The sequence below is a fragment of the Chrysochloris asiatica genome, unplaced genomic scaffold (assembly GCF_000296735.1).
Source record: "Chrysochloris asiatica unplaced genomic scaffold, ChrAsi1.0 scaffold00077, whole genome shotgun sequence".
NCBI lineage: Eukaryota > Metazoa > Chordata > Mammalia > Afrosoricida > Chrysochloridae > Chrysochloris > Chrysochloris asiatica.
Genome location: NW_006408595.1, coordinates 14,355,431 through 14,427,009, shown reverse-complemented (window position 1 = coordinate 14,427,009; position 71,579 = coordinate 14,355,431). Strand labels below are relative to the sequence as shown.

The following is a 71,579-nucleotide window of genomic DNA, read 5'->3' as shown; positions in this document are numbered from 1 at the left end:
GAAGGAAACAGTCAAAGAGAGAATTTCTAGGGGATTAAAAAGAAAGTGGGAGGTTTTGGAGTGGGTGTGGTAGGCAGGGAATGATGCTTTTCATGCGCGCTATGAAGCCTACTCTGCATTGGGTTCTGCAAGGGTGTGAGGCCCTGAAGATGACAATGCTTTTGACTGTTTTTCCCAGTCTTATACCTAGATGTATTCCTCCTCTTACTACCTGGCAGAGAAATAGTCAAATAATAATGAACATTCCTATATTGTTGGTATGTTAGTTTCCTTTGACTCCCCTTGTGGTGACATTATGGACAACAGCGTGGTTGTATATTATGTACAACTGGTCCTGCACTGTCTCCACAATGGTTGGGCTACTTGCGTCCATTGTTTTGGCCAGTGTGTCTTCTGAGTGCCTTCCCACCATAGGGGGCTCACCTTCCAGCAATGTATCAGACAATATTCCATGGTGATCCATAGGGTTTCATTAGCTAATTTTTAGAAGTAAATTGACAGACCTGGCACTGTGGGTTAATGCACTGGATTTCAAGGTCATTTGAACCGCAAGATCAGTGGTTCAAGCTCACCAGTCGCTCCTTGGAAACCCTATACAGGGTCGTTATGAGTCAGAATGACTCAATGGCACTTAACAACAAACAACTAGAAGTTCCACTGAAACCTGTCCAGCACAGATGACCCGGCTGCTATTTGAAATAATAGTGGCATATCTTTCAGTATCATAGCAACACACAAGCCACCAAAGTGCAAAAAGCTGCCAGACAGGTGGTAAAACATTTCTATGGCATGTTCCAATTTGTAGAACACACTTTAATCCATGAAGAATTTAGGTTTAGTGTGCAGGGACTAGTCCTGCTCCATATACCCTCTCTAAACTGCCGCCTTCGCTCCCTACCTTGAGTTCACAGGGAATAGGAGAAGCGGCAGACCTAATAAGGCTCTGATTGTGGTCCCCATCTCTCTGAAAATCCTGGCTGGGAGAGAGGCATCCACAGCTAGCATGGGAAAGGCCCCAAACTGATGGGGACATGGGCCATTCTCCTTCCCTGTGCCCACCCCACTGCCTGCCACCTTGAGTTATTGTTCTGGAACTTGGGCAGAAAATAGCTCATTGGAGTGGTTTACTTTTGTCTCTGTTCAACTTCAGTCCAGGGCTACTGAATCAGAGCCAGGTTGCAGAGTTATTCTTCAAGTGGGAGAGGTGTTCTGGGAAAAGCCAGGGGTGGGGAGAAACGGGAAAGTGGCAGCTGGAGTTTTCCCCATCGTTGATGGGCCCCATGTGTTCTTGGACAGCTGTTCTTTAGGGACCCTAGTCCTTTAACTCTGAATCAGGTGGCCTTTGTGGCAGCCACTAGCTCCTTCCCTAGAAAGCTGCCAGGCCAGTTGACATAGCAGAGCCCAGCTTAGCCACAGTTCTCCAGGAATGTCTGGTCTGCTGGAAAGAGTGTTGAGTGAAGGCAGTGCGAAGTCTTACTTGGTGTGGAAACCTAGGTAGGTAGCAGGTCTCTAGGCATTTGGGGGGCCACCAAGAAGGAAAAGGGGTTGTTCTTCTAGAGCCCTGGCTTAGCCTTTCCTCTGCCCCAGGGCAGCATTGCTGGCTGGTCTGTGGATGAAATCTGTTCCATTTTTGCCCCTGGGTACCAAAGAAAAACAAGGAAGAGGCAAATGGCCAAACAGGAGGGGCTGGATTATAATTTTGAGGGGGTTTTAGGGCAAAAGCAGCTACCACTCTGTGGCCCTGGGGAAGGAAGAGTCCTTCTTACAGATTAGTGTGTTTGGACCTGACATTTTAAAATAAGAGTTAGTTTCAATTGTAGCTCTGAGGGTTCTGCTAGCCTTGTGCATCTGGACAGCTGGACTCAGGGTATGGGTTGGCATGTGCCTACAAGTGTGTGGGACTTTCCACACATGTCCATGGTGCAAGTTGTTTGTGAGTGAGCTGCCCTGTATTTGAGCCTCGTGTGATTCCTGGCAACAAAAAAGTGACTTGTTGGCCAGTAAAGAAAATCAGGCAATGTAGACAGGTGTAGGTGGATTTAGGGATCAGTAGGCTGTCTGGTAACCCAGTTCTGTCTGTGCCCAGCAACCATATCTGGCCACTCAGGACAGGTTGATTGATTAAAAGAGAATTGGAAGGGTCATTTGTAGCAGCAGCATTGTTCATCAACTTCCATCTGCCCTTGTTTTCTCTTTTGGTTTTGTCTCACAGAACACTGTATTAGTTCCAATTCAGCTCCACTAAATTTCCAGAACTCTCTCCTTCACTTCTCTTTTCCAGATTAATTATTGATGGCCCTTTGTTCAGGTAAAGGGTTCCTCCCAAAGGGGTGGACTAGCTCTGGGTGTATACTACCAATAGGGGCATCAACTGGCCACAGAAGGGACCCGCTGCTTTCCTGAACTCTGGGACCCTTGTCCAAGAACCTGTGATATAAAGGCCCCATTTTTTTAATGCTCTGAGAACACTCAATGAATGAGAATCTGAGATATGAATATCTTCCACTTCAAAATATTATCATTCTATTTAATGGTTGGTATTTTAAGAGCTGACGGCCATCACTGTGTGAGGCCAAGAAGAAATGCTGCAGCCTCCTTGGCCCTCCAAGGGGGTCCTCACAGAGAAATTTACTCCGAAGGATGTCTGGAACCCTGGCCAAAGAGAAGCTCGGGGATAGCTCTGTAGAAGGAAAAGGTTCTAATTAGAAACTGAGGAGCCTCCCCACTCGGTCTGCCCCCTTGCTAATGTTCACAAGATGGAGAGGATGTCAGCCCTGTCCGTCTCAGACGGCCCCGGGAGCCTTTATTGATTCTGACACAGGCTTCAGAGTCTATCCTTAAACTCCCAAGAGCTGGGGGCAACCTGGAGTCAGACCCACTGAGCAAAGCCCTGTTGCTGCGGCTGCTGCAGCCCACACTACCACCTCCTGGCTCTCCCCTTGGCACCTACCTCAGTCCTTCCCAGCCTACCTGTGGTGGTGAGTGGGAGAGGGGTGTGGAGCTGCTGCTGCCCTGATTAACAACAGGTAGAGGCAGCAGCGCACGGCTGCCAAGCTTCCGAGCCTGTCAAGGTGAGAACAGACTCAGGATCTGGAACAAGCACTGGCTGGTGGGGGAGGCCCGGGATGGAAGGCAGGAAATGGCACTGGATGAGAGAGGAAAGGGAGGTGTGATGCGGGGAAGGGGTTGGCAGTCAGTGGCAATTTAGGAGCCATGGACTTTATCTTCTTGCGGATAAAAGTCCAGATTTGGAACTCATCTTCTCTGCGTGTTGGAGGAGGAACTGTAGTTAGTTGCTGTCGAGTTGCCTCTGACTCATAGCAACCTTACGTGTAACAGAATGTAGCCTTTTCCGGTCCTATGCCACCTTTATGATAGTTGGTATGTTTGAGTGCTTGGTTTCAGCCTTTGTGTCAAGCCATCCCAACAAGGACCTCTCTCAACGTCGCCAACCCTCTTCTTTACCAATTTTGATGACTTTTTCTAGTGACTAATCTTTCCTGATAAGATGTCCAAAGTGGAAAGTCTCCCATCCTCACTTCTAAGGTGCATTCTGATTGTTTTTCTTCTAAAACTGATGTGTGTGTACTTCTGGAAGTCCACAGTAAATTCAATATTCTTCGATGGTGGTTAGAATTATACAGTTCTCCCCACACTGAGATGTCTGGAAGCCAGACAGTGGGGTGGTCAGTTTTTTCCCAGCTCAGCTGAAATGTGGCTTTCTGGTCACAGATTGAGGTGCAGTGTTTAAGACCAAGGGCTGACTTGCTGTCCTGCTCTGGAACCTGCAGCTTTTCTCCTTGCTTCAAGGCCCTGGTTCTCCAGTGGTTGCCTTAGCAGTAGCAACAGCTCAAATAATGACCACTAAAAGGAGCTCTGGTAGAGTAGTGGTTACGAATCGGGCTGTGAACCGCAAGGTCAGCAGTTTGAAACTACCAGCGGTTCCGTGGGAGAAAGATGAGGCGTTCTGCTTCCGTAAAGATTTACAGCCTCGGAAACCCTGTGCAGGGTCGCTATGAGTCGGAACCGACTCCACGGCACTTAACAACAACAACAACTTAATAGAACACGTCAGCGTGTCAGGCGCTGTGCTGAGTACCACAGATATCAACTCATTGGATCCTCACAACAGCTCTATGACTCAGGTACTATCGTATTCCTGTTTGTAGGTGAAGAAACAGGAATGGGGTTTGGGGAAAACTGGACTATGGTCAGGTGCCCAATGTGGTTGTGGAAACAAGCAAGGAATTTGGTGCTAAGGATCCTGAATATCTTGGGGTTGGCAGGACCTAGTGTTCAAGTACTGGTTTTTCACACTCCAAAAGGAGTCAGACTGATTTGAGATCATGTTGACCCCAAAAGGCAGGTAAGAAAAATAATGCTGGCCAGGTGCGTGGCAAGGGAGGCAGGGGTGGGGAGGTTGGATGAGCATCTGCCAGAGCAAGATTAGATTTAGGTTTATGTGGACTCAAGCCAAGAGCTCCAGCGTTAAGAAAGAGAACTCATCTTGATAAAGGAATACACTGCTATTGCTAGTTGCCATTGAGTTGGATTATGTGCAACACAATGAACTGTTCCCTGGCCCTTCACCATCTTCATGATTATTTCCATGTTTGACTCTTCTGTTGGGGTTATTGTATAGTGCCTTGTGATCTAGGAGGTTCATCTTTTAGCACTACATCAAGTGATATTCTGTTGTGAGCCATAGGATTTTTCATTGGCTAAGTTTTTGAAGTGGAGTTCTGGTGTGGCACTGTAGGATAAGTTCTGGATTGCTAACTGCAAAGTTGACAGTTCAAACCCACCAGCTGCTCCTTGGAAACCCTATACAGGGTCGCTGTGAGTTGGAACCAACTCCACAGCACTTAACAACCACAATTTTTGAAAGGGGGTCTTCTTCCTAGTTTGTCTTAGTCTGGAAGCGCCACCGAAACCTGCCAATCATGGATATGTAAAATGCCAGTGGCATAGTGTCCAGCATTATGGCACCGGGCGAACCATCACAGGAGGACAAATAAAGACACCATGTGGTGGAGAGGCACACACAGAAAGACTGAAATCTGGGCTTGGGAGTCAACTGGGAGAAGGAAGCAACTCTCTCATTATTCGGAAGCCACTTGATCATTTTTAGAAGATCAGGAAAAGACCCATTTAGCCCTCAACTGCACCAGCAATAGCAGTGACTTGGGTAGCCTTCCTAGCCTACTTGTATTCTTGGTCCTCACCCTTTGCGGTTGTCCCACTTTCTACTTCTTGATCTCTAAGTCACTGGACTTGTCTCATCAATTTCTGCCTGTGGCAGATATCCCTAGGAAGTAACCCTATCCTAGTATCCCAGAAAAACCCACCCAGAGTGGGGAGAGAAGAGGCGTATTCCACTTTTCTCTTATGTTCCCTGTCTTGGGTCCTTGTCCATTTCTTCGAGCCATGGAGACTGGAACTGGTTAGGCAGGTATGAGTAACTGACCCTCAGCCATTGTTTTGCTTCCCTGCATGGAGTCAGAATGGGTGGTCCTTCTGCAGTCTGCATCAGGGCCTCTTAGTAGGCTTCTCTACAATGCTGCCCTTCCAAGGACTGAAGCAGACTCCTCCTTCAACAGCCACATCTCCCCTACATCACACTCTCCCTCTGGAAGTTGAGCAGGCTGATCCATTTTCTTGGGTTAAACTTGGTCCTGTTGAAGATGGGGATGCCCAATCCATCATTGCGTGACCCTAGACAAGTCTTTTGATGGGCTCTATTTCTTTAGCTGTTAAAACAGAGATATTAGACTCCTGCTTATAATGAGTCAGGTCTGTCCTTATGTTTCATCGGCCTCTGCTGCTGCTCACACTTTCTGGCAGTGACGTGGGCATAGCCTGCCTATTACCGCGAGAGTGATAATCAGCCCAGAAATCTTGTTGACAATGCTGAGGGCAGTTTCCACTGAAACAAAACAAAACACTAGCTTGCCGGAATAATTGTTACAAATAAGCAGTAGACTATATCTAAGTAAGCCGTGTATTTCCCCACCTGGTGGGCTCCAGCCCTGGCTTCTGCTCAGCTCCAAGGACAGTCAGCTGAGAAAGAGTCATTATGGGTGGGAGTTCATGACCTGGCTTGTATAGAGTGACCCATTAACCTCAGGTTTGGATGGGTTGATAGTCCGTGAGTCTATCAGGTTCTCAAAGGTGATAACTAAGAACCGTCTTTAGGAGTAATCAACTTCCTACAACTGGATCATCAACCACTTAATTTGCTATCATCCAGTCAGTTCTTAAATATGTTCCTAGTGCAGCAGTCCTGGGGACCAGCCTTTCCTGGGAACAACCAAGCCCAGGCAAAGAGGACATGCAAGCCCTGGTGGGGAATCTGAGGGGCACGATCAATGACCTATGTTTTCTGTGGGTCCTTTCCATGGGCTGGAAACTGTTCTTACCAGATGAAGGACACAGAGACAGACTCTGCACTGACAACAGCCTTACGTACCAACCTCGTAGGAGTCGTGATCAGATCTGGTAAACTCGTGAGGTCTAAGTTGAAATTAAATGCAGCCCAGGCTTGCTCCCTTTGCCTCTCCTTTGCAATTTCATTTACATCTTAGGCATCATAGACTTGTATATTTTATATGACAATTTGCTAAGAGATGAAAGTAAGACGTCTTGAGTAATGGGCTCCCTTTTTCTAACTCACACAATGGTACCAACGTGGTGGCCCTGCCAACCCCTCCTTCCAGAGACCCTGTCCAAGTGACCTTGTATGACTGCAAAAAGCTGGTTGACGACAAGTGGTTGAAAGCTATAAAGAGTTTATTTCATCTATGCATAGCGAAGAACTTTTTAAGCAAAAGAGTGCATTGCCTTGCGAAATAGTTCTCCATCAGTAAAAATAATCAAACAGGTGAGAAAATGATGTAGACTATTACAGAAGGGATTTAAGATGATTGAACTACTTGGTGTTAAGTTTCCTTTCCCTCCTAAGGTTTTCTGAGATGACTTGTATCTGCTGGATTTTACTTTGGATATTGCAGTCTGGAGAAAATAATCTCCACCTAGTCTCACCTAGTTTTTTTTTTTAATATATGTGCCTGGAGGAACTGAGGAGACTATAGGGGCAAGACATTTTCCACTCATCTTCCACTTTCTCCTTAGCTCTCTTGGTACGTAAGATTAAGATTGTTCTGGAAAAAGGATGTGTTTGGAGGATGGTGGAGAAGAAAGAAAGGGTATCATCTTAGCTGGTCATGATATTGTCCAGGCCTAAGTTATCCTAAAATGAAGAGATGACAAATGAAAAGTTAGGAAGGTCCAGCTCTCTGTGGACAGAGTTGAAAGAAGGATAAAATGAAAAACAGCAAGAAAAGGGTGTGTACGCAGAAGCACATGTGCGCCTGTGGCTGGCATACACACAAAGTGTGGTTGACTCTGTGTGTGCCAAGTTTAAGGAAAATTTTTGTCTCCTTTGCTAGGAAATCATTTAGCTTTCCATTTCTTTCTAGAAGGAGTAGGAGCTTTAAAGCCAGTATCAACAATTCGAAAGCCTAGTTTTGACAACTCTACCAGTCTGGCTGAAGGAAGACATCTTTCCTGGGCTAATATTCTCTGTTGTTGTTGTTGTTAAGTGCCATCAAGTTGGTTCCCACCCTTAGTGACTCTGTATAGGGTTTCCAAGGAGCAGCTGGTGAGCTTGAACTCCCATGACCTGTGGTTCAAACCGACTTTGAAGTCCAGCATATTAGCCCCCAGTAGGGTCTGATAGGGGCCACATCATTAGTGTCCTTCTGAGGGATGCTGACATGTGTGTCTGGTTACTGAGGGAATCGATCAGAGGAAAGCTTGATGAGTGAATCACATTTCCAGAATAATCTTAAGGCCTCAGGAATATTGCAACAGGAATTCTGGTCTTGGAGTTGTACACTTTCAGAACTGGAATCACCTTAGAGGTCCCTTCATCCTCCACAGACTCACAGCTTTATCACCCTTAAGACCCTGAGGAGGGTCCAGTAAGTGTGATGGTGTTCAACTGAGCCAAGGGGAGTTGTCCTTTAAGGCCTCCACCCAAGACACTCTGCAGCCGTCGCCGCCACCACCACCACCACCACCAGTCTGTCCCAGGCAAACGTCTCTTCCGGGGGCCATCCATTTAGCAGTGGCTGCTGGAAGAAAGATAACCTGTTGTGTGAACTGCCAAGTAAACGTAGGAGAGACAGTGGGGCTTGTGGCTTTGATGACTGAAAGCAATGACATTATCTCCTCATTTCTTGTTAAGTCAAGGTCAGGACTGGGGTCAGGGTCAGACAGAGCTTTTGATGTGGAATTCAGAGTCTAAAGGGATGGAGGCCAGGGGCTTTCTGCAGAATTGAGCTCCTCCCCTGTTTCTCCTCCACTCAGTGTTAGGGGATAGGGTAAGAGGGGGATGTTCTGGGGACAGCCCCAAGAAAAGCAGTGGGATGTTCTATATACTCAGAACATGAATTGCAGGGGATGGGGTTTTGTATGACGTAGTACAGTGGGAGGTGGAGGGTGGGAAGGGAATGAAGCTGTTTTTTCCACCTACCCTCTTTTCTTCATTTTGGCCTGTCTTTGTCCCAATTTCCATGCAGAACGTGCACTTGGACCTGTAGGCTCCATCTACGGTAACCACCAGCCCCATTCAGTAGTGAACAGATGAGAGACCCATCTATTGAATGGGGCTTTCCTGGATGAGAGGGCCGGGATAGCAGAAAAGGCAGCCTGGCTAAGGCTTGCCCTCCCCTAACTTGGGACCTGTGGAAGGTCCCATGATTCGTGGAAATGAAGAATGCCTAGGGCTTTCAGGTGCCATTGAGTAATTCTGACTCATACCAACCCTATATGACGGAGTGGAATTGCCCCATAGGTTTTCCTAAATTGTAACTTTTATGGGGAATCCATAAGGATAAGCACTAGACTACTAACTACTGAGCCAGCAGATCAAACCCACCAGCTGCTCCTCAGAAACCCTATACAGAATCGCTATGAGTAGGGAACAACTTGACAGCACTTAACAACAACGACAATGCATTTATGGGAGCAGATTACTAGGTGTTTTGTCCCATGGAGCAATTGGTGGGTTTGAATTGTTGACCTTTCAGTTAGCCAAGCGCTGACCAAGCGCTTAACCATTGTTGCACTGAGGTTCCTTCTGCCTAAGGTTTTGGGTTGAGGAAACGATTGATTGATTTCCTTAGGAAAGGCAGCAGAATGGAGACTCAGAGCTGAAGTATTCCCAGCTCCAAAGGAACTTAACTACTCTGTGCATCATTTTCCCTATCCCTGAAATAGGTCCAGTAACAACGTAGTGGTTATGAATCGGGCTGTGAACTGAAAGGTCAGTAGTTCGAAACTACCAGCTGTTCCACGGGAGAAAGATGAGGGTTTCTGCTCCTGTAAAGATTTACAGCCTTGGAAAGCCTGTACAGGGTCGCTATGAGTCAGAACTGACTCTACGGCACATAACAACAACTGTACTCACAAGTTGTTGTGAGGATTAAATGAATGAGAACTTGGAACAGAGCCCGTTGTCTCCTCTGATGATTATCATTGGAAATGGGAGGGGGACTGGAGGCCAAGCAAGCACCTGGGAACTGCAATCCACCAGTCTTTGTGGTGCTCCTGGCACTACCTCTTGCCTAGCATAGGACTCTGGGCCAGTCACTCAGATTGTTCTGGACTTTGTGTTGTCATCTGTAAAATGAGACTACTCCCCACCATAAAGCTCTTCTGAGTATTGAATGAAATTATGTGCATAGAGTTTAGCAGACTTGACAAATAGTAGATCTTTTTTTTAAGTTCAGGATGGTTGTCTACCCAGGCCTCACCTCTGACCTCTGAGAGTCTTAGGGGTTAAGGACAGGAAAGTATGACCCTTTTTGGACCCACTTTACCTTCACCTTGGTCTCCCTGAGGACCAGGCAGGTAGCTAGGGAACCAATAAGATCCAAGTGGTCATCCAGGGGGCTTGGGCAGTGCAAGCAGAGAGGGCAAAGAGGAGGCCTGGCTTTAGGGTAAGTGGTAACACATTTGTCCCCAGCAGGTACACCTCCTCCAGGGGTCCTTGAGCATGACCCAGCTTAGCTCCGGCTATCTGGGCTCTGCATTCACTAGTATTATATATGAGTATCTATGAGGGGCCTCTTTGGGGGTCAGCTGTACTAATTGTTATTGCTGTTAAGTGCCATCAAGTCTGTTCCAACTCATAGTGACCCTGTTAGGGTTTCCAAGGAGTGACTGGTGGATTTGAACCACCAACCTTGAGGTCCAGTGCATTACCCTTCAGTGTCACACCAGGACTCTAGCTGTACCAGAGGGGGTAGCAAATGGGCCCTGAGAACTATTGCTTCTAGTCAGGACCTGCCCCATCTGGAGTTTGTCTTAAAGGCCTTTGCCAGGGTTCAGGGTCAGGTATCTGCATGTCTGTGTATCTCCTTAGTCATCTCGCGTTATTGGTGTCAGTGACGGGAGAAAGTGTGTGTGTGTCTGTGGGTGGACGCGCAGGACTGGGTGTGGGTACAAGAGGGGAGGGTGAAATTCTGCCAGCCTTACCTTGGTGACCCCTTGTGCTACTAAGATCCAGAGGTCAGGCACCAGAGTCAGCCTTCGCTGAGGCCGGGGGTGTTGAGCATGTCTGGGGAAGAGCTAAAAGTGGCAGAAAACATCCTGTTTGAAAGCATGAGTTGCTGTATTTAACCCCTGCAGCACCTGCCCCGCCTACATCCCATTTCCCAAGACAATAATCCCAGACACTTGTTGAAGCCACCCCAAGATCCTGGGCTCTGGGCTGCGATCTGTCCGAGTGCCAGACACTCTCCTGCCTCAGAGGAGAGCACAGTCTCCTTCTACCCTCAGCACCCTGCCAAGCTCTGCTTCTCTTTGTGCCCCTAAATGGGGGATGGGACAATGGGGGCCATCAGGTCTTCCTCTGTTTGCTCATGTTCTTTTCGCTGCTCCCACACCCCGCTCCCATTTTGTCTTTCTGCTGCTGCCTCCACAGAGGACTTGTTCCTGGTGGCTAGGGTTCTTCCCCCTCATCCCTGTTGGAGGTGGCATGGCAGTCCTGCCCCCAACAAATCATTCCTGTTGAGTTTTTGTTCCCTGGTCTGAGGTCCTCAATCCCTGCAAAGAGCCCTATAGGACTAGCTATGAGGCCAGGGCTTTACTTTAAGTAACACGTTTCCTTTCTTCATTTCAGAATCATTTTGGTTGAAGCATCTGTGGGAGTTCACAGAAGAGCCCTCTGGGCTTGACGTCCCTGCCCAGTACTCCCTCAGGTAGGGGTTTCCTCGTCTGCCTTAATTCTGTGTGTCCAGGGAAGAAAGCAGTGCGCTGGGGAGCTTTGCTAATGTTGGTCCTGGGTCAGCAGAATCAGCAGCAACATGCAACTGCAACCTGGAGCCACTCTGAGACGGGTGGGAGTGCAGAGAGGACATCTGAGAAGGGCTTGTTGCCTTATAGGTCAGGACCCCAGGGGGCCATCCAACACGTATTTCCTAGGAGGAGGGTGGTGGTACCCCTTCATTATGACTTTCTTCTCCTACCTCCCTACTCTGGTCCCCAACCCTAGCGCCTTTGTTGTTGCTGTTGTTACTTTTCATCAAGTCAGTTCCGACCCATAGCAACAACCCTGTCTAGGGTTTCCGAGGAGCAGCTGGTGAGCTTGAACTGCCAACTTTGCAGTTCAAATGGCTGTGCAGTCTGGCGCATTAGCCCACAGCGCCACACCAGGACTCCTTAGCTCCTCGGTAGCATCTGGTAACTCAAAGCAAGGCTGAGTCTTCTTGCAGCTCCTGGAAATGATCCTGTTCATTCCTGTTCATTGTGGGCCACTGGCTGAAGGACCAGACTTCTCATCCATCAAAGCCCAGTCCCTGGCCCCCGAAGCACCCTTCTACCCCAACCCTCTTCTGCTCCCATGCCTTACGCCACATCCTAACACAGGGCAGCAAGGCTGGGCAATTGTGCTCTGCCAATTTTCTTGCATCATAACTGCTCCAGTCGAGGCTGGGAAATGTAGAAAACTTGTTGAACTGATTTGTCCTATTTTCTTCCCCACCCGCATTTTATTTCTCTTTTTTCTACCAAATTCACTGGATGTTTGGGGCTCAGATGACCCAGATTGTGTAACGCCATTATGATTGCTGGGAAGCATAATCTTAGCCAGCCAAGGGTTAAACCACAAGCATCCTAGCCATTTCTCCTATGAGTCCATGATTGTGTTGGGCCTCTGGGATCCTGCCCACATCTTGAATGGGTGCTCCAATGTTCTAGAAGCCCAGCGTCTGAGATCAGCTGTGAGGGCAATGCAGACAGACCTACAGGCACTTTTTTCTTTATAAGTATTTTTAAATGATTATATGTTCCATACATACTGAAGGCATATAAAGCATAACATGACATTTTAGTAATAATAATACCTTCCATAGACCTACCACTCAAAGACATAAAATATTGCCATTAACATAATGCCTCTGCATGCTCCTCCCTAATTTCAAAGGTTGAGTTCATCATTCCTTTGTTCTTAATGAGAAGCCTTCAAAAACTGTCAGGAAAAATGGAATGAAAAGAACACAGAATTTTTCCACATGCTTTTTGAAGCGCTCTGGTATTTTAAGGGTCTCCCTTTCCATATATGTATTGTTGTTGTTAAGTGCTGTAGAGCCGGTTCTGACTCATAGCAACCCACTATAGGGTTTCCAAGGCTATAAATCTTTGCAGGAGCAGAAAGCCTCATCTTTCTCCTTTAGAGGGGCTGGTACTCCTCTCTCTTTTTAAGCACTGGACCTCAATGTTGGTTTGAACCGCAATGTCCGTGGTTCAAATTCACCAGCCACTCCTTGGAAATGCTATACAGGGTCACTGAGTCAGAACCGACTTGACAGCACTTAACAACAAACAACAACAACCCCTTTGGGGAAGACCCCTGAGTGGTGAATTATACGTTGGGCCGCTTGCTGCAAGGTCAGCATTTCCAGTCTACCAGGCTCTCAGCAGGAGAAAGCTGAGGCTTTCAGCCCCTCTAAAGATTCATGGTGATTGTTGTAAAGTACTGTCTAGTCAGTTAGGACTCATAGCAACTCTGTATAGGGTTTCTGAGGAGCACCTGGTGAATCTGAACTGCTGCCTTTGCAGTTCAAACCGACATTGCAGTCCAGTGCTTTTCCTACAGTGCCCCATGTAAAGATTTACAACCTCGGAAACCGTATACAGGGTCACTGTGAGTCGGAATCGACTCCATAGCACACACTCTGACCTGACCTGACGCCTTTGGGAGACTGGCAATGTCTTCCTCTTACTTATTTGTCGTTTCCTTCTGTTGCATGAAGCTCTTTGTGAAATTAAACAAGAAAAAAGATTTCATTTTGTGAGTTGTATACTATCCCTTGTCATTGCTAGGGATTCTTTCAAATTTGGACATCTCTGACCTCATTTGTAAAGGGAGTTCATTGGACTGCAGTGTTGGCTTGAACCACAAGGTTAACAGTTCAAGCTCACCAGTCACTTCTCAGAAACCTTATACAAGGTTGGAACTGACTCGATGGCACTTAACAACCATAACATGGTTTAATAGGGAGTGCAGTAGTTCTATAGGATAAGCATTGGACTTCAAACCACAAACTCAGCGGTTCAAGCCCACTAGCCACTCCATGGAAGAAAGACGAGACTTTCTGCTTCTGCAAAGATTTTCAGCCTTGATAACCTTGTACAAGGTTGATATGAGTCAGAACTGACTCTGTGATACTTAACTACAGCAACAATGTGAATTGATATGAAGATGAGATGACACCTTGGCTTTAGAGTTCATGGGCCTAGTCATAGAAGAACAACTCAGAGCCTCTAAAAACCCCAGAATCTATATCTCTCACCTAGGAGTGGGAGGGAAGGGGACCCAGGGAGAGTGATGAGGGTGCTTGTCCCCTCTTTCCTAGCTTTCTCCTTTATTCTTCTTTTGGCATGAAGGACCCTCTTCCTCTGGGGTCACTTAAATTTTGTGAAGACTTAGGTAAAAATGGGAGGCAGCAGGGTCTAAAGCTGTGTTCATGAGGCCCGAGATGCCCTAGATGCAGCTCTGAGCAGTCAGGATTACAGGCAGCAGGTGAAGCCAAGGGCCCAGTTTTCCTAATGGAGATGCGGGAGAGACAAGCCAGGAACTTCCTGGGAAGGTCTTCCAGAGTTGTGACATTTTGTTCTGTCTTTCCACCCCCACCCTTCCCCACTTCTTCCTAAAATATGAAATCAATATCTAGATGATAATGCCTATTTATAAACACTAGCCAGACTTCTGGAAGCAACATTAGTTAATGGCATATGATGTATATTACTCAGAGAGACTTTTAAAAGAATTTGTTAAATGCATATTGCAAAAAAAAAAAAAAGAGAGAGAGAGAAAGATTTTCATTACCTTGGTCCCAGGACACCAGGAACATAGGAGCAGTCTTGAGCTGTGTGGCTGGGAGGAGCCAAGGCTGTACCACAAGGGGCTCTGGCATGGTCATGTAAGCCCTCTGCTTGCCTCTCCCTCAGGAAAAGAGGAATCCCTGCAGATGAGGTGCTGAGGTGGCTGGAGGGCTCATTTTTTTGTCTAAGGTGGGATGTTGGACAAGACAGAGAGCTCTGACCTTGTTACTGAGTTATAGCAGGTGCCCGTATTATAGAGATAGATGTTTATTCATACTGTCCTCGCTCATACCCTATGAGATAAAGTGCCGTCCTTCAGACGAGGGCCATTCATGCACATGGTTGGCCTGACAAGGAAGTGGCAGAGCCAGCATTCCAACACAGGCAGTTGGATTCCAGAACCATGCACTGAGCTGCTTCAGCCACAGGGAGGATGCCAGCTGACTCACTGCAGTCTTGAGTAGGGAGCTCTGCTTGTACTCCTGGGTGTCAGGGTGTCAGAAAGTGCCATGAGATAAGCAGGACCAGGGAAAGCCATGCAGGAGAGGCCTCCAAAGACCTCGTTCTTGGGTGCGGGTCCTGGGAGCTACCCAGCTCAGTAAACTCCCTGACAGATGATGCGGAGGGGACTGGGGTTGGCTGCAAAGGATGCCAGTAGGCCGCAGCCCTGAATCTGGCTCTGATGTTCTTGCAGGGATGGAGGCCATGGCAGCCAGCACTTCCTTGCCTGACCCTGGTGACTTTGACCAGAATGTGCCCCGGATCTGTGGGGTGTGTGGAGACCGAGCCACAGGGTTTCACTTCAATGCCATGACCTGTGAAGGCTGCAAAGGTTTCTTCAGGTGAGTCCTCCTCCCAGACTGCCAGAGGGCAAGCAGAAGGAGAGGAAGCAAGAGGCTCCCCTGAAGAACTCTGCATTGTTCCTTCCCCTTCCATGCAGCATGCTGGCTCTCCCAGCCACTGGGAGCAATGGCTCCGCTGTGTCTCTGACCTTCTCAAGGATTGCTGCCCTGTGGTATCTATGTTGTTCCATTACCCCTTGACCCACCACTCCTGCACTAACCTTTGTGTCTGTCCTTCTGGAACAAACATCCCACCTGTTGATGATCACAGCTCCCTAACCAAGAGATAGATAATTTGGGCTCTAAGCTGGCCCTTCCATCCATTTGGAAAGGTTCCTGGGAATAATGTACCCTTTCTTGAGCGCATCTCTTCACCCATGGCTCACTGGTCCCCAACTCTGAAAGTCAACCTCATAGTATTACAGGTCAGGGATGTAGCAGCAGTCTCTTCGCTTCTCCTGTGAGCCCAGGGTTATAAATGCAAATGTTGTTGTTGTTGTTAGGTGCTATCGAGTCGGTACTGACTCATAGCAACCTTATGCACAACAGAATGAAACACTGGCTGGTCCTGGGCCTACCTCACATTTGTTGCCACGTTTGAGCCCATTGATGCTGCCACTTTGCCAATCCATCTCGTTGGGGGTCTTCCTCTTTCTCTGATTCTCCACTTTACCAAACATGATATCCTTCTCCAGCGATCGATCCCTCCTGACAATATGTCCAAGTATGAGAGATGAAGTTTGAACATCCTGGCCTCCAAGGAGCACTCTGGCTGCACTTCTTCCAACACAGATCTGTTGCTTCTTTTGGCAGTCCATGGCACTTTCAGTATTCTCCTCCAACACCATAACTCAAAGGCATCAATACTTCTATGGTCTTCCCTATTCATTGTCCAGTTTTTGCACACATATGACTATCAACACTCATGGAAGCAGCAGTCAAGAAAGCAAATGACATAATGCATTAGGCAAATCTGCTGCACAAGACCTTTTTAAAGTGTTGAAGAGCAAAGATGTCAGCTTGAGGACTAAGGTGTGCCTGACCCAAGCCATGTTATTTTAAATAACCTCATATGCATGTGAAGGCTGGACAAGTGCAAATAGAGTGGTAAAAATATTGGGAAGGGCAGAAATATGTTCCCATCCAGAGCCAGGGAAAGAGGATAAGAAAGTGATGGATTACAGGATGGGGTTAGGAACCCATTCAGAAAGAGAGAGAAAGATTGACCCCTGGAAGATGGCAGCCAAAAAAGTGTTTATTCTATAAGTTGATTATATAAAAAGAATATAATAGTCTTTGTGTCGAAACAACTTAATAGTCTAGATTGGAGATGGGTAGAGTTAAGGACAGAGTTCTAGCCATCAAGAGAGAAAGACTGAATCCAGTTCAGAATGAGGACCCTGAGGCCTGCCCTGTTCCTCCCTGAACTGAAGAGTTTGCCTGACTTTGAGAACAGAGTGACTCAGATTCCTTGAGCAATACTCTCCTCCAGCTTGGATACTCCTGGGTTTCCCATAAAGGCAGGCTCCTGACTCCCTTGCCCTCTGCCCCAGGAACCAGCAGGTCCCAAGTTTCATTGACTTGAGTAATGGCTGGGCAGCGGGGTTTCTGTGGGTGCTAATTACCTGTTTGGCCTGGCACAGGTGGCCTGCTTGGCTTCCCAGAAGGTTGCTCCCCAGCTCGGGGAACCAGCCTAGCAGCATCGCTGGCACTTGGTCCTGCTTCTGTGTCTGCATGTTCTTTGGCCTGCAGCTAATGCTTCCTAAAGAGTGGGCCCTCTGGAGCTTGGACCATGTGTCCTAGATGTCACTTGGTCCCTTTCCTGCCAGGTCTTGGTGAGAGAGAGCTGCCTTCTGAATGAGTATGAGAATGGAGTAAGAGTCTGGTGCATACCTCAGGGCTTGCTTCCTTTGATAAAACTACTCAAGGATGGGCTGTAGTATGGTGAGCCAGCGATGCACAGTACATCCTTGCTCAATGTCCTTAACATCTCCATGTTTCAGTTTCTTCATCTAAACACGTGAGTATGTAAAGAGCTGACTCTTCTACTATGTAGGGTTCATCTGAGGATTAAGCTTACCTCAGAAAAACAGCTTTGAAAAGCATAATGTACAATATACATGTATTGTTTTTGAGCCTCATGGCCCAGTAGTAATGCCCTTAGTGGAACTCTACTCTCTGGAATAAATAAGTAAAACTCTCTTTATCCATCCTTACAGCTTTTTTTCTCCACTCATTCACTTGCCAGATTTTAGTGAGCATCTGTGATACAGCATTGTGCTAGCAGTTGGCAGTATCTCACCAATCTGCAACCAGTATTAAGCCCCCAAAAGCTTTCAGGCTTGTTTGGTTAATTATGGACCCTTGTCACTTAGTTCCTCTGTCTTCCCAGGTCCCCATTCTTTGGGGCTCAGCTCTGGGAAATGGGAATGACACTTAGTTGGCTGCTTGTTGGATTGTGTGTGACATATTGGAGGTCGGTTCCTCACTAGAGTAGCTCCAACTCCTTTGTTCTTAAGATTGCTCCTCAGACACACCACTAACCACTTAATCCTTGGGACAGGACCATATCTGGCATCTGAGTAGAGAAAGGACAAGTTCCTTCATGCCTATGGCCCAGTGTGGGAGATGACTGAATGGACATAGTGACATACTTGCACATACATGTTACCACAGGCCAGCATGGTAACGTACCACAGTGTGTGGCTATGTTACCTGTGGGCACACTGTGCTACCAAAGCCCACCTGAAAACCTTAGCCTCTTTCTTTAGGACCCGTTAGAGATTGTTGTTGGCTGATGACCACAATCACTATCTGCCAGACCTATTATTATAGGCCAAAAGTTACTTTTATTGCATTTCCCTGCCCTCAGTCTGCCTTCTGTCTTTATTGTCCCTGTCTTAATGGCTGAACCAGTCTGCATGTTCCTAAGAGTCAACATCTCTGTTGCTGTTTGGCTTGTTTGATAAATTAATGAATAAGTGAATAAAATTTCTCCTTCCTTCTTTATTTTTCCCTCTCCCTCTTCTGCTCCTCCTTCATGCCATCATCATTCAACTTGGTATCTTTCCATTTCAGTCTAGCTCTAACTGCTGTTTGTTATCCCACTGTTGTGTATTTCTGTTTGCTTGTGAAATTCCCAGGAATTAAGGGGCTACATCTTGGCTGGATATCTTCTCTGTATCAGACACAACAGCCTTGGGAACACAAAGATGAATGTAGCCATGTCCTTGCTCTCAAGGAACTCATTCAACCCTTTCATGGGAGTTCTCAAGGAAAGAACATTACTTTGGGGTTGGGTCACTGACTGTTTGCCATGATTCGGGGACCCATAATCCTGTTGATCATTTAATACTTGGTTTGGGTTATAAAATAATCAAATTGCCCTACTATCAGACCTAGTTGTGGTCATTCCAGCAAGTCCAAGTCTCATAATCACACCAAAGGGTGATTATGAAAGTTTGAAAGTTAGACAGTGACTACAGGTCTGTTGATCTATGGTCAGGGATTAGAAACCACTGCTGGCCAGTACCCTTGTATAAGCTGTTTCATGTTGTTTCTGCTTCTGCTCTTCTGGGACACATAGACATCCTCAGAGGAGGATGATATTGCCAGTGAGAATAAAAAATGAGTCTTGCAAGCTTTTAGATGAATAGACATCACTTGGTCCTCTGTTTAGAGCCCTTGTGTGGTATAAGTGGTTAATGTGCTTGACTACTAACCAAGAAGTTGGAGGTTTGAGTCCTCCCAGAGAAAGAAAGACCTGATAATCTACTTCATACACTCAGCTATGGAAAACCCTGGGTTAGCCCAGTTCTCCTCTGGCACACATGAGGTTGCCATGAGTTGAATTGACTCAATGGAAAATTATTTGGACAGTTGAACTATATGTTAACAATCAGCCTAAGTAAGGGCTATTGTTGTTGCTGTTAAATGCTGTTGAGTTGGTTTCGACTCATAGCGACCCCGTATAGGGATTCTGAGGAGCAGCTGGTGAGCTTGAATCATCAACCTTGTGGTTCAAACCGACCTTGCAGTCCAGGGCATTATCCTGCACTGCCACACAAGGGCTCCCTAGTAAGGGCTGTTGTTGTTGTTGTAGAGTGTCATGGAGTCGATTTGACTGATAGCAACCCTGTATAGGGTTTCCGAGGAGCGGCTGGTGAGTTTGAACCGCCAACCTTGTTGTTCATACCGACTTTGCAGCACCACGTTGTTGCTGTTGTTAAGTGCCGTCAAGTCAGTTCTGACCCATAGTGACCCTGTATAGGGTTTCCAAGGAGCGACCGGTGAGCTTGAACCACCGAGCTTGCAGTTCAAACAACTTTGCAGTCTGGCACATTAATTAACCCACAGTGCCACATCAGTCCCATAGAGGATGGGAAATATGTAGTCCTGGTATGGCGCTGTGGGTTAATGCACTGGACTACAAAGTCGTTTTGAACGGCAAGGTTGGTAGTTCAAGCTTACTAGCTGCTCCTCAAAAAACCTATACAGGGTCGCTTTGAGTTAGATCAACTCCATGGCACTTAACGGCAACATCAATACAAAGTATTTGATTATATATTTCATGATCTTTAGATATGAGTTAATCCATGATCAAGGGTGGCTTTGTCCAGGATCTGATATAAAGAGAAAGTGTAAAGAAGGTGAAGCAGACTCCTTTGATGAAGAGAATGAAGGTTGACATTGAAGTTTCAGAGCTGGTCCTGAAAGGCAAGGTTGAAAAATGAACTATCATTTGTCTTTCCTTCCTATCTTCTTCCTCCCTTGAATGTTTTGTTACTATGATCTTCTTAAAGACACTGTGAAACTGTATACTGGAGGCTGCAAGCTAACAAAGATGATGTGAAGGAATGTCTTTGTGTTTGCCAGCTCAGGGTTCTCAGGGACTGAGTTAATTACAGGTCTTGTGGAGTGCAGGGGACAAAAGGCAGGCGGGTGAGGATCCAGGAACATGAGGAATGTGCTGGCTTTCAGGAAATTCACCCAACTGATATTTGTAGCTCTTCCAAGAGCCTTGACGTGAAGGGAAACAGAGAAATGGGGCAGATGTCCAGCTACTGAAAACTCAAAGTGCTTAAAGACAGTAAAGTAAATAAACAGGGTGGGAGGAGTGGCCACATAGGGCCTTCTGTGGGCACAAGTAAATGAGTCACCAAAAAGTTGGTATTGCTGGCGAGAACCTTGGCCATGTCAGCTTGGCAGCTGCTCAAGGATATAAATGTAAGATCACCTACAAAGATCATCGTATCTACAATCATATATGATGAGATTATCTATGGGTGGGCCAAGAGTCATGCTCAGAAGCTGGTGTAAAAGAGGCCAGAGTATTAGCATTTAGTGGAAGGAAGACGGCTGGAGTTGTCAAGAAAGACAGTTGGAAGGAGAAGACAACCTTCCATGTCTTTTGGGGCAGTGTTTTATTCCTTAGTTGCTCTGCACACAGATCAAGGTTCATTTGCATGAATTCACTTTCAACAATTCTTGGGATCCTCTCTGTGCTTAGAAGCTTAGGGCCAGTGGAGAGGAAGACCAGCTATTACCCCCACACTTCCAAAACATCCATCTCAGGTGCTTCCTAATATCCCAATGACTTCTTGGTCCTAGAAGAGTCCTTCAAACAGTCTCTGGTTCCTGCTCCTAGATTTTCCAGGGCACATTTTTTTTTTTTTTTTGGTAATTACTGCTCTAGTTTGGGTTGAGATATGGTAAATTGGTGATGAGGGCGATAGCATTTAAGAACACAACAGGTTTCAGAATCAAACAGACTTTGTTTCTAATCCCAGCTTTCACACTTGCTAGCTGTATGACCTTAGGCAAGTTATTTAGATTCCCTGAGCCTTTTTTAAAAATGTGTGTAATACCTACTCTGAAGAGTTGACAAGAGCATTGGAGACTGAAGTCTTGATTTAGTAGGTTCTCAATAAGTGATAGCTACTATCATTTTCCTTTTCTGAGGCTACATCATCTTTACCTCTCCTTCTCTAACATGAACTTGAAATGTGTGTTACTGTAATGGGTCAACAGGTGTCTAAAAGGAGGTCCTTGAATAGGAAGAGCTAAATACCAGGTGTGAAAAGGGAAGGGCTGGACCAAGAAGATCTCAGAGACCTTTATGTCATTAGAGGCTCAGTAGGAACTGACTGGTGCTGATGAAGGGACTGGACAATGGTCTCTGGACCTAGCTCAAGGGTCTTGACATCAGGAGCAACACCATATAAAGCAGCTATCATTTTTGAGCCTTTACTGCCTGCAGAGTCCTACACTAGGCACTCAGAAATGGGTGTAAGACATGGTACATATTCTCAGGGTCTCATGTTCTCGTTGGGACTGTTAAATAGTGCCATCTTCAGTCACCTTTACCACTTCCTTGCCATGTCTCTCCTCGACAGGTTCTTCCCCCACCCTGTCCTTATTCAGTGCTTACTTAGTGCCAGGCCCTGTTTCCTTTGTTTAATCCTTATAATAACTTCTTCTGAAGAGTTGTTTCCATTTACACGTGTGGAAACAGAGGCATGGGGGAGGTTTCGTAACTTCAGTAACTAAGGTTGTGCATTAGGCTCCAATTCAAACAGATCTATCTAGCCAAAACCCACATTTCATTTCATTTAAAAAATTTTAAATAGTTATAATGAGTAATAATGCCCGTTTATGGTTGAGGAAAAATTCAAATCACTTGAGAGAGTACATAAAAGGAAGCCTTTTCCTCATTACATCTCTTAGCTTCCTACTTCCTCCCCAGAAGCTGACAATACTGTTACCAGTTCCTTGTGTTTGCTTCCAGGCTCTTTATAGAAAAGTACATGTGTGTGTAAGTGTGTGTGTGTGTGTGTGTGTGTGTGTGTGCACCTGCTATTCTACATCTTGCTATTATCTACTAAAGAACATTCTTTCAAGCTAGTTTCCATTTCAGCATTTTTCTACTTTTCCTAATAACTTCATGTATGTATGTACTATGACATAGGACTTCCGGTGTGGTGCTGGTGTAGGATAGCACTGGACTGAGAACCACAGTTCAAACCCACCAGCTGCTCCTCAGAAACCCTATACAGGGTCACTGTGAGTTGGAACCAACTCGACAGCATTTAACAACAACAACAAACAACTATGACATAAGGAGGAGCCCTGGTGTGGTGCCTGTAGGATAAGCACTCGACTGTAAGGTTGGTTTGAGCCACAAAGTTGGTAGTTCAAACTCACCAGCTGCTCCTTGGAAACCCTTAAATGTTCACTATGAGTCGGAACCGACTCAATGGTACTTAACAACAACAACAAATGACATAATGACGGATCATAATGATGATGGTCCCTCTATGGATGGGTACTGCATCTCCAAACGGTGCTGCAGTAATTACTCATGTCCATGTGTCACTTACCCATATCTTGTTCTACGCACAGAATAAATTCCTGGAAGTGAATTTAGTATGTGAAAGGGTCTGTGTGTTTAATATGTTGCTGTTTTTACCAGCTGCCTTTAAGCGGGCTCCGACCCACACTGACTCCGGATCAGCACCATCTTCCTGATTGTTGGATATTTGAGTCCATCATTGCGTTACACTAGACTTCGTGTAGGGGGCTGTATAAGAGCACCATATCGAACACTATTCTATAATATGTTGATTAAAAACCAGTTGCCATCAAATTGATTCTAACTAATGGAGACTCCGTGTGTGTCAGAGTAGAAACTGTATTTTTGGTTTTCAAAGGCGGACTTTTTGGAAGTAGCTTGCCAGGCTAGTCTTCTTAGGTTTTATTTGAGCCTCCAACCTTTCTGTCAGCAGCCAACTGCATTAACCTCTAGCCTACCCTAGGGACTTCTAATACGATAGTATAAATCACCAAATTGCACTGAAAAAATAAGGGGAGAGGGCTGGAGGGACTGTGCTCTTTACCAGTTAACCTACCTTTGAACCTATTGATGCATCTATACGCAAATCTGCTATTTAAGTCCATCTATCAGACAAAAGCTGGAGTCCTAATGTGGCGCTGTGGATTAATGTGCTGGACTGTAAAATTGGCTTGAACCACAGGTTGGTGGTTCAAGCTCACCAGCTGCTCCTCAGAAACTATACAGGGTGGCTATAGGTGGGAACCAACTCAGAGGCACTTAACAACAACAATCATATGAACTAGCTTTTTCCTTTCAGCAGCTACATCAAGCTTCTGCATCTATATAGCAGGCATTGTGATCTTTGTGACATTCAGCACTGCTGTGGAGACAAAGCCCAGAGAGGGTGCTTGGCCTGCTGACTTGGGTTAGTTATACAAGACCTGTTTCTCCTGGCAGGGAGCAAGAAGGGCCAACTCTCCCAGGCCTCAGGCTCTGCCTAAGGCATTTGACTGTTTTTTTTGTTGTTGTTGTTTTTTGAGTTTATGCTTCTTGCCTCTTTTATGCTTTGATGAATTGGTCTCTGGCAAGAGAATGGGTCAATGTCCTCTCTCACCCCTGGCTTTCTAGAAACTGCATCTATATTTAGCCTGGTTGCACCACCCCTGCCCCCCTTCCTGAGCTGGGGTATAATTTTCAACCATCCAGAGGATTACAGGGTCTAGGCTAAGGAAAAGCAGCTGAGGCATTGGGCTCCCATGGAAACCCAAGGCTTCTGTTTCTCAAAACCGAACCAGCTCACAGGCAGTTAGTGCTGGGAGGATGGCAGGGGAGAGTGTGGAGCTTTGGGACAAAGCACAGAGCCAAGGCTGGGCAGTTTGGCTGCCCTGACTCCTTGTGGGCAGAGACTAAATGGCAGCCACCTGTATGGCAGTGCTCTTGGAGGACAGACAAACTGTGAAGAACAGGGCCTCAGAGTTGACAGATCTATGACCCAGACAACAACCATGTTGGGCTAGGCACACCTGAAAAGCCAGCTCAGGAAATGGGTTCCAGGAAGACCTGGGTCTAGCTGTTGGGACTAGTGAGAAAGCTTTCCACCACCTGAACCCTGATCCCACAGCCTAGATTTCTTCGGGATGATTAACCTCCATCTTCCCTGCTGCAGTGCCAGCCCCTTGCCTCTTAATCTGTATTCAGAGGAACCAGGGAAGAATTGGCTGCCATATTTCTTTTATAATAATAATTTTTTAAAGCTCTGTAAGTTTATAACGAGTCTAGTAGAGTCCTGGTGTCGTGCTGTAGGATAATCACTTGACTCAAGGCCGGGTTGAACCACAAGGTTGGAGGTTCAAACTTATGAGCCGCTCCTAGGAAACCCTATACAGGGTGGCTATGGGTTGGAACCTACTTGATGACACTTAACAACAACAACAACAACAATGGCACAGTGGTTAAGCACTTGACTGCTATTGGAAAGGTTGATGGTTTAAACCCACTAGCCTCTTCCTGGGAGGAAGATATGTCAGTCTGCTTCTGTAAAGTTTGCAGCCTTGGCAACCCTGTGGGGCAGTTCTACTCTGTCTTAGGGGTCACTATGAGTTGGGATTGACTAGGCCAGAGAGTTTGGTTTTTGGTAAAAGTTTACAGGTTGCTGTTTGCATTGTTCAAATAATGTAGAGACGCTATGCAAGGTGGGTGTTCCCCAAGGCATCAAGAGCCCGAGCTGGGTTCTATCCCCAGATCTGCCCCTTCCTTTGGTAAGAACTTGCTCAAGGTCCCAACCACTCCTATGAGAGGATGTGCCTGGCTCACAGAAAGGGCTGAGAACTTTAAAATCTTTCTGTCTTCTTCCCCTTCTCTTCTCCTCCTTCTTCCCCTGCTTCTTTCTTTCTCTCTGCTTCCTTCGTTTTCTTCTCTCCTCTCGTCAGTTCTGCTGGACTTCCTGCAGGGCATTCTATTACTGTGTAAAGCTGAAAGCAAAGGGTACCCTTTTAGTTTGTTGATTCATTCCAGTATTTTCTTTTAACCCAGCACTGCCTTTTTCATTTTATAGTTTTTTTCCTATTATTATAAAAATATGGATAACACGACACTTGCCAATTCAACATTTTTCATATATTCCATTCAGTGAGATCACATTGTTCAACCATTATCAATATCTGTAGTCAAATTTTCCATCCCTGTTAAAACAAAACAAAACAAAAAAACAATTCAGTGCTTGCTAAGCAATAAATCTCCCCACTCTCCTTCCCTTGGTAACCACTATTAGACTAGCTCTAAATATTTTCCTATTCTAGGTACCTCACATTTATGAAATCATACCATCTTTGTCCTTTTGTGGTTGACTTATTTTACTCAGCATATTTATTTTCAAGGTTCATCAGTGTTGTAGCATTGTGACTTCATTTCCCTATGCAGAGTAATATTCCATTGTTTGTATATACAATATTTTGTATATCCATTAAACTGTTGAACTCCTATAAGGACCTATAAGGATCAGTACTGGACTGTGAACCACAAGGTCAGCAGTTCAAACCCACCAGCTGTTACTCAGAAACCCTTTGCCGGGCTGTTGAGTCAGAACCGACTTGACAGCCCTTAACAACAACATTCTTCTGTTGATGGTTATTTGGGCTGTTTTCAACTTTTGTCTGTCTTCTTTTTCATTCCTATTCTGAAGTCTCATTGGATTCTATCCCTGTTGCCAGGCAAAGTTGGGCTGAGTGGCTATCCACAACTCTCCTGTATGTGAGAAAGAGAAAAGAAAGATGGCGAGACCCTCAAATCTCTTTCCTAGCTAGCAACCTTGCCATTGGGAGAGCTGTCCGAAGGAGGGCAGGGAGCCTATGGAGTCTCAGCTCCCAGCACAGGGTTGGTGAGAGGCTTTGGCTAACATCTCTAGAGGTGCCATCTGGGCTCTGCTAGGTGTCCATGGCCCTGAGGTTTAACAGGAAGTGCTCTGAGCCAGACAAGACCGGGGGTGGGAAGACAGAGCAGCCCCTCAGCCCCTGGGCAAAATGCCCGATTGCTTTAAACACACAAAAAAAACCAAAAACGGAAATGAGAGTTGAGTTTGCTCTGAATTAGAAACTTCCAGTAGGTTTAAAGATGTTCTGCGGCCCAAGCATTTGTGGTAACAGGTGAAGCCTCAGGAACCACAAAGTGGAAAAGAGGGTTTAGGAAGCCAACTTCATGTCCTGGAATATAAAGATATGCCCTGTGGTTATGATAATATCTAATTTCTGGGTAGCCCTTACAGCTTCCAGGGTACTTCCATATTCTTCTGCCCTACAAAGTTGCCACAGGGGTATACAGGCTCAAGAGAGAAGAGCTTCTTGTTTCCATAAAGGTGGTCAATACCCTCTCTCATGGGGTAGTCACTGCAGAGGCAGGACTGGGCCTTAGGCAGGCTAGACATGGGGCTGAACTGCCTGTAATAACCCGGCACTACTCCATTTTACCTTAAAACCCTTAGTAATGAAGGTCATGGCAGAAGGACCTTGGCCTTTTGAGAGGACAAGGTCCAAAACAAACAGCAGCTACTTCCTGGACCCCTGGGTCATCCTTCCCCTTGAACTGTGTCCCAGTACCCAGTACTACCTGCCTGAGGCCACTGGCCTGTAGGCTCCCCTTCTTGTAGCACCATGCGTTTCTGAGGATGAAGTCAGAGTATGGTCAATCCAGGAAGTTCGAAAATGACCCTCAGAACTCTGGATATGGGAGCTTTAGTTTCTCAACCTCAATAGTTGTGTCTGTAAAACAAAGAGGCTATGTTAATAGTCTCTTGGGTCCCCTGTGACTGACGCAAGAGTGGTTCTCTGCTCTCTTCTCTCCTCTTCCCTGGACCCAGGTGGTCTGGTCCCCATCTGTCCTTATCTTGGCACAAATATGTAAACTGATGAATGTATCTGCCCTAAACTCCACTTGTGTTCTAGTGACTGTGAGCAGTGAGTCACTTTTTACCAAGAACCATGACTAGTGTCTGACATCTGGAAATGATGTCACTAGCTCATCCTGGGAGGAGGGCCTTTGCTTCTAAAGCTTGGGCAGCTCCACACTCAGCAGTTCTTCAAAGAAGCTGTTGGTCGTCTTCTGAAGCCGACTCCTGTCACCTGCCCTAGTGCATGAAGGAGGCCCTGGGTTAACACACCATCCTGCTATCTGACAGGTTGGCAATTTGAGTCCACCCAGAAATTCCTCAGAAGAAAGGCCTGGGGATCTACTTCTGTAATTTCAGTCATTGACTATCCTACGGAGGACAACACTGCTTTGATACACATAGGGTCACCATGAGTTGGGATCTAGAGGAAGTGCTCTTTATGCAGATCTCCTCCTACTCCCCTGCCCCCCCAAGCTCCATGTGGTATGGCTTGTGGTGGACAACAATGAGATGAGAAAGGTGAAACTCACAGGACTAATTTAGTAGTTGTCTTCTGGGAGTCTCAGATGCTTTTGAAAATCTTCCTCCCCTGGAAAATGAGTCCCTGAGCTTGCACATGAATGCTAAGACACAAAAAGTTCATGGAAAAATGCCATTATCTTTTCATTCCACTTCTCCATGAACTTTCAAAGCCCCCTGGCACACATGCAATCTGACCTAGGATATAAGAGGGGTGCCAGCTTCCTTGCTAAGACCCCTCTGCTATGTCTGCCTTTCACAAAACCATGATTCCCCTCTCAGAGCTCCCATCCACTCCTCTGACCTTTCCCCTTTCTGAGCAGAATGTCTGGTGTTTCCGTTTGGGCCCTTTCTCCCGTATCCATGTATCTATGTGCAGGCCTGTCCATGGACTGGAGAACTCTGGACTCTCCAGCTGAGACTGGGGTCCTCGCCTCTCCTAATGGCTAATTAGAAGCAGTGGCATTTACTCTGTAGATTGAAATATTAAAGTTTTTTTAATATGAAAGTATACTTTTTATTTCATATATAATTTTTAAAAGGAGAAGGCAGAGAGCTGTAAAAATAAATGTAACCAAAGGCAGACAGGAAGAAGGGGAGGAAGAGGGTACCCATTGCTTAGAAGACACTGTACTTCTATTAAGAGTGATGGAAAAATTTGAGAACAAATCAGTGTGATGCTTAAACAGCATGATAGATGCAATTAATGTGAACATTGTTAAAAAGTTTTATTAAATGTCTGCCAAATTAAAAAAAAAACACAAACAGCTGTAAGCCGTGAGAAGAGCAAAGTAGGCAGGGACAGAAAGGAGGTGGGCCAGCGAGCACACACAGACTAGAGGGTGGTCCCTTTGAGTGACCCTAAGTCCTCTGTGAGAGAAATCAGCCTCTGGGGGCTCTTCGGGCCAGAGCTTGCTCACGGGCAGGTGTGCGTGGTCACAGCCATACCAATTCATTCCTCCCGAAGCCAGGACTGAAGACCAGGGAGGCTCGAGATGACTGGGGAGGGGATGTGTGCTCTCTCGGCAGGCGAAGCATGAAGAGGAAGGCGTTGTTCACATGTCCCTTCAACGGAGACTGCCGCATCACCAAGGACAACCGACGCCACTGCCAGGCCTGCCGACTCAAGCGCTGTGTGGACATCGGCATGATGAAGGAGTGTAAGTGTGCGGTGGGGGCAGGGGCTAGATGTGGGGCTGGACTGGGGCCTGGCTTATTCAGGCTTAGCCAGAAAGATCTGACTGCCCTTTCTTTTGAGCTGTTGGTGTTCAGGTCAAAGATGGGGTGTGAGTGGGATGGGCAGAGACCCAGAACTCTAGGGCCAAATGCACTAAGGAGTCCTCCGAACCTCTGTAAAATACCACTTGATTCTGACAGAGTAACAGTGCTCTCCGTTTTTCATATTGTTAGCTGACAACAAGTCTGGCCCCAACTCATGGCAACCCTCTGTGTGCTCCATTGGGATTTTATGGCTGTAATTTTTATGGAAGTAGCCTGCCAGGCCTTTCTTCCTCAGGGCAGCTGGGTGGGTTTGGACCACAAGTGATTGCAAACCACTTGTGCCACAAACTGCTCCATAGGGTATTCAATGGCAGATCTTTCTGACAGTATATCACTAGGCCTTTCAGTTGGCAGCTGAGCACGTTACCCGTTGGCACCCCCTAGGGGCTCCTCGAGCCTCTCAAGGATTGGTTTATCTCTCTCAGAGGCCGGAAGGGTCCTCCCAAAGCCATGCCTGAAGGGAGGATGAGGCAGAACACCGCTGTCATGAGCCCTCCCAGGTCTAGAGATCCTCCAGAAACTCCCAGCCCCCCCAGTTCCCTGCGCCTGGGGGAAGTGATGCTGTAGATGGGGAAGAATAAATATTCAGAGTCTAGCTGGCATCCACTGTTCTGCCCCCACCCCAGCCTTCCAGCCATGCTAGACTCAGGGGCTGAGCTGTAGGCTGGTGTCTGGTGTCTGGGCAGACTGTGTGAGAAGATTCTGCAGGAGACGCACTGGTAGTCTAGAATGGCCTTTTGGATGCAGATGGAGAAAGAGAACTGATCTTTTAGGACTTCCTGTCCAGCTCTAAGCTTGGAGGAAAGGACCAACAGGGTAGATTGTCAAGGTTGTTCTAACCCTCTGTTAAAAATAAACCTGGACTTTGCATCTACCCCGGGGTGTTGAGCAGCCTGGGCTCAGATGCCTTTGGCACCTACAACCTCTGCTTTCCTTGCTTATGTTTGTCTGTATTCTGCACCCCAGCCCCTCCCTTGGCCTGAGGACAGAGCCTATACCCTGCCAAGCCGCAGGCCTGAGGGGTCTGCAGAGGGGGTGATCAGATGCAGGCACCCCAGAGATCCTCCTGGCTAGATCATTGCTTATTTTGGTTGGGGGAGGGGGGGAGTAGAGGGAAGGCAGGTGCAGGGATAGGAAAGAACATTCTCTGGTGTTAGAAAAAAGGCAGAGTTGAAGTCTTCACCTTGGAGTTCAACTTCAATGCCCAAAGCCTTCCGTTTGGCCTGGACCTAGACTTCCCCTAGTGGGTCACAGCCCCTCAACTCTCTACCCTGGCTTCCCCAGCCAACACAGACAGCCCTGGAAAGAATTTCCAGCCTGTGGTTCTTGCTCGCCCCCACAGGAGCAAGCAGGCCTGGGCACGCCCATTGTCTAGTCCAGGCCCTGGCCCCACCCCAACTTCTGTGTTTATCCTGAAGGAAGTAGGGGCTGAGGTCTGGAAGCTTTATGAGGTTTCTCACATATTCACTTGTCGGGGTCTTCTCTGTGGAAAGCTCCAAGGTTGACACAAACAAGGTGCCTGCCCCCAGAAGCTCAGGGCCAATGCTCATCAGGGAACCAGCAGGAAGAGCTTGGCCTTTTATTGTGTTGGGAGTCAGTTGGGCTCTACCACAGCAGTTCTGGTCATCCTGAGTTTGGAAATTTGAAAAAAGAATAAAATAAAATAACAGAAGGAAGACATTCTGCTGACTTAGAATAGGAAGAACTGAGGTTCAGAAAAATAAAAAGATCAGGATTAGAGTCAGGAAGCCAGCTGGAGGCTGAACTAGGACTAGAATTCAGCTTTTGCCCCTTCCTAGATCCCTGTAGGCCCCTACAATTAAGATCAGCACCAGGTCTTGGGCGCATCAGGATGCCCCTGTCCCAGAACACTACATGTGGCTGGCAACCTAGAATTGGATGCCCACCTCTGGTCCCAATTCAACTTTGTGCCTCAGCCACACCAACGCCAGCCTCAGTGCTAGTCTTTTGATGTGCCTGACCCCATAGAATCCCATGCCCCCTGCCCTGGCTACAGAGCCAGTGAAGGCCACTGCTCATGCCAGGATAACAGAGTTAGGGACAGGGTGGTGGAGCTTGGTTCTCAAAGCTTGGACCCAATTCACATTGGGAACCAGTACCAAGCAGGTTCTTTCCCCCTCTTGAAGGTCCACCCTCTTGAAGGCCCACCAGGAAGAAATGTAGGCCTGTCTTAGGTTAGCTCTGGCCAAACATCAACCAACAGCTTAGGAGACCTTGTACGTTTTGACCTGGAGTTTCCCTGCTCAGAATCCTAAAAGAACTGTTTATTTATCACCTGAGCTTGCTTGTATCTCCAAGGCCTGGCCTTCTTGGGACAACTGAGTTTCAACATTTCTCCAGAGGACAGCTCCCAGTTGATTCCAACCCATAGCTCTTCTGCGGGACAGAATAGAACTGCCCCATAGGGTTCACAGAAGCACTCTGCCATGTCTTTTTCTCTCGGAGCAGCTGGTGAGTTTGAACCACTAGGAGCTGAAAACTCAGACTCCCTTCTGGCCAGGGCTGGGAACGGGGCCTTCTATAGAAGAGATAGAGGGAGGAAAAGGGGGTAGAGATGGAAGCTGTTTATTGACTACCTTCTGTGTATCAGATACTATGTCAAATCTACTGCTGTCAAGTGAATGGTAACTCATAGTGACCCTAAAAGACAACTACCCCATAGTGTTCCCAAGGCTATAAATCTTTATAGAAGCAGACTGTCACATCTTTCTTCCACAGAAGAGCTGATGGAGTTCAACCATCGACCTTTTGGTTAGCAACCAAGAGCTTTAACTGTTACAACAGTTTTAGATTCGTGGTCGAAGAAACCAAGGCCACTCCGAGAGGTGAAGCAGAGTTTCAGATTTTATTAAGCCGCTGACTCAGAGGAGCTAATTTCTCCAGATTCTGAGCATGGAATGGAAGGCAACATGTGCCTAGTAGGGTCAGAGTCCCAGGAGGGGCCAGACTGCATACCTGTTTGAGGGCAGTGGGAAAATCTGAGGGACTGGTCCCATTTGGTGACCTGATTAGCATTTTAGCTTGCCTCCTGGGCGGGAGAGAGCAGTGAATGATTTTTACCTTTTCCTGTTCATAGCCACTATGCTATCAGGGCACCTAAGATACTGTGCTAGGCACATGCATTTTCTTGTTTCATTTTTCACAACAAACCCTAAATATGCAAATTATCACTCCTTTGCTTTAGTAGTGGAAGAAACTGGTACTCAGAGGGACTAAAATATCACCTCTCTAAGCTAATAAAAGGAGCTCTGGTAGCGTAGTGGTTACGAATCGGGCTGCAAACCGCAAGGGCAGAAGTTTGAAACTACCAGCTGTTCCGCAGGAGAAAGAGGAGGCTTTCTGTCCCGTAAAGATTTACGGCCTCAGAAACCCTGTACAGGGTCGCTATGAGTCAGAACTGACTCCACGGCACATAACAACAACAACAAGTTAATAAAAGGGGTCCTATAGGATAAACCCTGGACTGCTAACCACAAAGTCAGTAGTTCTAGAACACCAAATGCTCCTTTGGAAACCGTATACAGGATCACTATGAGTTGGAAATGACTGACGGCACTTACCAACAACAAGAAGCTAATAATGGGATCAGTGGTAGTTCAGTGGTTCAATTCTCTCCTTCCATGTAGGAGACCCCAGTTCAGTTTCTGGATGATGCATCTCATGTTCAGCCATCACCTGGCTATCAGTGGAGCGCTGTGTGTTGCTATGATACACAAGATGTTTCAGGGAAGCTTCCGAACTAAGATGGGCTAAGAAGAAAAGTCTGGTGATCTACTTCTAAAAATCAACTAATGAGAATTGTGCAGATCATATGGTCCAGTCCTATTGTGCTTGGGGTCTCCGTGAGTCTGGGTCAACTGGATTGTAGTTAACAACAACAAGCTAATAAAATGAGGGTGTCTGCATTTTCTGCTAGGTCTTTTTGCTTCTAAAAGCCACACTGATTTTTTCCAAGTACTCAGAGCAACCTTCATTATCATTCCCAGGCACTTTCTGGGGCCCTAAGGGATAGACTGAAGAGGGCTATGTTCCAAATGAAGGGCCCTTTTCTCTCTCTTCAAGCCCTACTTGGCTTTATGTGCTGGAAGCCCAAGAAATGTTATGGTTCAGTTTATTAGATTTAGGAACCTGTTGAGAAAGAATATGAAGCAGGCTGGTCCCTTGATTGGGCTTAGAGAAAGATGGAAAGCTAGGACACAGCATAGCAAGGAGGAAGATGATTTGTATGCAGTATGCAGGAATTTCAGTGCTAAAACTGGGACAGCCAATGACAAACAAAGATGCTTTAGTCAATGTAAATGAAGTCCCAGGAAGCTGAGGATGAACAAGGAACTATAGTATTGACCATGGGGTTGAAAGAACAACAGCTGCAGCAGAAGAAAAGTAAAGATACTAACTAGTTAGGTGTAATCAATATAAGCCAGCCTTTGGTTAAATTCTTCAGAAGTTGTAGGTAGCATGTTGTTGTTGTTTGTTAATGTTTTTAAGTGCTTTCAAGTTAGTTCTGACTCATAGTTACCCTGCATGGGGTTTACTAGGAGTAACTGGTAGATTTGAACCACCCACCTTTCAGTTAACAGTCCAGTGCTTATGTTACAGCACCACACCAAGTTGGTAGCATGAATCCAGATCAATACGGTGTGTGCCTTAGAAACTGTGGACAACTCAATTTTGCCCTTTCTCGAGTGTAAATATATCTGTGTCTTAAATAAAATGAAAATTTCAACAACAAAAAAAGAAATGTTATGGTTCAACCCTTGCTTCTGCCTGTCCTATACCTGTGCTGCATTTTGTCCAGTGTTTTTCTATAGATGTATGTCTTCTCTCCCCAGTGTTGGTGCAGCACCTGGAGCATAGTAGGTGCTCAATAAATATGTGTTGAATGAATGAATATTAGCTCCCTATTAAGCTCCTCTGTATCTCTTTATCTCCTACTGGTCAGTGCATCAGCAAGATTCTCTCAAACCTGATGTTGATTGTGCCGTTCATTTGACAAAGTCGTCTGTCATTTTCCCTCCTTAGGTCTCCTTAGGTTACTATTGGCATCTTGAAATGCTTAAAACACCTTTTTTTTTTTAAGTTTTTATTGTAAATTGAGTGATAAGTTTACATGGGGAACATCAGTTTTACACTCATTGTTTCATTGCAATGAAAACAATCGCCTCTGTGCATCATCATTCAACGGTATTTTCTTCTATTCCCTCTGGGGTTTTTTGGTTGTTTTTATTTTGGGGGGGGGTGTACACAAAAACACTCAAGAATATATAAATATATAATAATTTAAACAACCAAAGGACACATTCCGCAAGCCTGCCCCCTGGCTGCCAGCACACAGCCTTTCTCTTGAAACATCTTTTCATATTTTCAGTTCTTGACTCTCCAAACCCATTCTAGCCTTCATGGAGCAAGGAGTATGCCTTACATGGGAACCACTTGCCAAAGCCATTTCACACTCAATAAGGAATTTAGAAGGAAGTCAGAAAAACTATTGAGCAGCAATAGAAATTCTCCAGAGACTGACTGTCCCAGAGCATGCATACTTTATTTCCTGGGGAGCTCATCAAATGCCTTTTGGAGCCCATTTACTTTTATTTGAGTTCATTGGCTTTTAAGTTTAAAACGTGTCCTTTTTCTTGTTAGTACTGGCATTTTTCTGTCCAATCATTAAGAACATGATTTAAAACATTTCCTCTGAAATTAGCAACCCTTTTATATGACTGATTTATTTCCTAAATCACAATAGCACCTACAGATGTGAGAGATGGATGGCTTATTTCATCCCCAGACAGTACTGCATTGCCGGAGGCCCCCAGGAGGCCCTGTTTGAGATGAGCAGATGTCAGCACTGTGTCCTCTGGTCCCCAGACAGAGGATTGTGGTTGCTATTTGATGCAAGTGATTAGAAAGAACAATGTTATAAGGTTAAACTTGAACCTTCTTAATTTAATTTTTATAAAGTAAATCATTTATTTTGCATAGTCATTTGATTTTTCACACTGTTCACAACTAACTAGAACCCTCCATGGCTGAGAGAACCAGAGATTCTGAGATCCGAAGCAGCATGATCTATTAGAGTTAGGGACTATTTACTGTTGTTGCTGTGGTGAGATGCTGTCCAGTCAAGTCCCACTCAGTGTGACCCTGTGTAGGGTTTCTGAGGCTGTACATCTTTGCAGGAGCAGAAAGCTGGTGGGCTCAAAACACCAACCTGGTCCGCAGTCCAGTGCCTATCCTGCAGAACCACCACATCCCAGAGGTAGCATAGCTCAGTGCGGATGACTGTAGATGACAGAACCAGACTGCTCAGGGCTGAAAACCAACCCTCTCCACCACTTGTTATAGGGATTAAATATGTGTGGATTCATATATAAAAAGGTCAGTTTGAACCTCAAGGTCAGGAACCCTATACAGGGTCACTATAAGTCGGAACTTACTCTACGGCACATAACAACAACAATATATTAAAAAACATTTAGAATAGGGCCTAGTACATAAAAACTCTTGGTTTTCCTTTATTATTAACATTATAAAAAACAATTATATACAGCTTGATCACTAGGATTTCCAGATTCCAACAGATTAGAAATCATTCTTAAGTGAGTGTCTGAGTTATCTAGTGATGCTGTAATAGAAATGCCACACGGGAGTGACTTTGACGAATAGAAATATATTCTTCCACACTTTAGGAGGCTGCAAGTGTGGATTCAAGGTGGCAGGTCCAGGGAAAGGTTTGCTCTCTTTGATGGCTCTGGAAGAAGGTCCTTGTCTTTTTAGCTTTTGCTTCCGGGTTCCTTTTGATCTCCATGTGTCTTGGCATCTATCTTACTATCTCTCTTCTGCTTGCTTGTTTCAATCTCTTTTATATTTCAAAAGAGATTGACTTAAAATACACCCTACGCTAATCCTGCCTCATTAGTTGAACAAAGCCAATCTATCCCCAAATGGATTATAACCACAAGCATGTTGTCGCTAAGTGCCGTCGAGTCGGTTTTGACTCATAGCGACCCTGCATGGAGTTTCCAGGGAATGGTTGGTGAGCTTGAACCGCCAACCTTAATGGTTCAAACTGACGTATCCTACAATGCCACACCAGGACTCCCAGCATAGGGGTTAGGCTTTACAGCCCATAGAGGTTAGGATTTTCTTGTGGGGGTGGGCATAATTCAATCGGTAATGGAGAGAGAAAGGCACACTTCTAGAGGTGGGTACCACTAAGAAGAGGGAGAGATTGAAAGTTATGAGAAGTAGCACAGGAACTCAAAACCATGGCATACTGAGCCATCTAGTACGAGACAGACAGCCCCAAACACGTGTGAGGTCACGACTATGTTCCTGCAAATTCCCGTAATTGTGCTGAACGATACATATGAATCATCAAGAAAAGGTTTTTATGATGTTACAACTGTTGCCTATGACAAATAGTCTATCTTAAAAATATTTCAATCAAAATTCTTTTTTTTTTTTTTTCATGTTTCATGTTTACCTCATTTTTTGTGGTATCGGTTTATCTATGGGAAGTCTTTGAGGCATTGGCTGAGGATACTGTCTTTTCACCTAGAAAGTAAGCTCCTTGAGAGAAGGGATCTTGTCTGTTTTGTTCACGATGCATCTTTAGAACAGTAAGCAGCCATAAATATTTGTTGAGTAAATAATCAATTGATTCTCCTTAACTGTATACCCTGGTAGACATTTCCCATACTCAGAGCTGCTCAGGGAAGCGCTGCTGCCTTGGGGAGCACAGAGCATCCTTTTCCTTAGCAGGAGCAAGCCCAGGTGGGACAATTACTTTCTAGAGATGGAATAGATGGAGTCAAACACTAGATGGGTTGCTGCGTTAGGTATCTTCTAAAGCCCCTCCTAACTGTGGGACTCAGTGATTCATTCCTTGACCAGAGTGGCCCTCTCTTTCTCAAACTCCTCAGTTCATACCTGCTGAGGGTCTTTGCTGTTCTTGCACCCTCTTCTTTTTTTTTTTTTTTTGCCCCAAAAGAATCAAAATTCTTAAAAGAGGCGAGGAGCCTGGGTGGTTTGTGAAGCTGAGATGTTTGTGACTGGCTGTTAATCTAAAAGTTGGTGGTTGAAACCCACTCCAGCAGCTCTGTGGCAGAAAGGCCTGAAGATCTGCTTCCCTAAAAGATTACAGCCAAGAAAACTGTTTGGGGCAGTCCTAGTCTGTAACACTTGGGGTAGCCATTAGTTAAGGGACAACTCAGTGGCAGCTAACAGCAGCGATAAAGCTTTGTTCAGTTCTCCGATGGACTAGTTCACAGTGTGAGCCATCCCAACATTGTAGGGCACGTGCTACATTCGTGCACTTCTCAGTTTCCTTTCTGAGCCCAGGACAGTGATTTGTGCAAAGCAGGTACAATGAATCTATCAGACTACTGAGCAAACAGCAAGACCAGGAAGCCCCACTGGGCTAGCCTCTGTGAAAGAAACAAGGGAATTGTTAGATATGGCTCCTGCCCAAGTTCAAGTCTAGGCTCTTGCTATTGGCATATACTAGAACAATCATAAATCTTACAGAGCTGACAACAGTTGACTGTTAACATGTATGGGAAAGACTGTGCATCAGGAATAAGAAATGAGACATCTGTGCAGATCAGGGAGATCAAGAAAGGCTTAACCGTAAAAGAGGGCTATGTGCTAGACACCAGAGAAGGGTTAGCTATTGGAGAGTAAAGATCCAACCCAACAGGCATGCTGCAAGAGGCGGGGAGGAAACGTGATGGCAAGAGTGAGCAGGTCATGTTCACAGCATCTCAGCAATTCCAACTTGAAAAGAGCAGAAGTGGTATCCAGAGGTGCCTAGAAATGGGGCTGGAAGGTTAGGGAGAAGCCACGTTAAGGCAACTGTTGGCTTTGGTTTGGGCATGGTAGTGGTAGAGAAGTGGAGAAGGTTCTGGATGAGAGCATGGCACTGTAGATTCACAGTGGGGTGTATCAAAGGCTGGTGAGGCTAAGAAACATGCCTGTGGACGCCCATGGTGTGGTGTGATTGGCAAAGCCAACCTTCCCCAGCTCTGGTGAGCAGGCGACTTAATCATGGATTCCCCATGCAGGGGCCTGGCACACTATCTTTCCTACTCCTTCCTCTCCCACCCTGCTTGACTTTTAGGGTCTGAGCAGACACCCTCTGTGGAGGAGGGTTGGCAGCCCTTTGGGTAGGTGAGTCAATAATTGGGTGTGGTCTCCTTCCAGCCCTCCTCTTTGTTTGGTTTACCTCAGCTGTGCACGGAACACTTCATCTTTTGCCCCAGGCTGCCCTTTTCCAATGAGACTGTGGCTCTGGTCACCTGCTCCCAGCCCCCATAGAGTCTCCCTTTCCCCCCTCTTTTATCCTCTCCCCACCTGATGGCATCCAATGGACCTGTCTCACAGCCCAGAACCCACCCACTCCAAGGTTCTGGTTCCTTTCCCTACTCTTGTGAAATTCCCAGTTCTGTGGGCAGATGCCCTGGCAATGGCAGCACAGAGCAAGTACCTACAGGCTGAAAGCCCCAGTGCCCACTCCTGCCGTCAGCACTCTGCAAGCCCTGGCCAGGAGGTCTGTTTGCTTGGCTGCTGTGCCAGGCATCCCTGCTCCCAACTCCACCCTCTCAGGCAGCTGCCCAGCACAGTGAGGCATCACCACCCCAGAAGACCATACACCAGCCTGAGGGTCATGTAGGGTCTCCCTCTAGTTGGACACCCTAGCTAGCATCTGAAGACCTTCTCAGATTAGGCCTGTGAGGAATCAGACTGGGGACTTCAAAAGGTCATGAAAACATCCTTTGACAGAAATTTCAAAGGGGCTGTTTTCCAGGGACCCAAACAGGCAAAGTCTCTCTGAGATGGTCAGGACGTTTCACGTGTGGGGGTTGCCATGTAGAGTGGTTCTCTTGGCACCCACCACTGTGAATTTCCTTATAGTTCCCCTTTGCTTCTGACCTGATATCTTGCTCAGGACCATGAACTATGGGGGGCGGGGGGGTGGGGTGGGGAGGAGAAGAGAAGAGAACTAATGTTTTATGAGCATCGGCTCTGTGCCAGGAATGCATTCAGTTCTCACAAGAGTCTCCCCATTGTGGTAGATGTTATTGCCCATTTAAACAAACCAACCAATTCCAACTCACAGTGACTGTGTACCCATACCCCCTCCCCAATTTACAGAGGAAGGGACAAGAAAAAGAGCACAGAGATCAAAGAGTTTAAACTTCTTATTTTACAAGTGAGAGAACAAAGGTCCAGAGATCTTAAACAATTTGCCCAACTTGGTCTTGAGAACCCAGATCCTCAGCTGCATAGATCAGACCACCCTGCTTCAAATGCTTGTTTTCTTCCTTTCTCTTGGATCTGCCTGTTCATGTAATTTGTCTCATTTTGCTTCTACTCAGTAGAGAGGAGAACTCAGGGCCCATGAACCTCTGTGGTAAGAAGACCTGGGCTAGATCCCCCAGTATGAGGTGCCACTCCTCCGGTATCTTGCTCCTTTAAGCAATTTGAAGGTGTTTTCTTGGAGAAGCTACAGGTTCACCGTCCATCTCCCCTCTGGCCCCACAGTCATCTTGACGGATGAGGAAGTGCAGCGGAAGCGGGAGATGATCCTAAAACGGAAGGAGGAGGAGGCCTTGAAGGACAGTCTACGGCCCAAGCTGTCTGAGGAACAACAGCGCATCATCGCCATCCTGCTGGACGCACACCATAAGACCTATGACCCCACCTATGCCGACTTCAGCCAGTTCCGGGTATGTCCGCCTGCTCACCAGAAGGATGAGTGATTTTAGGAAGAGCCGCTGGGTGTGACCATAGCATGGAGAGTGAGGATGGTGGGAGGGGAGGGGCGACTCCCGGGCCCGGAACCAGAGGAAGGGTGAGGCTGACAGGAGTCCCTTTGACACAGAGGGGACCTTTCCCTCGCAGTGCCTCCCCCTCCCCAAGCCACTCCTGCCAGAGTGGGAAGGACCAAAGCAGAAAGGAGACCCTAAAATGTGAGTTCTTACACCCCGTCTTTCTCTTCCAGCCTCCTGTTCATGGGAATGAGGATGGAGTGAGCCATCTCTCAAGTTCCTCCTCACTGAGCTCACCCAGCTTCTCCGGGGACTCCACCTCCACAGATCACTACTCAACCTCTCTTGGTAAGAAGGACTATACTCACCTAGCAAAGTGAGAAACCCAGGGCTTCCCGGTCCTCCTGCCCTTCAGCTGCCAGATGGAAGGAGAACAGGCCTCTTAATACCATAGGGGTGTCTCAGAACCCCTCTTTTACAGATAAGGGCTAACTTGCCCAAGCTTCCTAACATACTGGAAAGAGGCTGAGCCTAAGTCCAAGCTCCTTTCTCAAAGCCAGACTGCTTCTGTTCATGACTCTCTCCCCAGGGCTGACCTGGTTCCTTTAGTGTTTTGAGCCTGTGCTCTTTAGAAGGTGAAGTTTAGTGTGGAAAGGAGAATGTATGGGGTCCATTGCAGCCCACTCTCCACCCAAGCCCTGGGGACCTAATGGTTCTGGAGGACATGCCATCTCCAGCTCACCAATAATATTCTGCAAGGCATCATGCTCGTCTTCTTATGGTCCTTTTCTGCCTGCTTCTTCATCTCTCCTGCCTCTTTGTCCCCCTGCCCAGATCATGTCTCCTCCTATGTCACCCCAAGCCTTTTGCCCTCTGCTGGATGTTCTGCCTCCTATTCCCTGGATGACCAGCATGCTCAGATATGATACCTCCAGACTCGGCATGCAGTTCCAAGATAGATGGGAGGGGTTCATGTTGCCAACTGGACAAGGACAGCAGTAGGAGCTAGACACTGTGTCTGCCCACTAAGGAGTTTCCAGAGAGAGATGGTCAGGGGCTGATTAGCACTGGCCACTGCATGGATTGACTGATGATCTGAGTCCCTCCCCTTAGAGGGATCCTGTCCACGTATAAATGTTCTCTAGCCACCTTTCTCAGACTCGACGGCACTTAACAACAACAACAAGCCACCTTTCTGCTCTGCTCACTTGACGATACGTTCATTTCATCAGTGAGGGCCAATCTGAAGAGTTATACATGTGGTCTCTACCTTGAATTTTACAAATAGTTTCCTATTGTCTAGGAGTTATGATGCTGTATCATAGGTTAGAAGGAGCTCTGGTAGCACAATGATTAAGTGCCCAGCTGCTAACTGAAGGATTAGAGATTCAAAACCACCAGTAGCTTCACCAGGAGAAAAGATCTGATGAGCTGCTCCCATAAAGATTTCAGCCTAGGAAACCCTATGAGGCAGTTCTATTCCATTCTATCGGGTTGTTCTAAGACAGAATCAACTCAATGGCATGCAACAACGTAAGTTCATTGATTGTATATACTCTGTAGAACATATACAGCGAAACCTATGAGAACCAGAAGTCGATTAGCACTGCCTTGGTTTTCTAGGCCTTACAAGTTTCCCACCGTTGACAGGATGCAGTCTTTCCACTTTTCAACCACTGCCTATCAGAGAAAACTACAATTTGAATTTTCCTTCTCTGACAGGTTTCTACCTTACACCTTACACAAAGTTTGCAGCTTTCACGGGTTTTTACTGCACTTATTTAAAAATCCAGATAAGTTTTTAGTTTTAATTTAAAAATTATTATACAAAAGCAATGCATGTTCATTGCAGACATTTAGAAGATAAAAACTATATAAATATATAATGCAAATATATGAGGAGACTTCAGAAAGTTTGTGGGAAAATGGGATTAAGAGATAATGGAATTTTTCCATGAACTTTTTAAAGCCCCCTCACATATATGTGTATGTGTATACTCGTATATACATAGATTCATGTAATCTTCAATCTACTGTAGTCAAACTGAAAGACAATCATTGTTAACACTCGGTGTATCTCTTTCCCATATTTTTCTTGAACACATATATATATTCAGAAATGGAATTGTGCTTGCTACAGTCTGGTAGCTTAGTTCCATTTAGTATACACCCAGAATAGCATTTGTAATGACTGTACTGTATGTGCTGGGTATTAGAGGAACAGTAACATCTAACTTTTCTATCATTGGGTATCTAGACTGTTTCATGAGTATGCTAGTGTCTACAAATTTGAATCTATCATGATTTTTTTACTTATGCTGCAATTATAAATGTGGGAATTCAAAGAGAACAAATTATTGTAGGCTTTTGATGTATATCGTCAAATAACTTTCTAGATAGCAGGCAAAATTTACACCTTTGTGAACACTCCATGACTGCAAAGGGCTGCCTGCTTCCCTGCATCTTTATAAATATTGGCATCAACACTTAAGTTGATTTATTTCTAGTTTTAGGAACCCTGGTGGCGTAGTGATTAAGCATCTGCCTGCTAATCAAAGCAGTTAGACCCCAGCAGCCAAGAGAAAGATGTAGCAGTCTGCTTCCCAAGTATCTCCAGCTCTTTGATTTCATTGCCCCAACTCTGTTAAAAGAAGAGACAAAAGGAGACTGAAGGGTGACCCTCTGGAGAGAAGGAGTCACAGGAAGCAGAAGAATGGCTAGCTGGAGTATCCTTAAATAGCTCCTTCTCTTACCTCATTTCTCCCCAGACCTGATGGACCCCCCCAGTTTCTCTGATGTGGACCTAAGCAGAGAAGACTCTGATGATCCTTCTGTGACTCTAGACCTGTCCCAGCTCTCCATGCTGCCCCACCTGGCTGACCTGGTCAGTTACAGTATCCAGAAGGTCATCGGCTTTGCCAAGATGATACCAGGATTCAGGTAAGAGGCATCTGTGGCATCAGAGAAACAGTCAGAATCCTGGACTGAGATAGAAGGCAGCTTGGAAGTCATCTATCTGCTTCTCCTCAAACCACAGACCACCTAAATCACAATCTCTAGGGTTGGACCCAAACCCAAGCTAAAGTTCCTGTTGTCAAGTCAATTCTGACTCATGGCGACTTTATAGACTAGATCAGAACTGCCCCCATAGAGTTGCCAGGACTGCAATCTTTATGGGAGCAGACAGCTGTACCTTTCTTTCTGGGAGCAGCTCCTAACACCAACCTTTTGATTATAAGCTGAGTGCTTAGCCACTGTGCTACCAGGGTTCCTTCAGGTGGGTGGGTATTTTAGGAAGTGTACCAGGTGCTTCCAATGCAGCCAGCCCACCCTCAGTATTTTCTGGTTGACCAAACAAAAGCCAAGGGGGTGTTCAGAGGGTTTTCTGGTGTTACAGCCAAAGTGGCAGAATCAGGTCTTGAACTCCTAGTTCATGCTGTGTCCACTCTAGCAGACTTGAGTCTAATCCTTTACTATCCTTTTAGATTAAACCTTCATTAACCCCACCCTCCAATACCCACTATTGAGACATATTGAATTGGGAAAATCTGCTGCAAAAGACCTCTTTAAGGTGGTTAATAATAATAATAACCCACACAAAGGTATCACTTTGAGGACTAAGGTGCATCCAACTCAAGCCATGGTATTTTCAATTGTCTCTTATTCATGCAAAAGTTGGCCAGTGAAGGAAGACCAAGGAAAAATGGGTGCATTTGTATTATGGTGTTAGCAAGGAATAGTGAATAGATCATAAACAAATCAGTCTTGAAAGAAGTACAGCCAGAATGTTCCTTAGAAGAGAGAACTGTTACAACATTTAATAGACTCCTCTGAACCCAGGTGAAGACCTGGTTGGCCAGCAGTGTGGCAAGACCTGGGGACTCTTCAGCCCAGAGTCAGTGACAAAGCCACAGAGGACTAGAGTGGAAAGTGAAGCGTCCAGCTGATAAGAAGAGAGGGCATATGCACAAGAACACCCACACTTGCAGATAATACCCACTTGACCTGGCTTCAATGACTGGATAATCAGAGTTCAACTAGAAGAAGAAAGAAGAGGAAAAAAAGAGTAATCTGATACAATTTGATGAACTTGACCTACACCTATGGATGCAGTAGCTCAAAAGAGGGAACAAATCTTTACAGTGAGGATCATTCCCATCCTCATGATACACAGAGTAGACAGGGATGGGCAACTTGGACATTGGCTACCCAAAATGGGGGCGGGGGGCAGCTACAAAGGCAAGAAGTGACTGGCTTACAAGGTTTCAAGAGGGAACCTAGATCCAGAGGGCCTGGAGGAAGGTAGAATCTCCACTAAGTAGTATTCAATCTGTCTAGGTGGGGCTGATGAAAGGAAATGCGGATAGGTCTCTTTTGGTACAATAGTGAATAATTGTTATCAGGACTGATTGTGAGGGTTGGCAATGTAAAGGTAGACATTTTGTAGCAAAAGGACGGGCGTGATTGACTTTGCAGTCTAGGAGTGGAAGTCCCTGGGACCATCAAGGGAGAAGAGCGGAGAGCAGGACCCTACCCAGAGAAGCAGTGAGGCCTGAGATGGAGGCAGAGATGATGACATGGAGAGATGGAGCAGCTGGGGATTTTAGACCCAGAGAGGGAGAGGGGCTTTGTGCTGGGGCAGGCTTGCAGGGTATACCCTTTGGTTGGTTGATGATGCATGGAGGGGATTGTAACCATGACAGTGATTCTTCCATGTAAACTATCACATAATTCACAATAAAACATTAAAAAAAAAAAGATAATAGACTTTTCCATGAAAAAAAAAGAGAGAATGGTGAGACTGTGTCTCACGTTCTTTGGACATGTTGCCAGGAGGGACTAGCCTCTGGAGAAGGACATCATGCTTGCTAAAGTGGAGGGTCCGTGAAAAAGAGGAAGACCCTAAACAATATGGGTTGACAAAGGGGCTACAACAATGGTAGTTTGTGGAAATGGAACAGGAGTGGGCAACTTCGTTCTGCTATACCTGGGGTCACTATGAATTGGAACCAACTCGACAGCACCTAACAACAATTCCAACAATCCAATATTGAGACCAGAATGAAGTGATAGAGAGGAGAAAGGGTTGAGCACATAAGCTTGTGAATAATATGAGAATTCTCGAAGAGACAGGTTTACTGGCATATATAGACAAGGCAAAAGTTCATTTCCCAACCATACTTAGACTTTTTTTTTTTTTTTGCCAAAATAGATAGGTGTTAAAAGTTCTACTGACATGGAGATCCTCTGTTATGAATTCATTTACAAGTCCAGTCTGTGGTATAGTTAATAACAAATGCTTTATTGTTTCCATAATGATGTGCATAGTATCAATTACTGTCTAAATCCATTTTCAGCTAAAGCAAAACAACAAACTCTTGACTATGGAGTCCATGGTGGCCCTGTACATTCCAGAGTAGAACCGAGCTCCACACGGCTGTCTTGGTTGCAGTCTTTATGTCTTTATGGAGGCAGCTTCCAGGTCTTTCTTCCACAGAGCCACCAGATAGCTTCGAAACACCAACCTTTTAGGTTAGCAGTTTATGGCAAACTGGTTGCATCACCCAGAGACCTTAATTTCCAACTGTCATTCTTAAATGCCGTCAAGTTGGTTCCAACCCATCGTGACCCTGTATAGGGTTTCCAAGGAGTGTCTGCTGAGCTTGAACTGCCGACCTTATGATTCAAACCAACCTTGCAGTTCAGCGCATTAACCCACAGAGCTACAACAGGAGTCCAGTTAGATGATGGCAATTCACAGAGCTAAACCTGTCACTTCTCAGTTCGTTTCTATCCTGCTTCAGTTGTTTCTCTGTTACAGGTTGTTGTTGTTGTTAAGTGCCGTCGAGTCGGTTCCGACTCATAGCAACCCTGTACAGGGTTTCCAAGGCTGTAAATCTTTACGGGAGCAGAAAGCCCCATCTTTACAGGTAGTCCCCGATTTTATGATGGGGTTCTGTTCCAACAACTCTGTTGGAAGTCGGTTCTGACATAAATGCCTTATTTCAAATGAAGAACTGATGCTTCTTATGGTATGAAATGCTGACTTAAAACACACTGTAGGCCTTGTCTACAATGAATTTAGCATTAGTGCCTTAATATTGAAGTTAGGAGTCATAATGGGTATTGAGCACATGTGCAGTTTGAATGCCATGCCATTTGAATTGAACTTTGTCCAACCTCCTATCCATGATGCCTCTCGATACTTAACTCATTGGAGACCAGGCCATAGCCTGCTGTAAGGCAGTGTTTTAAACTATAAATCCTATAAATCATTATATTGAGCATTTGCAAGTGAATATCTGAGAATGATAGTATCAACAAATTAACATAGTGCAAAGTGTATGTAGTACATATTCCTAACAGTAAGAGGTACAAAAAAAAAAGGCAGTTGTAAATGTGCTTCATAGTTAAGTCCAATACATAGTAAATGGACACTACCTGTATTGTGTTCCTCAGACCAACCCAAATACCAGGAACTGGCCAATGCTCTTCCTCTGAAATTAAGGTGACAACTGTGCAGAAAAGAAAAACATCAAACGACGCTAAGACATTGTCACTGAGTTGCACATTTTGATCGCAGAAAAAGGAGGGGTGCTTTCTGGTAGTGAGACAGGAACAGGAACCGAGAGTCTGAGGCCAGCATTGTGCTCAGCCTGGGATTTACCCTTCAGAGCCTTTCTCTGGAACTGACAACATATTCTGCTCAGCACAGGTTCCATCAACCTCCCCCACTTTTTAGACTACTGTTTGCAAACTCCATGTACTCCAGAAGCTTGCTTTGGGTAGAGGTGCTGATGTTTATACTGTAGTAACCAGTTTGTAGTTTAATTCTGAAGGCAGTTCTCATCTACTCAGGGTTCTGCCTTCCCTGAGCTAGTTATTGTTGTTGTTGTTGTTGTTGTTGGGTGACATCCTGAACTAGTGGTGAGTTGAAAAAGATGATCCCAAGGCCCTTTCTGATGCTAAGGTTTGGTGAGCCCATGTAGTGGCTAGGATTGAGTATATGAGAAGACTGTTCTAGAAAGAAAGTTACTCACTTAACCAAATTACTCCAATGCTGCCCTCTCTACTAAGAAACCCAAGACCCCACTTTTCTTTCATGCCCTTGGCCCCTATCCCTTAAACCAATTCATGGGAACCTTGTGCATGTTAGAGTATTTGTTGGATTTACATCACCAGACCTGAGTAGTCTTAAACCCCAGTCTTTCAGTTAGCATCCAAGCACTCAACTCTTTGTGCCACTCTGGGATGCCCCTGGTGGACCTCCCCTCAAATGCACTGACTCAAGTAGTACTTGATATTGTTGTTAAGTACTGTTGAGTTGGTTCTGACCCATAGAGACCCTGTATAGGGTTTCCAAGAAGCGGCTGGTGAGCTTGAACTGCCAACCTTGCAGTTCAAACCGACTTTGCAATCCAGCGCATTAACCCACAGTGCCACACCAGGACTCCTACACTCCCTCAATTTCTCTCCCCATGGCTGAGCTGAAGTCTCTCCTCTCCCTTTCCTCCCAAGCCTCCTTTTCCCAGAGTTCTCCAGTGGAACCTTGCAGTGTGGCCATAGAGTTACCTAGACACAGTTACTGGAGATGTCTAGCTATTGATGCTAGGTCAGTAAAATTCATCATGCATAGTCTTGGGTTGGCTTCTCTCTCTTCAGCATGATTTGAGAAGTCCAGAGTGGAGTGTTTTCCCATAGAAATGGGGCAAGGGCATCACCTCACTCTCAGTGATGCTGAGCCTGGCTTGAGGCCCCAGCCACAAGCTCCAGTGGGCACAGGCAGGGCCAGGCCAATAGCTCCCTGGTTCTACAGGTTTCCATGCTCAGGGGTTCTGTTTTTACAAGAAATGGAAGAACAATGGCTAAGTCCCTACTGGCTTTGATCTTGCTGCCTGGAGGCAGGGGGGCGGAGGGTGTGGGGAAGGCAGGATGAGACTTTTGTGTGGGTGAGTTGTGGGGGGGAGTAGGATGGGACTCAGATGCAGGCAAGGGACCAAAGCAGGGTGGGATCTCCTGGACTGTGGTGTGGCCCTGCTCCCTCCCTCTGTCTCTCTTTCCTCCGCCTCTCAGCTTGTGCCCCACAAACCTCCTTCCTTATCCACCAGCAAAAGAACTGCATGGAGAAGGTGGTGTCAGCAGTGGCAGCTTAATGACCAGGAGTAGCCTTGGATCCAAGAACCAAGGACCCCCAGACTTCACTTGCAAGGGTGGTGGATGAAGAACCAGGGCAAATGAGCTGCAGCCCAACTGTGTTGGCAGAATTCCTGCAACATCACTGCTACTTCTATTCCCTGAGCCAGTGGTCTGGGGATGGCAACGCTTCCCTCAGCCTCTGCCCAGTTCTCCTCCTCCATCCATTCATCTACCCAGCAAACAACTTTCTTACATTCATCTATCCAACAAACAGCTTTCTTACATTCATCTATCCAACAAACAACTTTCTTACATAAACTGGTCAGAGTACAAGTGGACTAGACTAGTACGCAGTGTCTCACCTCCAGGGATTCAGTGTCTGATGGAAGATGCAGACATGTAAACAAACTATTGCTGGGAAGAGATAAGAGTGCCACCAGAGACCTGCTGGAGGTACCGTGGGAACACTACAACAGAGGAGCTTGGGGAGCACTGCAGGTGCTCAGAAGTGGCCCCAGGTGTGAAGGCTAAACAGGTTATAAATGTCCCCAGGTCCAAGGAATAGGCAGGGAGCTGGAGTTGGTATCTGTTGTAGTAGGAGCCAGGTCTCATCAGTGTCCCCACCTCTACCTGCTGCCCACCACCATCCTCAGTTCTGGCTGTGAACTGCACTGAGAAAGTCCCTGTTTTCCTTGGCTGTAGTGGGTAATGTGGGGTCATTTTAGTTTGCTTTATTAGAGATAATAAGTAGTGATCCCACTGAAATTTCTTCTGGGGAAAGCACCAATGGGGTATGCGTTTGCTTCTGGTCATCTATTTTGCGTGAGCAATATAAGATGTTCTGCACAGAACTGTTTAGAGTAGCAAAAGTTTAAAACAAGCAAAATGCTCCCCACCCCCCAAAAAAGGCAAATGGGAGGCACTAAACAAATTATAGTATATCGACATGATATTATGAAGAAACATTATGTAATGCCCTAAGACCTGGGCCAAAAAATGTTTGGTCATGTTGCAAGTGGGATGAAAAATTAGTACAAGCGTATTGATGTAAAGAAAAAAGATCTTTGCAAAGAAAAATGTTGTTGTTAGGTGCCGTCAGGTAGATTCAGACTCATAGAAATCCTATGCATAACCAAGTGAAGGGCCTCCTGGTTCTGCACCAGCCTCACAATTGTTGCAGCCACCGTGACAGGCCGTCTCATTGGAAAGCTTCCTCATTTTCGCTAGTTCTCCACTTTACCAACTATGCAAATACCCCAGAATGTTGACTGTGGTTGCGAGCAACTTGTATTTGCTTGGATATTACATGTTTAAGGCAGAAAAAAAGGTTCAGTTGTAATTTATAACATAACATAGAGTCCTGGTGTGAACTGCAAGGTCAGCAATTCAAGCTTACCATCTGCTCCTCAGAAACCCTATACAGGGGCGTTATGAGTCAGAACTGACACGACAGCACTTAACAACAACAACTAATATATATATATATATATATATAATACTATATATATATATATATATAGTATTTTCCAAAAATTTAACAATTAACATGTTTTATGTGTATAATGAGTTTAAATCAAAACATGAGTTATGATGGTTTTTATTTGTTTTTAATGTCTATTGAGCTTTTAGGGGAAAGTGACAAGGATGGTGAGCTGTCTAGACATGTTGACCAAAAAAGCCCAATCCTACTGCTCTTGAGTTTATTCTGCTCCTAGCTACCCCATAGGGCAGAGTAGAAATGCTCCGTAGGCTTTTCAAAGCTGGAAATCAGTATGGAACAGACTGCCACGACTTTGCCCCATAGAATGCCTGGTGGATCAAATCACCAACTTTCAGTTCACAACTGAGTGTTTTAGACACTCTGCCCTCAGTGCTCCCTCCCATGCTGTTGTTGGTAAATGCCATCAAGTCACTTCCAACTCATAGCAACCCTGTATAGGTTTTCTGAGGAGCAGCTGGTGAGTTTGAACCATCTACCTAGTGTTTAGCAGTCCAGTGCTTATCCTACAGTGCCACACCAGGGGTCCACGTTACTGGGACTTACTATTTAGTGGTAGATTTATTGCCTTCCAGTTCAAACCCACCAAGATGCTCCTCAGAAACCTTACGCAGGGTTGCTCTGAGTCAGAACCGACTTGATGACGCTTAACAACAATAACAACATACTGGAGAGCTGGGTTCAGTTACTGGCCAGTGCTCCTCACGCACAGCCACAGCTGTCTGTTGGTGCTTCTATGATGCTGAATAGGTTTCAGTGGAGTTTTCAAACTCAGACAGACCAGGAAGAAAGGTCTGGTGATCTACTTTCAAATAATCACCTAATAAAAATGTGTAGCTGATCATGGCGCTGCCACAGCACCAGGGAGCATGGAGTCTCCAGGAGGCGGGGACTGACTTGACACCAGCTGACAACAGCAACATCCTGTAAAGCAGCTAGAGGAGGGCCGGGTAGCTTTTTCAGATGGTTAGACAGATGTCCATGATTAATGGGAAAGTCTGCTTTTATGTTCATACATGCAGTGAATGGAATGTATCATCTATTGTATGAATTGTAGCTCCATAGAAAGAGGAAGCTTTTAACCTCAGGAACGAACAACCTCATGGTTGCACTGAAAAGCCGTGAGCGTCCTAACACTTAAAGAATTCCAGAGGCTGCAGAAGAAGGAATTGGATCATGTCGTCTCCTTCCAACTCTAGTATTTTGTGAGGTTTCTTTTTTCAGGGCAGATCCTTTGTTGGCCATCTTGATCAAGCAAGTCTTCATTCCCTATCGCCTGCCACCTGTTGATATAGAACTCTCATAAGTTAACATCCACTTTCCACCATTTTTACATGACTAAGTGCAGCCACAGAGAGGATGACAGTCTGTCTAGGGAGACCCAGAAAGAAATGGAAGGAGATCAGGAGGGAAAAACAGAAGCAGCTTGATCTGTGGACTTTGCTTTCTCCTCGCCTGTGTTCAGACAAGCCCAGTTCATGACTCACAATAATGGAACTAGTCATTGGCCTCATGACTCCATCAACACATCTTTATTGATATTCTCTTTGTGCTCAAAGCTCAGTGATGAGTTTGTGGGCAGTGCTAAGGTAATTAAGTAGTGGTGATGACCCTTGATGTGGGCAGTAGTGGCTCAGCAGTAGAAACCTTGCCTTTCATGCAGAAGATCATGGGTTCAGTTCCTGGCCAAAGCACTCATCTGTCAGTGAAAGCTAGTGTGTTGCTGTGATGCTGAGTTTCCAGACCAAGATGAATCAGGAAGTAAGGCTTGGCAATCAACCAACAAAATACCTATGGATAACAACGGTTCAATCTGCAACCGATCTTGGAGATGGTGTAGGACCAGGTAGCCTCTTGTAAACTGGATATGCATGGTGTCACCATGAGTCAAGGGCTGACATGATGGCAGCTAACAGCAACAATGACCCTCAGAGAGCTTGCAGCTAAGAGTCAGGGGCAAGCATAAAAAAAACACAGCTAAAGAAGAAAAGGCAAAAGAAAAGCACAGTGGATCACAGTAGAATGACTCTAATTCTGCTGAGGGAAGCTGGGAGTGGGACTCCAGTGGAGACTACACTGGGTGGGGGCACAGGAAGGAGAGCTAGAGTATTATGGGAAGGGTGTCTGGGCTGGCGCTCTCCCACGCACAGGCACGTTTGTGTGAGAATACGCTGCATCTGAACTTGAAGCAGCCCAATGGTGCTGGGATGGAGAGTTGGGGAATTTCAGTGAGAAAGACAGTTTGTAGTGGAGTTATGGAGTACAGACTTGATCCTGGGGTGATGGAGTGCCAATGAGGATTTCCCAACAGGAATGGCATTGCCCTCTGGCAGCAGTAAGAAAGTAATGAGAGACCTGGGAGAACCGAGTTCCAGATTCCAGTCAAAAGGTTCCCAGACAACTTGGACATTGGCTACCCAAAATGGGGGGGCTACAAAGGCAAGAAGTGACTGGCTTACAAGCTTTCAAGAGGGAAGCTAGATTCAGAGGGTATGGAGGAAGGTAGAATCTCCACTGAGTAGTATCCAATCTGTCTAGGCAGGGCTGATGAAATGAAATCCGAATGGATCTCTTGTGGTACAATAGTGAATAATTGTTATCAGGACTGCTTGTGAGGGTTGGAATTGTAAAGGTAGACTTTTTTAGCAAGGAAGGGAGTGATTAACTTTTCAGCGTAAGAGCAGAGGTCCCTGGGACCATCAAAGGAGAAGAGCGGAGAGTGGGGCCCTACCCAGAGAAGCAGTGATGCCAGAGATGGAGGCAGAGACGATGACGTAGAGAGATGGAGTAGCTGGGGACTTTAGACACAGAGAGGGAGAGGGGCTGTGTGTTGATGACCTGGGGGGCATGCTTGTAGTATATATCCTTTGGACGGTTGATGATGCATGGAGGGGATTGTAACCATAGCAATGAAATGATATACTATAGGATGAACGTAAAACTAATGTTCTCCCATGTAAACTATCACACAATTCACAATAAAATATTTTAAAAAGAGAGAGAGATTCCCAGACTGCTACCAGGTCAGTTCTGATGAGAGTGGAAAGGAAGTCAGAGGCTCAAGGAATGTCCTGGAGACAGAGTTGAGCTAGCAGCGACCAGAGCAAGACGAGAAAGAAAGCGCTTTGCAAGAGCAGGGGTCATTGAAGATGACTCGGGCCATGCTATTTGCAGACCATCAAAATTGTGACATAATACCAGGGACTTCCTTAGCTTCTATCTTCTTTTCCCTACCTCTAACTGTTTAGGCCTCTGAGACCATGAAAAGTCACTGGGGTTTCCTTGCCTCCATTGTTGGGCTATTTCACATCTCACTTTGATGCATGACTATAGTCTTGACTTGTTCCCCTTCCTTTCCAATGGAGGACCCAGGGCACCTATTGGTCACCTGAAATGTAAATTCCTGCCAAAACACTAAACTGACTTGCATGACTTGAGGATTTTGAAGAGTAACCTTCCCAGTCCTCCTTGGCAGAGACCTCACCTCTGAGGACCAGATCGTGCTTCTGAAGTCGAGCGCCATTGAGGTCATCATGTTGCGCTCCAATCAGTCCTTCACCATGGACGACATGTCCTGGACCTGCGGCAGCCAGGACTACAAGTACCATGTTAACGATGTAGTCAAAGGTACATCTTGTCTCTGCTCCCCCCAAGTGTTCACACGCTGGCTCCACCGCTCCTGGGCTCATAGGCCTCCATCAGGCACATGGGAGGGAGAGCAGGGAGTGTTGATCCTGGTCAGGGTTGGGGGTGGAATGGGGCAGGCTAGGTGGCTCTTCTGTGCTGCCTACAGCACCTGACCACTCTCTCTCATAGCTGGACATAGCCTGGAGTTGATTGAGCCCCTCATCAAGTTCCAGTTGGGACTCAAGAAGTTGAACTTGCACGAGGAGGAACATGTCTTGCTCATGGCCATCTGCATTGTCTCCCCAGGTATGTTGCTTTGCTCTGAGGAACTTGGGGGCCTGGGGAGTAGGGTATGGGAAGAATGCAGCACTGCTGAGGGCCAGCAGGGCACTCTAGAAGGAGAAGTGAGTAAAAGGAGAGGCAGACCAGGAAAAGGCCTATTGGACTGAGTTTGCACAGCCCCTGTGGCATGTGCATGGTGCAGGGACCCTCACTGCATAGTATTTGCGCTGAATCCCACCTGTCAGGCCACCGACAGTCCGGGGTTTCCAGTACTTAATCTTTGCTGTTGTGTGAATTGGCTAGAACTCGCCTGACATTTGAGTTTCCCTTGGAGGGCCAGGTTACAAAGTCCTAGTGGTACTTGGTCGACGATGCTGACTGATTCTGAAGGCAGAGTCCTGTGACCCTTGACCTCTTTGCCTGTTTGGCATAGGAAGAGAGAGAGAGAAAGCAAAGCTCCAGAGGGCATTATATTAGTGGTGAGGTCCAAAGTTGACAGTCATACCTCAGACTGGACTGTGGTCAGGGTGGAGGACAAGTGAGTGGCCTCTGCATGGGGATGCCAACCTGTGGTCACATCAGGGCTCCCCATGAAGTTTAGGAGGAGATATTCACAAATAATTACTAGTTATAACAAATAATTCCTAATGTAATGAGATTTCTAAAAGTAATGAAGTGCATGGTACCATCGCAGGGTAGACTAGAGAAAATGCAGCCTGGGGCCTGGAGTGAGGGTGGTCAGGAATGGCCCACTGTGGGGAAGGCCTTGTAAGATGCTCCCTGGAGCACAATGATTAAGTATTCAGTTGCTAATCCAAAGAATGGAGGTTCAAATGCATCCAACAGCACTGCTGGAGGAAGACCTGGGGACCTGCTCCCATAAAGATTCCAGCCTTAGAAACCCTTTGGGGCCATTCCACTCTAACATGGGGTCTTCGCTATGAGTGCAAATCAACTCCTAATAACTATCTTGAAGGGTCCTGAAGAATCAGGCAAAGTTCAGAGAGCTGAGTTCTAGGCAAAGCATGATGCCTGGCAGCCTGAGAGCATGTGCAGAAGGGAGGTGCTGCCGGACGACTGGGCATAATAATAGGAGAGCGGCCAGGCAGAGGTGGGACCAGGACCACTGCATTCAGGAGTGGGACGTCACTGAGCGGCTTTGGGCAGGGCAGTGGTCTCATAAGTAAGCAGCAGTACATCGTGGCCGCTGAGGTTGGGTATCTGGGGACAGGGGGACAGGAGTGAAGGTGCAGAGAGTGGGCAGCGAGTCCCCAAGTCAGCTCCTCTGAGCCTCCTACTCTGTTCCCCCAGACCGCCCGGGGGTGCAGGATGCTGCGCTCATTGAGGCCATCCAGGACCGCCTGTCCAACACGCTGCAGACCTACATCCGCTGCCGCCACCCGCCTCCTGGAAGCCACCTCCTCTACGCCAAGATGATCCAGAAGCTGGCCGATCTGCGCAGCCTCAATGAGGAGCACTCCAAGCAGTACCGCTGCCTCTCCCTGCAGCCGGAGTGCAGCATGAAGCTCACACCTCTCCTGCTTGAGGTGTTTGGCAATGAGATCTCCTGACTAGGGTAGCCTGCAGAGGCGCAGGGTGGGGCCGCCCCTCAAGGGCTGTGTGCCAAGGGCTACCTGCTCAGCAGCCCTTCCTGCCCCTCCTAGAGTTCAGCCCCTCTTCCCTTACCCCCTTTCCCTGCCCAGCTCACACTCTCTCCTGCCCAACTTCAACACCAGGCCCCCTTTCCTGCAGGCCCTAGGCTACCCCTCATCCCCACAGACCTCAGTTATAAGGAGTTGCTGTCTATTTGCAAAAAAAAAAAAAAAACTCAAGTGGGGGCAGAGGGCAGAGGTCGAAAGTCAGGGCCCTGCCTGGGGATGCCCCCACCACTCTGGAAGTGGCTGCTGGCTGGTGTCAAGGGAGCAGACAGGCAGGAGAAATACACCCATTCCTCAGGGACCCAAATACCTGTACCTCCCCCACTCCAGGCCCACCTGTCCAGAGCCTGGTGGGGACCTCGTGTCCCCTGCCACACCCACCCCACTCCACCCTCTCCTGCTGTCAGGCTGTGCTGTTCTGTCCCTGAGCAATGGGCTGAAATGAGGCCTTTTTCCTCTGGGCGGGACAAGGACACTGACTGCCAAGGATGATCCAAAACAAGGTGTCTGAGGTCACACCTGCCCCTCTCCCACCTCAGCTCCCAAAGAGTACTTGCCTAGGCCTTCAGTGCCCACAACTATCCCATCACTGTTGGAATCCCACTCTTCTCTGAGCAGCAGCTCTGGTAAGGTAGGCCACTGGTCCAAAACTCACCTGTCTGGAGGCCCCCGGGGGTTAGAAAGCAGGGCCTGGGCAGTGGAAAATGGACAAACCTGTCCTCACAGAGGAGCAGTGCATGGTGGCCACAGGCTGCCCCTGCCACCAAGTCCATTTGTCCTTGGCCTGGACCCTAAGAACTCACCCTCCAGAGATCCATGTGGCCAGACTGAGTTGCCCTCGAGCAGAAAACAGCCAGCACCATCCTCATTCCCCACCCCTCCAGTGCCTTACCTCCCCACCCAGGAGAGACAGCCTGCCACTGGCTCCAGATAGCCCCCTCCATACCCCCTAGCAGTACAGAGACTGGTGGGGCCTCCGCTTATGATGGTCAATGGTTCTAGAAATTGGCCCACTCTGCTAACGACCCCAGAGCCTGGAGAAGCAGGACCCTCTGCCTACCAGCTGAGGGCTGCCTTTTTTCCACCTTAAGTGTGGGCAATGATGACCCCTCAGATCCCAACAGCCAGTCTGGCTCTCCCTGCCTGTCTAGTGCAGTTCCAGGCATGAGCGCTCTCCCTAGGCAGGGCTAACCTCTACTGGTGGGTCAGAGAGAGCATTTAGGAGTGGCATGATAGAGGGCTAGTTCCTTTCTTAGCTTCACTCCACCACCCAGAAGTCCAAAAAGGCCAATGAGGCAGGGCAGGGAGTGGTGTCCATTAACTAACTCAGAGAGCTTGTTCCAGGTGCAGGAGAAAGGGGTGTCCGTTAGTGAGCATGAATTGTATGTGAGTGGGACTCATGTGGAAGGGGGTTCATCCATGAGGAATCATGGAGGGTTCTTCAGATGATTAATTGAATTGGGGAGTCACAGCTGAATTTGCTGTATCAATACTGTAACAACAGTGGGAACATGGACTCCCTCACCCCCAAAGGATAGATCCCTGAGGTCACCGGGAGGAATCAGACTTTACATTGGAAAGCGCCATCCCTGTCTACCTAGCCCAGTGTTTCCCAGAATGCTTCAGGTGGGAAAGCATCTGAACCCCACATGTCCTTATTGCAAAATGCCATGTATACAGCCTAATTTTAAATTTATGAAGTCTGAGTGTTTTTTCTGATTCAGACGCCACTTTTTTACTGCATTTTAATATAAAGGGTAGTAAGCACCATGAATCAAGAAGTACTCATGGGGGGAGAACCTACACTGTGAAAACTCTACACATTCATTATTATTGTTATTATTCTACAAAATAGAGATCTTTAAAATTTGATTTCAGCTACAGAACACATTGGTCGAACTTGCTTTTCAATGGGAGAAACAGCTTGAAAATGTCTAAACTAGTTTAATCTCTTGTTAAAGAAAACTGACTCTTTTGTCGGAGGTGTGGGTGACTGACTTCCCTAGTTAGAGGTAGCTCCAGAACTGGACCCAGCCTGCAGATGTGAAACCCAGTGTTGTTTCTACTACGCAGACACCATTTCCATCCCCTGTGATGGATCCAGAGCAAGTCTGGATTCCAAATCCCTTCCTTCCTTCCCTGGGTTGTCACCCCGTTGACCCATCAGGAGGAGGAAGAGGGGCCACCTCAGCCTGTATCTCAATGTGAATCAGATGCCCCGCCCCCGCCCCATGTGGCCCTGGTCTGATGGGATCTCTGCCTCAGTCCTGTGTAATGCTGTTGCCTTATGAATAAAATACATTTGTCTTTGTAATGTCTCCACCTTCCCAGCACTGCCTCTGGCGCTGGATTCTCCAGGCAGTTGACTGGACACAGCACATCAGTCACTCATTCCTGGAGCCCAGAGCAGCCCAGACCACTCCCCAAGGGAATTGTGGGGCCTGGGAGGGACAGAAAATTGGGGAAAGTGAGGTTTCATGGGACCTGAATTGGGAGAAAATATTATCATGTGTTTTCTTTTAGAATGAGAGGGTGAAGATAAATGCCCAATAAACAAGCTTCTAGGAGATGGGAAGGAGTCCTGGTGTGGCGCTGTGGGGTAAAGCACTGGACCACAAGGTCACTGGCTCAAACTCACCAGCCGAAACAGGGTCGCTATGAGTCAAAACCGACTCAAAGGTGCTCAATAAACAATGGAAGATGGGGAAAATCTTCCTGCTGGCTAGAAGGCAGTAGGACAACCCAAATCAGAGCACCAGGAAAGGCTGGGCAGTGCACAACATTGGATGGAAGTTGGAAATACAGCAGAAGAAGAAGGCGTGATTTCCAACAAGAAACAAGTTTGCAAGAAATTTGTCAAATGAACAATGAAGAACGTTTTGCTCATGGTAATAAAAATGGTTCATACTTACATAGTACTTCCTTTGTGGGAAGCACTACTATAAATAAACACTTTGCGCAAACCACCTTGCTTTGTCCTTATAAGAACACTCTGGGATGTGAGCTTTTATTACCTCCATTCGACAGAGGGAATAACTTGCCCCAAACCACACAGGTGGTAAGTGACAGAGATGGGATTTAAAGTCTTGTCAGAAACCACTAATGGACTGCTACACTAAACTACTTCCTACTGAGTTGAGGGAGTCCTGGAGTGGCACTGTGTGTTAATGCGCTGGGCCACAAGGTCGATTTGAACCTCAAGGTTGGTGGTTCAAGCTTACCGGCCACTCCTCAGAGACCCTATACAGGGTTGCTATGAGTCGGAGCTGACTTGATGACATTTAACAACAACAATTGACAAATGACAGTCTCGCCAGTTTTCTATTAAAGCTGTCATGTGGGAGGTTCCCTTTTCTAAAGCAGGTTCTGGGATGGGAAAACGGCAGGTGCTGGATCAAACACTAGTCCTCAGGAAGTGTTCAGGCAACTGTTGACAAGTATGTATGCCTTGCATTAGAAATGGTGGCTGTGCCCAAGACTGAGAGCCGGGCCTCTTCATGGGCCCAGGGAATTAGAGCTGATTCCCAGGGAAGTGAGGCAACTTCATTAGACACAGCAAACAAAACCAAGGACAAGGCATCGTGATTTGTAAAAAGGGGAACTCGGGCCCAACCAATGTATTTATTTGTAAGGCAGGCTGCTTCCAAAAGATTTACAGCTTTGGGAACCCTATGGGGCAGTTCTGCTCTGCGTGTGACTGACTTTCATTTTTCCAAAGCATTTGAAGAGATTTCAAGCCAGAATTTGTCATGATGGGATAGGAGTGAAAGAACTGGAGATAGGGCTTTTGGGCTATTTTCTTATGAAAAATGTATGGACTTAGAGAAAGGAAGCCAACAGCTACATAAATGGGCATGTCCCTGGCTGGAGACATGCCAAGAATACAGTTCTTAAAATGGGTAGGAGACTCATGTTTAATATAGATGATGTTGTTGTTAAGTGCCATCGAGTCGATTCTGACCAATAGCGACCCTGTATAGGGTTTCTAAGGAACAGTTGGTGAGCTTGAACCGCCAACCTTGCAGTTCAAAGGACTTTGCAATTTGACACATTAGCCCACAGTGCCACACCGGACTCCATAGACGATGTGTTGTTGTTATGTGCATTGGAGTCAGTTCCAACTCATAGCGACCCTGTACAGGGTTTCCAAGGCTGTAAATCTTTACGGGAGTGGAAAACCTCATCTTTCTCCCGCAAAGCAGCTGGTAGTTTCGAACTGCTGACCTTGCAGTTTGCAGCCAGATTCGTAACCACTATGCTACCGAGCTCCTTATGTAGAGGAGCACAAAACCTCCAAGGTTGCGTACTGTTATCAACTTTCCCAAGTATGCTGGAAAGAATGAATCTCAAGATTGTCGATAGCTTCCATTCTGCAAGCTACACCTATCTGTTCAGAAAGGTAACCACACATGAGTAGTCTCTGAGTGGTGAAATGGGTAGACACTTAACTACTAACCAAGCAGCACCTCAGAAGATAGACCTGGTGATCTGCTTCTGAAAGGCAAAAACAACAACAACAACCATTCATTGCCCTGCAGTCCAATCCACCTCACGGTGACCAATGTGCTACAGTGTAGCTTTACTCCATGGGATTTTGTGACTGTCACCTTTACAGAATGCAGATCTTCCCCACACCTTTAGGGTAATGTTGTTGTTGTCAAGTGCCATCGAGTCGGTTCTGACCCAGAGCTACCCTGTATAGGGTTTCCAAGGAGTGGCTGGTGGGTTTGAACTGTCAACATTGTGGTTCAAACTGACCTTTCAGTCCAGTGCCAGTGCATTATCCTGAAGCACCACACCTGAACTCTTTAGGATCGTTTTGTTGTTGTTGTTGTTTTTAAAGTGCGGTCCAGTTGGTTACAACTCATTCCAAGTGGGCCAGCAGCAGAGCAGGAACACTAGTGGGAGCACCCTGGGGACAATGCTGCAGACAGCTGCTCTGAATCTTGGTGCTCAGACACATGTCATTGCTGTTAAGCACCATCAAGTCAGTTCCAATTCATTGCAACCCTATACAGGATTTCCGAGGAGCAGCTGGTGGGTTTGAACTGCCGGCTTTGTGGTTCTCAGTCCGGTGCTTATCCTACAGCACCACAGAGTCGGATCAATGGGATAGTGTTGCGGATCGGGCTATGGGCATGTCTAGTCGGAAATATAGATTAGAGTTCAGGAAGTTTATTAGTGAGCAGAAGGAAGGAAGTTTATTACAGAAGGAAGAGAGGTTGGGGGAGGAAGAAACTAAGCTGAACGCAGTCTCAGCAAAGGTCTCAAGCTCAGAGCTGGCGTGGCGCTTCAGACTGGGTTTTTATGTCTTGGCCCCGACTAGTAGTCACTGTCAGTCCATGCTAGGCTGTACCCAGAAAGAAAACATGACCGGGAGCTTGGGCCCTCTTCAGTCAAGGGTGGGTCAGGCAGGTCTTTACTTTCAGCACATGCCGGGGACCTGCCTCGACATAGGAACTTGGTTCACAAGGTGGGGATATCTAGCGTCTGTAAAGATATAGAAAGAATACACAGAAAGACACAAAGAGGAAGACAAAGAGACACCCCAAAACCAGAGTGGATGCTGGACTGGCATCAGGCAGATCCTGCATTGCAAACATGTCAGCCAGGAAGGCCATAATATCCTGCATAGTAAACATCTTGGCTAAGCAGGTAGTATGGTTGCAATGTTGGACTGGCCCCCTGCATGCTGTAATGCACGCCTTGCCAGTGGTAATGCACACTCTCCAAGCTGCAATGCACACCTGGTTCGGCCTGCACCTCTGTTTTATTTAGGGGAGGAGCCTTACACCAAGCTGGGAGGGACTAACACAAGGTACAGCTAACATACGTAATTTTCCAGACATTCAGGCAACTTTACATCGTAATTCGCAGGTTTGAATCCCAGGCCGGCAACTTGGTTTCTCAGGCTCAGTTAACATATCTATAGCACCTGAGCTCAGTTGGGGGAAGGTGAGAAGGAAGGTCAAAAGGCTTGGGAGGAGTCCTGCTGTGTTGGCTTCCTGGCCCAGGTTCCTCAGGAACCTGGCTGAATAGCCTGCACCTGGGAGAGATTTAGGGAGGGAGACCTTTTGTCCTTTGAACAAAGAACCGGGAAGTAGCCAAACTATTTTTAGTTAATCCTTGGGAGAAAATCTTTACCTTTGAAACCTTTTACAGTCTGGGCTTTTAGGAAAATATTACATTTATCTGTGGATATCAGGGCTTCATGTATGCAATTAATAATAAACCTAGCTGAACACTAAGATGAAAAACAGCTTGCTATGTCTGCTAGGTGGCTAGAGTCTGTTCCTCAGAGCCTGCGGCCTGTACGGTCTGCAACACTTGGGCCCACAGGGCCTCGAACTCCTGATGGGGTCTGCACTGTCTGCAACAAGCACAACTATGCCGGCCCTTTTGGAGTGGGCTGGTATGCCTTGGGAAGGATGGGGTGGTGGAAACCTTTCCAGGCCCTTCCCTTTGGCTGCAGTGATGGGGACAGTAGTAGTCCCAGGAGCTCCTGCCCTAGAAAGGTGTTTCCAGCCTCCCCCAGTTCTATATTATCTGATGTTTGTGTTTTAAGTCAGAGTCCCTGGGTCGTGCACATGGTTTGGCTGCTAACTGAGGTTAAAGTCCACCATAATAGTTCACCACTGATATTTCAGAAGTAGATCACCAGAATAAAGTCCCGGTGATCTACTTCTAAAATATCAGCCCTTGAAAATTCTATGACAATTCTGGCACAAATGGGGACTCCCTGAGTGTAAACCAGATATACAGCAATTGGGTTTACTGGCAGGATTTTAAACCATCTTGAGTTCCACCACTAGGTGGTGCTACTTCCCTACAGGGATGGTGGTGGTGGTGTGCGGTGGAGTCAGTTCCGACTCATTGCGACGCCGCATAGGGTTTCCGAGGCTGTAAATCTTTATGCAGTAAGCCTCAAGTTTCTCCTGTGGTAGTTTCGAACTGCTGACTGTGAGTTTAGCAGCCTGACTCGTAACCACTACGCTACCAGAGCTCCTTTCCCTACAGGATAGGCTTGAATTAATTGCTGTTCGTTCTCTTTTTTGATGCTGAATGAGATCTAGCAGGGCCCTGAGTCCCTGCTACAGAGACACCTGGTGGTGTTTGTCCTTCTTAAACCACTGGCCAGCTCCCTCTCCTTCAGAGGAGGGGCAGGATGGATAAGGGGCCTGCTGACTGCTTTTCCAGGTGGTCTCTAGAGTCACAGCAGGTGGAGAACCTGATGCCCTCATAGTCTCCCCAGGCTGAAATCATGTTTTGGGCAACTTCCATGCTGGGAGTGGGGGCAAGTGGTCCCAGGCTGGCCATGCAGTCCCTTTGAGGTTTTTCAGCACAGACAAACCTCTGAACCCAATGCTGGGGATACAGCGATAAATGACAACCGTCCAAAAACTCTCAAAAGCCAGGAAGAGAAGACAGTACAAGTGGAAGCTGCAGAGTCTCACAGTTAATAAACTGCATGGACTCCAATCCTGGCCCTGTCACTTACCACTTGTGTGACTTTGGGTAAGTTACTTCATATTTTTGATCCTCAGTTTCTTCATCTATAAAAAGACAACAGTAATCGTATCTTCCTCATAGGATTACTGCTGCAGCACTGTAGGATAAGCCCTGGACTTCTAACCGAAAGGTCAGCGGTTCAAATCCACCAGCCGCTCCTTGGAAATGCTATCCAGGGTTGCCATGAACTGGAACTGACTCCATGGCACTTCATAACAACAACAACATAGGGTTTTATGAGTCTCAAGTAATATAATCAGAGAAAAGTGCTTACTGTCATTCCAGGCACAGTAAAAATAAACGAGCAAACCAGCGCATTGCTAGCTGAGTCACTTCCGGCTCATAGCAATCGCATGTGTTGTAAAGTAGAGCTGTGCTCCGTAGGGTTTTCAAGAGTATGGCCTTTCAGAAACAGATCACCTAGTCTTGCTTCCAAAACAACTCTAATGGGTTCAAACCATTAACCTTTCCGTTAGTAGTTGAGTGTGTTTAGCTGTTGGTACCACCTGGTAGAAATCACTGTTACCACAACAACATATTAAGGGGAAAAAACGGGTGAGATACTTCAAGTGTTGGCAAACAAACATAGAAGGCACATGTTATTTGGATTAAAATACAGTAGGTATTTTAAAATACTGCATCATTATTAAGGGGCTAAGTGGAGAGATGATGAAGTAAGTTCTCATTAGGGATATGACATTGCTCCCATCCTCCGACTACACTGCTCCTTTCTGGGCTCTCTGGACAGGTCCCAGATGATTCTTTTTGGTCCCTCAGGTTCTCTGACTCTGGAGCTAGGGTCTCCTGCTCTAGAATTGGATGTGATGACATTGTGCTATCCGGCCAGCAGGGGGCGGGTGTACCACTTAATAAATCAAATCGTCCTCAATTGATTCAGAGAGAATCTCTGGTGGCACAGTGGTTAAGTGTTGGGCTCCTAACCAAAGGTTGGTGTTTGGACCCAACAGCTGCTCTGCAGAAAGTTGTGACAGCCTGCTTCCATACAGATTTATGGCCTTGGAAACCCCATAGTCCTGATGAATCTGAATGGGAAAGAGACACAGGAAGGTAGGAACATAAATCGAAAACAGGCAGACCTCTAGTTACTACTGTCTGTCTTTAACTTCTTTCTTTGCCAACTTCCTCCACAACCCGGGACTTCACTATGCGTGACTGACCTACTCATAGTTGAATACTCTTGCCTACTCTTTAGGACAAGCACTGGACTGCTAACCACAAGGTCAGCGATTCAAACCCACCAGAAGCTCCTCAGAAACCTTACATGGGGTCGCTATGAGTTGGAACCGACTCGATGGCACTTAACAACAACAATTCTTTATTAAGTAAGAAGGAATTCAGGCCTAGAGAAAGGGAAATCAATACAAGCTTCAAGAATCAGAGTTGATCTATGTAGTAGTTTTCTTCATTTCATATCCATTTTCCCAGTATTTATTTGAACCTGACTCCTTGGGTTGACGCATAAAACCCACCATGACCCAACCCTCCTTCCTCACAGGGTCATTTGTTCTGTTCCAGACGTTGAAACTCAAGTCACTGCCGTGTCCAACTACTTACAGCTCTTGGAACGTGTGTTTCTGTGACCTGCCCTCAGTCATTGTCAGGCATTTTTATCTGAGGACCATTTACCTTAAAAGTAAGAACAGTTTTCCTTTGTGTGGGTGATAGCTACCAATATTTTCCATTAGAAATGAAAACCAATAAACACTTGAAAAATATTTTGATTAAATCTTTTAAAAAATAACAATAGTGAATCCATTACAAGTTAACATAAATAGCACAGTTTTTATTAAAAATAACATTTTTCCAAACAGAACAAATTTCGTGAGAGGAACGTATTGTTTTATAGTTTTAAAAATCTCTTAAGCTAAATATAAGACAGCTAGTTTTCGTATCCGCTTTTGTATTAAATCTGTTATGATAGCACATATCGTGTAACTTCTGGAAAACTCTATTGTACTCTTGGGAGAGAATGAGAGTAAAGAAGGCATATAATGTCTTAATATTATTATAAAAATAGTTTTGACCTTGCAGACTCCTTGGAAGGGTTTCAGGAATCCACAGGGGTCCCCAGATCATACTCTGAAACCCACTGTCTCACATCTCTGCATGTGTTGTTTCCTTGGTCTGAAATGTCTTCCCTGGTCCCCTACCCCACCTCCCACTGTCCTCAAACTCCTATTCCCCCCTCAGTTTCCATATCTGTCACGAATTCTTCCCTGACCTTCACCCCCCTTTACCCCCTGCTCGGTCCATCTGGATAGAATTGTGCTCCTGCTCTGTTGAGTATAGAACAAGATGTACTTTGTTTTGCCTTTAGGGCTTCCTACTAGACTGGAGAAAAGTAGGAATTCTATAAATGCTGATTGAATGGATGGATGGATGGATGGATGGATGGATGGATGGATGGATGAATGAATGGAGGAGGTAACGTGCTATTCATTTTTGTTAGCTCTGTAAGACCTCATTTTTACAACAAACGTGAAATTTTACGCACACACTAACTACCCTTCTGTCTCGAGCCCAACCACAGCTGCTCTCCTTCTGCCACATTTCCCCCATTCTCTGTGGACAATTTGGCTTTTTGGACCAAAGTTCAGAACTTTGCATTTATCACTATTCAGATTTATCTGATCTGATTTATCCCACATGTTAATCTGCTCAATTCTTCTGAATTCTCTTGTTTTCGTTTCTACTGCCGCTCTAACAGAAATACCACAAGTGGATGGCTTTAAAGAACAGAAATTAATTTTCTCACAATTCAGGATACTAGAAGTCTGAATTCAGGGTGTGGTGCTAGGGGAATGGCTCTTCTTTGTCTATTTCAGTGTCTATTTGCAGACAACCCTTGGAGCGCCTGAACTTTTAGATTCGTCTGCGCCCCATCGTCATTGTCCCACATGTGTTTTTGTGCTGATACTGTTCTTCATATAACTCAGAAGTGATTAGGTCCACCCTATACTGGTATGACATCAACTAGTTGATTACATTGTATAGAATTATGGAAGGTGATTGGATTATAGCCACCAGTATGAGGTAGGGTCTCAACACACATTTAATCCATAAAACCTCATTTTGTCAGTCAATAGTCTGACCATCCCTCCCAGCCTTGCATCAGCCAAAAATCAGGTTTATTTACCATATAAGTGGTCATCAGTTCATTGATTTGCACTGACTGACACGTAGCTCACAGCGTTCCTTCTTCAGGTTGACATCAGTGCATTAACTGGAATCATTTAGGTGGGTAATGAGACATGGAGTCAGGGGAAGGGGAATTGGAAAGAACCCGGGCAGCCACGGGAATTGGAGAAATGGTCAATACGTCCACAACCTCTCTCTTCTCAGGACCCAGCAGAACCACCCCAAGGCTAAACAAGGGTCGGGGATCTAGAGATATCTGATCTAGGAAATGAAGAAAAGGGTGGATCAAGTATTAAATTCCAAGCTGGGCTGTTCTGCAAATTCCGTCAGAGTTGGACTCAGGAATGAGAAGCAAAGCCTCCCAGATACTGAGTGCGGAAGGAGGAAGACAGCAAGAGGTTTCAGTCAGGCCTGGAGGTGGTGGGCAGAACTCTTCTTAGTCATCCTGTCTTAGTGGGAATGACAAGGTCACATGAACCCTCTTTATTGTGCTCTTCACTTGCACCTAAAATCCTGCTGGGCTTCTAGAAAGGTCCCTGCCACTCTGACCTAATCCCATATAATTAGGAAGTATCTGTGGCAGGCAGTGTGAGGCTAGGACAAGGACAGGGACGGTTAGATAGATTACGAAGCTCATGAAAAAAGACCTGGCCATCGAGGGCAGCTCAGCTGGGCAGGGACTGTGAGCACCAAGTTCAGAGCACCAGGGAAAACTTCTCCTGTCCTTTCTACTTCCTTAGCTCCCTGCAGCCATACCCCAGTCCCACTGACTTAGCCCAGGGGAGCAGACGGGGAGGGCACAGTGGGTAGCGCTGGGGCTGAGTGATAAAGGGCCTGCAAGAGAAGCCAGCTCCACTTCCTCCCAGATAGGGACCCCACCCCAAGGGGCTCCTGCTCTCGGGTGTTTACAGGAAGGACTGGAGATGGGATAGTGGGCAGGATTGCGGGGTGGATATCAGTGGTTTCTGCAATCCTAGGCCTTGGAGGATGACCGTTGGTAATTCTGTTCCCTCATTAGATTGTTCATTCATTCAGCACATAATTATCACAGCTACTCCTACTACTGGCTCAAAACAGTGCTAGGCTGAGGGGCCTCAAAGGCAGTTTGAGCTCGGTTATTCTCCCACCCCACTTGTCAGTCTTAAGGGAGCAGCCCAGGTCATGAATGACAGCGTGGAGTTTCAGAGTCGGTCAGCTGGAGTTGTGATAGTCTCTTCTTAGCTGTGTAACCTTGAGAAAATGACTTGAGCTCCCTGAGGCTCAGTTTTCTTATTCTTGAATGGGGACATAGGATCTTTGCGAAGATAACCTTGTAGCAAGGTGCTTGGCAGGGTCTTGTGTTAAAAGTAGCTGAAACAGTGTAGACACAGAGCAGGCTTTGAACCTTAGGTCTCAGGCATACTAGCTGTGGGATCTCTGACATCTCGAATGCCCATTTTGTGACTTAATTTGCAAAGGCTGGAGGTTCCAGTTAACCATTTGTGTGAACTGTTTGTACCACCCAGACACTCCGCAATTCTGAATAGTAATTACTAGCTCATTATATCCTCATAACACCTAGGAAACAAAACCATCATCACTTTTACAGAAGAAAGGCACAGAATGGGCATACAAGTTTGCATCACTCTTTCAAAAGAGCTCAGAAAGGGTGGACTGCATATGATGATTGTAATTGCTGTCAGTAAGTTGGACACCTGTACAAAGGTAAGCTGGTAGAAGTTGTGCGATGCATATATTTACAACAGTGACTAAAAGATTTGCTGCCGATTCTGTTTATATACAACCAAAAATCTCATGAGATTTGGTGCCTTGGTTCTGAGGTTTATTGTTTGTTGTGAAGTTTCATCGAGTCGGTTCTGACTCAAAGCGACCCTGTATAGGATTTCCGAGGAGCAGCTGGTAGGTTTGAACTGCGGACCTTGTGGTTCCCAGTCCAGTGCTGATCTGACATCATGACGAAACCAGGAGTCTAAGGGCCCTGGATTCGTTTGGAACATTTCAGTTAATTGGCCTAATAATGTACCTTCTAGTTCCTTGGTTGGTGCCTGGGGTCTTCAAAGCTGGCAAGCAACCATCCTAGACAGAATTAGTCTCTCTATTTACCAGGAGCAACAAAGGAGGAATGAGAGTCAGCAACAGGAAGAGGTTATGCAATTGCCTCCTTGCCATGAGGCCAGAACTAGCTACCATTACTGAACATTTTGATCAAAGATTCTATAGAAGAATCTTGATCAAAAGGGGAGAAATGCAGAACAGAATTTCAAATTCTTATAGAGTCCTGATTTTCTGGAGCCATTGAGACTGGATCAACTCCTGATGTATTGCCCTGAGATAATGTTTAAATCTTAAAACCGAAAGTATCCCCTGAAGTCATCTTAAAACCAGACAATAGTTTAGCTTAACTAGTTTAAATATATATATATATATATATACCTTGAGTATGATGTTTGTCTAATGACTCTCCAGATGGGATCAAAATCAAAATGACAACAGCAACTTGAAAGATTATCTAGGAACCTAGAGGGCAATGAATGTATGTTGCTGGTTGAGGGAAAACTCAGAAAAGGAGGCAGAGAATGGTTCCCTAATTCAAAGCGTGTAATTAATGTCCCTAAATTGTACATGTAGAAACTCTTGCATTGGTTTATGTTTGGCTGTGCATATCCTCAACAGCAACAGTGAAGTAACAGTGAAAACACATAAGAGGGAACAGAGTAGGAGATGGTCTTTTTTTTAATTGCCAGCAAGTCCCTGGTTGGTGAGAATGGTTAATGTGCTTGGCTGCTAACTGAAAAGTGGGAGATTTAAGTCCACCCAGAAGTAACTCAGAAGAAAGGCTTAAAGATCTACTTCTAAAAAAGCAGTCCTTGAACACCCTATAGAACCCAGTTGTGCTCTGAAACACGTGGAGTTGTGGGACTGACCCAACAACTCGTTTACTGATGGTTTAGAATTGATACCTCATGAATCCTTAAAAAAATCAACCTTTATTATTAAAATTTCACCATAATTTGAGGAGCCTCTCCTCCAGCCAGGAATCCTCTCTGATACAGCCATAGGGAAAAGCAGAAACGCCCCTAAACATACACATGTCAAATCGGGGCTGGAGGAGGTGGAACTCAGGCTCAATGGTGGACCTCTCTTTCAGAGAACCAAAATGACACCACCATGGGGGTCTGGTGAAATTGTGTACCACCTGCCCATGCCAAAGTGCCCACAGCCCTGCTCTCTCCCCCAGCTGACTCTGCAGACTGGAGGCAGGAGGAGCTGGGTGTGGAAGTGGTTGAGGAGTTTCTGGTCCTTATTACCCTGTTCTAGGCCAAGGCTCTGCCCCACCCATTATCTCCTCCTGCAAAGCCTCCCCCACCCATCAACCTCCAACCGAGATTACAGACCCTCAACTGTCTCCAACTGCTCTGATTCAGGGATAAGACTGGACCCTCTTCCTCACTGTCACGTATCTCCTGGGCCACCCCAATTCCTACCACTAGGTGTTGAGGGGACGCTGCCTACTCCTCTTCATTAGGAGCTGGGGAGCTGGAAGGGAAAGTGTCTCTGGGGCTGGGGTACCAAGGAACTTATTAGATGTAGGACAACAAGAGACCAGGAAGACACTGCTGCCCACCCCCTCTCTACAGACTCCTCCTGAGCTGGCGACAGAAAGAGGGTCTCTGCCAGGAGAGAGAGATCTGGCTTTGCCTCTCCCATTTCTGTCTTTGGAGTCTCTGCCTCTCTCGGCTGCTTCTGCCGTTTCTGCCTCTCTCGGGCCTCTCTCCCCCACCCCCAGAGCCCTGGAGCTGCACACCTGGTTCCTCACATCAGATAACCCAACCACAGCAGCTCCCCCCACCCCGACCCAACTCCCGGCAGCCCCCTCCTCGCCCCTTGTCTTCCTCCCCGGCCTCCCCCACTTTTAAGCTCTTGACTCACCTAGATTCTTCTAGGGCATACGGGGAGGGGGCCCCAAGCCCTTATTGGGTAACAAAAGTGTGAGAATAACCCTCAATGTGCAACACACACACACACACACACACACACACACACACACACGGTGGAAACTCTATCCCCCTGCACACTGCAGACTGCAGAGTGAGGGGGAGGGAGGGACTCAGGGCTTGAAACTGAGGAAAATCCAGCCTGGGGAAATCCGGGGGCAGGGATGGGAGAAAGGACTGCCTCTGGGCAAGGAGAAACTGCTTCTTCTTCCAGGTCTTTCTGCTTCTGTGAGGTCACCACTGAATCCTAAGGCACAGCCTTCCCAGTAGGGACTTCCACAAGCCAGGGTCTATGAAGTGAAGTGGGTGACTGTAATTAGGGTCATTCCCAGCATCAGTGCCCAATCCTCCACCTCACCCCTACCCAAAAAAAGGCCAAATAAAGAGGAGGTAGGACTAGGGATGGGTGTGGAAGATGAGCTGCTGAAACTGGAATGTTCTGAGACAACCGAGGCTGGGGTTTGGGAAGCCAACATGGAAGCAGAGGGGGCAGACATTGTGGGAAGAGGGTGGTAGGACAGAGGAGGAAGTGGGCAAGGACTAGAGAGAGAGCCATCTTGGGAACACGGGTTGGAAGCTTTAATGCCTCTTGACAACAAATGAATCATAGTCAAATTATGTGGAAATGATGGCGTGAATAATGATGTTATTTCAAGGTCTCAGTGTGTCATGGGAAGAGAGCCGAGGGGGGGGAGGAGCTCTGAGGAGGCTGCTCAGGCCGGGTGGTGCCGGTAGGTGGGGGCCCAGGTAGATTTCCTGTGGGACGGGAAGGTGATAGTCCACTCCTGTCTCTGTCACCTTCAGGGTGATGTGTGAAATGACAGTGGGCCCACCACTGCCTGCTCACCCTCCTCCAGAGCTGAGCAGCCCTCACACCTTGGTGATCCCCCTAGCCTTCCACCAGCTTCACTGTGCCCCCCCCCACCCTATAGAGGGTCGCTATGGGTCGGAACCGACTCGACGGCACTTAACAACAACAACAGTGTAGTTCTACACTGACATACATGGGGTTGCTGTGAGTCAGAGCCCACTTGATGGGAAATGATATAATTGCTATTCTGAAGCACTGGGCAGAAGAATGGGGGGCAGGTGGGGTACAGTGTAGTACCATGTTGTAGGGGGGCATGGATGATAATCTAACAAATGCAGATTTGGATCTATGTTTCGTGGGTGCTGGAGACCAGGAAAGCGGCTGAAGTAAGAAGTCAGCTTCTGAATATCCCAGGTAGCAACAGGAGGTATTACCGCAGTTGTACCTGAGGGAACAAGGAACCTATCTAAAGGCCAGAAAATCTCTCTCAGCAGAGTTAGTGGTCCAAGGCCAGGATGGGCTTTTGTTTCCAATCTGATGTCTCTTCCTGTCTGTCTGCCTCAGTGGGCCTCAGTCTCTCTTGTGTGGAAATCCTTAGACTCTTGAGCTTCCTAGCCTTGAGAGTGGTTGGTTGGAGGTAGAGAGGAGTAGTTTCCTGCCTTCGTGTGGTGGTGGCTCCTCACATCACAGGGAAGACCAGTGTTTATGAGTGGTGGGCCTCAGCCCTTTCCAGGAGCAGCTATATTTCTGCCCCAGTGTATTGCCCAAGGCCCTCAGAGCTGATAGGCCAGGCAGCACAAACCGAGGTCTTCAGCCCCTGACCCCGACCCCTGAATCTGACCTTCTTCTCATCCAGCTAAAAGGAAGCCTGGGGTAGGGAGGGCTGCTGTGCAGTCGGCTTGGAGTCGAGTTTATTAGCTGAGGGAGGGCTGGAGGCGGCTGCATTCCGACTCCCAGACTGGAACATTTCTGTGATCCACTGTACTGCACTGGGAGACACTGGACACATTGCTAAAGTTTGACTCATAGGGACCGGGAGGGGGAATGACGGAGAGGGGGCTGTGGGGGGAGAGGGTTGAGAGGAAGACAGGAACAGAAGAGGAAGGAAGGAAATCCCTTGAGAAATTTCTTTAAAAAAAGAAAACTAAAAATCCGCACCACCCCACCCCCTTTTGCTTTTAATAGGAACAGGCTGGACCCTTCTGTTCCCCTCAGCAGGGGTTGGGGGGTGTGCCAGTGGGGGAAGCCTGGGCAGTGATTCAAATCAGATCCTGGAACTTTCATAAGGCAAGTTGTATATGTGAGTGTGTGTGTATGTGGTGTTATCTGTCTGGGATTCCTTACATGGGACTCCACGCGTGTCCAGC

The 71,579-nt window shown here is 46.6% G+C and overlaps 1 protein-coding gene across 1 annotated transcript; it reads left to right on the top strand.

The window, feature by feature from the left end:
- Window positions 1–11,230: 11,230 nt before the first annotated feature.
- On the top strand, window positions 11,231–54,651 carry VDR (vitamin D (1,25- dihydroxyvitamin D3) receptor). The gene is made up of 9 exons (XM_006865335.1): window positions 11,231–11,267; window positions 15,086–15,233; window positions 28,496–28,626; window positions 39,311–39,495; window positions 39,771–39,885; window positions 42,306–42,477; window positions 52,647–52,798; window positions 52,988–53,104; window positions 54,392–54,651. Exons 2-9 carry the CDS (start codon window positions 15,088–15,090, stop codon window positions 54,649–54,651), a joined length of 1,278 nt encoding a protein of 425 aa, XP_006865397.1. The 5' UTR covers window positions 11,231–11,267; window positions 15,086–15,087.
- The last annotated feature ends 16,928 nt before the right edge of the window (window positions 54,652–71,579 follow it).

Excerpts from the sequence above, each read along its gene's own strand:
- VDR (XM_006865335.1), top strand. The coding sequence starts at position 15,088 with ATGGAGGCCATGGCAGCCAGCACTTCCTTGCCTGACCCTGGTGACTTT. Across the intron at positions 15,234-28,495 it reads GGCTGCAAAGGTTTCTTCAG|GCGAAGCATGAAGAGGAAGG; the intron begins GTGAGTCCTCCT and ends CTCTCTCGGCAG. Across the intron at positions 28,627-39,310 it reads CATCGGCATGATGAAGGAGT|TCATCTTGACGGATGAGGAA; the intron begins GTAAGTGTGCGG and ends CTGGCCCCACAG.